We start from the raw sequence: 72,089 nt of genomic DNA, 5'->3' as shown, positions 1-72,089 counted from the left end.
CGGCGTTGTTGAGCCAACCATCACCTATGCAAATCTAAGGGTAATCCCGAATAAACAAGAGTTCATAGTTAGCTCAGGATTAAGGTCAAGTTACCTAGGTCATTGCTTTGAAATAGTCAATCTTAAACAGTAAACAACGTTATAAAGTAAGAGTGACTCATTTCATAGTCCGATCTTGTACAAACCCTTTTGCACAAGGACACCCCCACTCCTCATATCCAATATGAACGAATTAGGATCACTTCGTTTGCAGCACTTTACAACTCCTTGTAATAACTATAGAACGGGCTGCATGTTACCTAAGATACCCACCTTATTCATATACTATAGATCATTTTGACTATTTACTCGAACCCGGTCCACCTTTATGTCTCCACATAAAGTTCAAGTACTCATCCAATAGTCAAGGGACTTTTAGGTTTATTGGATTTCTATTTAGCAATAAATCTATTCAATAACACCTTTATTGAATTTTCAGAATAAGTTCCATTATTTATATACCACGGGTTTTAGGACATAAAACCCAACACTAAGGTGTTAACGGTATTTAGTAACTCAACATGCACGTAAAAAATTCTGAGGAAGATGCCAAAGCATAGGTCTCTTATGCCATATTTGAGAGGCCAAAGTATGGGTCTCCTAGGCCATATTTCAGTAACCTGAGGTCGAAGTATGAGTCTTTTGCTTGATACAGACGTAGAGAGCTTAAGAGATGAATGCTCATTCTCAACTAAGATTCAGGAAGTATTCATTGAATGCTAGTATGTTTTATGCTTCAAGTGTTATGGAAGTTGTTCGATGAGTTACAGTTAAAGAGATAAGTAATGGTCAGAAGTGACACACCACGACTAAAGTTATAGTGGAAGTTGGGCCGAAGGGTCCCTACCCCAGCCAAGCTTTAGTTCAGTGAGGTTATGCTTAAGAGCGGACCAGAGTAGTCGCTTTCTTGTAAAGATATTTAATGTGGAAGATGAGGCCTAAGGCCTTCCAAAGCTGATGTCTATGATGCCTAAGTTATGTTTAGTTACTAATAGAGAAGTTTTATGTAAATACCTGCTTGACTAATTTCTCAGTTTTCAGCTACGTTTTTCAGTTCATGATCTCTTTGTTAAACATGATTGATATGTTTGTCTTTTGCATTTCAAAGGTTAGTCATTCACTGGGCTTCTAGCTCACCCTGTTTAAGTGTCTTCTCCACAGGTAGCGGTCACTCCCCAGAAGATGACTCTACCGTTGCTCTGCCACTCGAATCGAAAATATTAGAAAGTCTAAGCGTGGGTTATGTATAAAGTAGTACGCATGTATTATGTCATGTAGGGACTAATTGAGTATGTTAGTGTATATGTTGTATTATTGAAGAGTAATATAGAACCCTGTTAATGATCTTCGTTGTCTTAAGTTATGATTGAATATATATCATTTCAGGAATCTAAGTCAGGTTAAGCAAGTTAGTAGGTAGTAAGTGCCAGCGAGAGGGTTCGTAACTGCTACAGTCACACCTCCTTACAGGTCATTTGGGAAATCTGGGAGGAGGAACAACAACTAAATCAGCGGGGGGTTGATTCATGGATGATTCCTCTGAAGGGAGCGTGGTATACCTAATCTTTGGTAAACGAGACGTACGTAAGCCGACCATCTATATGTTCTTTGGATGCTACTGGGTTGTCATAGCTTGGACGTTGCCCTTTTCCATATAATGTCCTTTATCAGGAATTCGAGGAAATATCACAAGTGTATATCATCAGATTGTCCGGTCTCTCCCTTCTATAACATTCCATTTTAAAAAGTTATGTTAGGTTCTTAGTAGCAGTTGGCGGAATATTCTAGTATTCCCAGTGCCCGTGGGTGCTCAAACGAGGCTAACATAAAATGATCTAGTGATGTAAACCATTTCAGTGTAGGAAGTTCATGATCCTTCTTCAAAGACCCCTTAACCAACTAAGTCCCTGGGGTTGGTAAGGCAAAATGGGGCGATGGTCTCATTCCCTATCAGAACCAAGGCATTAACCATAGTAAACTCCTTCTCGTTGTACCAAAATGGAGATCTGATTTAAATGACCAGGTACAACACTGCTCAATCCCTTGCTTTGTTTGAGATGGGCCTTTTCTCGCTCTTCGAGATCTTTCATTGGCTCTTTTCATTCAATAAAAAATTACAGAAGAATGTGAGAGGCAATTCAATTCAAAGAAAGAAATGTGAAGACTTTATTGAGATTGAAATCAAGTTCTTTAAAAAAGGGGTAGGTATAATGCACACAGTCCAAGCCAATCAGAATTGATCTTGTAAAAGATTCGACTGAGTTAGTTGGGTAGGGCGCCTCTACTGACTAGTGACTCTACTTTTAGATAGATAGAGAAGAAAGAAGGTGCCCTATTTATTTCTCTAACGCCCCCATTCATCGTATTCGTAGCAATATTTCAGAATGTATCATGGCCCAATCTATTCATCTTTTTATTAAAAAAAAAAAAAAAAGAGGGATCGATTGTCATGTCTGACGAATTACAAATGGGGTATGACTCGAAAGCTTTAACTACCTGCTGTCCCAGTAACTGCCACCCATTCCTTTCAAGCTTGATTCCGCCCTTAGACTCGTTACACTGTTCTTCGTTACTTAGCCTTAAATGTCCTTTCATAGATTCTTGAACCTCCGATAGCGAAATGTATGGTGGGTAGTCTCCAGTACTTTACAACTTGGATACTGCTTTGGAGGCGCCTTGATTGATCTCTAGACTTGGATACGATTTTCTAGTCGGAGATCCATGATCACAGACGGCTTCAAAGCCTTTCATTAGACGCTTTGAGCTTTATTATATTAATCTCTTTACCAGAGTAGATCTGTAGCAAAGCGGTGCCTCCGGGGGTATGGCGGCTCGACCAATAGGGAGAGGGGCGCTCACTTTTTCTCTCGTGGCCTTTGCCCGTCTTAAAAAGGCCTGGTCTAAGACCTCTTTCCTATGGGTGGAGCACTCTAGATGACCGGCGGCAGGACCGAAGGCTCTACTTCTCTTCTCGAGCTCATGGACTCTGTTTATGGAGGGTACTGAGCAAATCGACTATGCTACAAATACAATGAATGGAGGCGTTAGACAAATTGAACTCCCCATACATCTCGAGGCGCCTATTAAAAAGGGATTGCATTAGGCATATACATATACATCTGTGCTTAATATGACAATATATTTCTCATATAAGGTTTGAAATGATTCGACGTTCAACAAGATATTATTATCTATATGATGTTGAGTACCAAAATGTAGAGAGTTTTTTGGTTCCATATAGAGGCAAAAGATATCATCTTTCAAAATGGCATGGAAGAGGTAATGCACCAACTCCATGAGAATTTTTTAACATGAAGCATTCTTCTGCACGGAATATCACCGAGAGAACGTGCAGGTTATTGAAGGATAGATGGGCAATCTTGCGAGGAAAATCATACTACCAATGTAAATCCAATGTCGAACCATTATGGCGTGTTGCCTTCTGCACAATCTTATCAATAGGAAGATGACTAACAGTAAACTGACCGAGATTTGAATGAGGTGAATTCAAACTTTACTACAATTGGGGGGAGATTATATTGAGAGTTCGAATGAATGGACCTAATGGAGGGATGAATTGACGCAACAGATGTTTACTGAATGGGAGTGGGAGTTGCATAACGTGTAATGCCTTTATGCTTCTTTAATCAATTAGAACATTTATTTTCTTTGTCGTGTGTTGTGAAATGACTTCATTCGAAACTCTCTTAATATCATTATGTTTATTATATTTTGTACTTCACTTTACCCATTAATTATGTTCCATATTTTTGTTTTTTGTTTAATTGTATTAAAATGTCTACATGTATACACTAGAGTGTCAAGTTCTTCAAAAGCCCCAAAGCACACTTGGACTAAAGAGGAAGAAGCGAAGTTGGTCGAGTACTTAGTGGCGTTAGTTGCATCTGGTGGATGGAGATCAAACAATGGGACGTTTCAACCTGGGTAATTGGCACAACTATAATGTATGATGGCTGAGAAGTTTTCCAACTGTAATATCCAAGGATCATCAACTATAGATTTTAGAGTTAAATCCCTGGAAAAAAAAACTTATCAATCGATCGCAGAAATGAGAGGACCGACTTATAGTGGATTCGAATGGAATGAGGAATTACAATACATCAGTGCAAAGAGGGAATTATTCGATGGATGAATAAAGGTGAAATTTTTTCTAAACTGATTTATGAATATTGATAACCTAATCATAACATCCATTTTACCCTTCATGTAGAGTCATCAAGCAGTAAAGGGGCTTCTACACAAGTTGTTCCCATATTATGATGATCTGGCTTATGTCTTCGGTAAGGATAGGGCTATAGAAGGACAATCAGAGACCTTTGCAGACATCAGATCTAACATGGAAAACCATATGAATGACGATATTCCTATTCATGAATCACAAGATTCAAACATCCTCACGATGTCTAGTCAGGGAGTGGACATGTCACAGGATGACATGCATGGAAACGTACTGGTAAAATCATTAAATGAGAAAATATTTTGAGAGGAAGTAAGAGGAAGCAAAGTGGGAATCAATTTGAAACTACAGAGATTGTTAGGAATGCGATGAAGTTCGCAAATGACCAATTGAAGGCGATTGCAGAATGGCCGAAAGAGAAGTGTGTGACCGAGGTCGAACTGCGTGCGAAAGTCGTAAACCAACTCCAAGATATTCTTGAATTGCATAACCGACAGAGGGTGAAGCTTATACAAATCATATTTTGCAATGTGCAAGATACAGAGAACTTCTTATCCATTCCTACAGCCTTGAAGTCTAACTATTGCAACCTCTTCCTTCAAGAGAATGTTTGATCAACCCATGTTTTGGACTGCTGTTTGCCAATGAACTATGATTACTTGTTTCAATTATGTATTTAAGTTTGTAGTAGATTTGGTATGAAATCTTTCTTGTCATATTTTAATCATACAATCATGAGTTAGTTATTTTGTCTTACATTTTTTTGTACTTTAAAAAAAGAGAGCATTATATATGAAACACATGAATTGCATCCGAAAGTAATGTACTTTTTTGTTTTGGCCATGTTAACCAAAGTACCTCCCGAAATGACAAAAAAAATGGTGGTTAACTTTTAACATGAATTAAAATCAAATTAATTTTTGTATAAATTGGTGGAACATAATTATATTTTCAAAATATGATATTTCATATGCATAATTATTAGTATTATAAAACATTGTAGTAGAAAGAGTTATACACGGTCTAAAATAATCTACATTCAAATTATAGATTGTTATAATTCAAACTATAATAACCTACAATCTAAACACAAATTATTATAACACAGACTACAATACTCTACACCCCAAATAAAGACCATTATAAACCAACTATATAGTTTGCACCCTAAACACAGACTATAAAAACAAACAGTTTATTATAACCCATAGACTATAATAACCTACTATGCGCCCCAAACGCCCTCAAAATGACTTTCTTTCGTTTGATGTTTTTAATTTGGTTTTGGATGCGTTTTAAGAAGGGTTAGGGTAAAATTAAGTAGTTAGTAGTGTATGTTATTTACCGGTTAACAAATGTTACTTTAAGCCAACACGAGTCTATGATGGACCATAGCAAACTATTGTAGAGGTATGTAGGACGTTTGTAGTCTTCAACAATTGGCATGAGAGTTATGTTGATAGAATCAATCCTTAAGTGTTGAGCAATGAGGTGCTAAGCCTTAATGTGACTACCTCAATGACCTAGTCACATTGAGATCTATGATTAAACACTATCAAAGAGGTAGAATGTTTTGGAGAAAATGAAAGAGTGGTTGAATAGATGAGGGAAGACTGGATGATTCTTATTTCATAGAGGATTGTTGGGAGTGGGGTCATCTATCACCAGTATAGTATTTAGGTTTGTTTTCCACGTGGCATAATTATCCCCGGTAAGTTTATCAAAAGCTAACAATTGTACTAAAGAACTCGTCATTCTGAAAAATATAAACAGATTTTATCATTGAATGGCTTTTTTAAACCCAAACATATTTTAGTAAAGTAATCATATACCCAAGATTATTTTTTTGCAACGATACTATAGCAAGACATTCTTGACTAAATACTATCCCCAGAATAGCTCATATTTTGATAGTCATTTAGCTACCGTTTTTTTCTGTCAGAAATGACTAACACTTTAGTAATTTCGTAAGTGTAACCCTCTGTTTTTAGACCTCAAAAGTTGGCCCCAGAGATGCTACCGAATTGGAAAGTCAAAGTCGAAAAACAACCTTAAAAATCCTATCCATTTCTGGAGTTTGAGTTGTTCCAAATCCTATGTTACAAACCTCCAAGGGGATAGCCGTCGTTAAAATGACTAGTGAGGCCACCTTAAAGACGACAAGCAGGCGCAACATAGAAATCTCACAGTCCAAACAAATAGAAGAGACCGTAGGATATGTTGACACATATTCTTCACTCACTTACTATGAACTACTTCCTTTATTCACTTTGATGTTGACTAATACAAATACTTTTTGAATGGAGATCACTCCCAGGGTGACATGAAGTGTCATATGAATTTCACGGTGTGAATTTTCTAGGGACATGAGAATTGAAATCAATATATCGTATATTTGATTTTCCATGGAACAACTTCCCCTCATTCACCTTGATATTGACTTATGCAAATACTTTTCTGAATGGAGGTCACTCCCAGGGTGACACGAAACGTCACATAAATCTCACAGTGTGAATTTCTTAGGACATGAGAATGAAAATCAAAATATCACTGTTGATTTTGCTGTGAATAACTTCCCCTATTTACTATAATTTCGATTCATGTACTCAATTTCCGAATGGAGGTCACTCCCAAGGTGACACGAAGTAAAACATGGATCGAGATCACGAACTTTTAAGGATGCGAGAGCTAAAAATGACATATCATATATGCTATTAATCTCTCGTTGAAGTATTCTAAGTTCCTACTGAAGTGTTCTAATAATATATCATATATGCTATTAAACTACCACTAAAGTGTCTTATCAATTTTTTGGATATAGCTTTACTCAGGTTTGTTTCGGCTAATTTAGACAACCTAAGTCTAGGTTTTTATCCAAGTATAACGTTTATATTTGGATTTAACCTACAATGTCTAGGTGATAAACCAGTTTGAAAACCTCACACCACTCACGTATTGCTTATAAAATTGGTTAACAATGCTCAATTATTCGGCCATAATCCCTAAGTAGGAGGTGTTCTATAAACCGTCAACTTAAATATCCCCAGCCTTAGATAGGATTATATACAATTCAACAAGAATTAGCTCCAAAACGCCTTTGGACCACTCGAACCGCCTCGAACCAGACCCAAACTGCTTAAACCGGACCTCCAAACCTTCAAAAGTGGCTAAACCGGGCTGAATCAGGTCAGATCAGACCTTTTTGACCCAGCCTTAGATAAGATTATATACCGGTTGAGTTTGTAACCATATTTTACAAGATGTCGACCTATTTTAACTATTAAAACAGGTGATTAACCTACGTGAGCATGCAACTGTTCTTTGTTATGGATTTTAAATGTCTAACCCAATTTTATAACAACTTACAAAATTTTAGACATGTTAAGCATCCACAACATACATCAAAGGTATCCAATATTCAATATAACACTTATATTAAATCAAAGAAACCCTAAACATGCATACTATATATTATAACATTTTATAACATACTTTCAGTGCATGTAACATGCTTCCTTTGGTGGGATTTCAAATCTACATGACATACTTTATGTACATACAAGATTTATTTAATTATAACATACATCACATGCATAAATAACTAAACATATACTGATATGGTTTTAGTTTTGGCATTTTCAAGCAAACAAAGGCCTAACTGTTACAAAATTCAGCAAGAATTGGCTCCAAAATGCTTCTAGACCACTCAAATCGCCTTGAACTAGACCCAAACCGCTTAAACTGAACCTCCAAACCTTCAAAAGTGGCTGAATTGGGCTGAATCAGGTCAGAACAGACCTTTTTGACCTAAATTGATCGGATCGGTTCAGCTGAACCGTCGGTTCGGGCTGAAGTGCACATGTTGGCTGCGGTGAGCAACATTGCAATGCTCTCACCCCAGCGTTGCGACGTTGCGGGCGTTCTTCAACATTTAGGCAACAACATGAGCAGCGTTGCAACGTTCAAGGGCAACATTGCAATGTGCCTGGATAGTAGCTCAGCTTCAGAAATCGGCAGCTCGACCTTCTTCACTTCTTTCTTCAATTACATCCTAATTTCAACTCTAATGACTCCAACCGAATTAGAAACACTTAATCACACATTAAGGCTCATCTATCAAGAGCCAGTTACAAGAATTATAACATAATTGAAGAGAATTTTAATGCTAAAACTCAAAAAACCATATCAGTACACCATTTTCATATATCTCTTGGAAAAACACCCACCAAGCCAAAATTAAACCAAATTAAATGCTTAAATGATGTTCTAATACCAATTAATAGAGTTAGAAAATATGCAACGAAAGAAAAACGGATTATTAAGCATTCTAATTCATTAATTTTGACTTTAAATAAAGCATGCTCATAAACTAAAAAGAGGTTTCATTACTAACCTTTGAAGAACTTCTTGAATCACAATTTCAGCTGCAAATCTTCTCCAAATCTTGTTGTGGATCACCACAAGGTCTTCCCTATTATCTTCTTGGAGCCTTAGACTGAATTGTGGGACTCAAAACAAGCTTAAATTAGGAAAAAATGGAGAAGAGGTCACTGGTTTTGCAAACAGAAGTCTATTTTCAACCTTTGAAGATTCTCAGCAAAATTACTTTAGTTGCATGCCCGATTTCCACTCAAAATTAAGTTATTTATTGCATGAATCATGCAAAATGATTTCATGCATGTATTACACCACCTACTATGAATTTGATTGAGAACCTACTATGAATTTGATGGAGAATTTTGAAGTGGAAGAGTGATTGAACTACTACCATTCGAAAGTGGAAAAATCCCACTTTAATCCCACTTTTGTGGGTTTTTCCATTTTCCAATTTCTCAATTTTATTTTTTGATTTTTAAACTAATTTCAAAATCAAAATTCAATTTCTGTTTTTAATTTATATTTAAGATTGAAATTATATTAATTTTATAAAAAAATAATTCAAAATTAATTTTTCTAATAAAATTAATAATTAATAATTAATTAAATAATTTAATTAATTCTAATTAATTTAATATCAAATATTAAATTAATTAATCACCAATTTCACTATCATGAATCTCTATTCATGAATTTAGTATTTAAATCATATTTAAATATTAATCGATTCTCCAATTTCGTTTAATTCAACATTAAACGTATAATTATATCACATAATTACTAATTCCCTTAATTCGAATTTGAACGTTTCAAATCAACTTATCATGCTACTCTAAAACTAATCCGTTTGTGAGCTAGTAGGGGGACCTAGTGGATCTACTCTAAAGCACTCCCCTCACTGAGATATATTATGTCTACTCGATATAACCATGATTAGTAAGTTAACCCTTCACAAGTTGTTCATAATAATGGCTGGGTCAAATGGCTATTTTACCCCCGAGATTACCTCTTGTTCAAGTCCCACTGTTTCTCTAATGAACAATATGTTTGTGATGTGATCATCAAACCAAGTCCCTCTCGGGTCAATAAGAGGAAGGGGTCCCTTGTTCAAGACCCGAAGTCAGTACTTAAGGGAACAACCTCTCTACTATCCCTGAAAGCGGGTAGGAGTGAGTTCCATCTTGTACCTTATGTCCCTAGCTATCTACCCGATCTTACCCCACAAATGGGAGGCTTATTGAGTCGGTGCTATTGAGTCAAACTTCACCTATGAAAATCTAAGGATAATCCCGAATAAACAGGAGTTCATAGTTAGCTCAGGATTAAGGTCAAGTTACCTAGGTCATCGCTTTGAAATAGTTAGTCTTAAACAGTAAACAACGTTATAAAGTAAGAGTGACTTATTTCGTGGTCCGATCTTGTGTAAACTCATTGCACAGGACGCCCTCACTCCTCATGTCATGACATATACGACTTAGGATCACTTCGTTTGTAGCACTTTACAACTCTTTGTAACAACTACAAAGTGGGCCGCATCCAATAGTGTTACCAGAATAAGGCACCCAACCTTATTCATATACTATAGACAATTTTGACTATTTACTCGAACTTGATCCACTTTTATGTCTCCACATAAAGTTCAAGTACTCATGTAATATTCATGGATCTTTTAGTTTATTGGATTTATTTCTAAAACGAAATAAGCAATTCATATATTCAATAACAACTTATTGAATTTTCAGAATAAGTTTAATGTTTACAAACCACGAGTTTTAGGACATAAAACCCAACATTATGTACACTTATGATCAAAATGAAAAAAGTTTGAGATATATAAAGTATTAGTTGTCTCTAAAAAACCTAACTCAACTAGTACGAGTTTATTAATGTTAAGTTCCATTGATCAAATGCCTTAAGGAAATATAAAGGAAAAGGAAAACAAAAAAACAAAAGTTAAATGCAATATTAGTTTTTTGTTGCTCTTGATAGGCAGTTTGGCAGTCAGTAGGACATTTGTTTGATGGCTAATGTCTTGAGTTCCAGTTCAAACAAAGAAAAAAAAACCTAAAGAAAATTCTTGATGTCTCTTAGGGGTTGTTTGGGGGCCCAACATGAGTTGAATTGAGATGAGATCCAATAACATCTCAGTGTTTCAGGGCCTGTTTTTGTATGTCACCCATTTCATATGTCTAGCCCACTGATTTGTAAATAGTGATTTCAATTTGGAGGGGGTGTTTCGTATCTCACCCTTTCTCACACGTCTCTCTTCTCTCCCCTTTCCCTCACGCGATTCTCATCCCTAGATCTCATCCTTCAAATCTGAAACCCTAACGTCAAACCCTTCTCAGATCTCTCATCTCAAACCCTTAGATCTGAAACCTTATCATCAAATCTTCAAACTCGTCAGATCTTTCATCTCAAAGCCTATCATCTAACCTGTCAGATCTTTCATCGATTCCTTCTTTACTTGCAAATCTCTCAATTTTTTTTCATAGTTTGTCGACTGATCTATTGATTTTTGGACCAGTCCCCTTCCCCCTCGTCGCTTCAATGAAAAGCTCAACAAGTTCCTTGTCGCTTCGATGGTCCTCGTTTCATTTATAACCTATTCCACATTTGGATTTTGATCATTAGTTCTCTTTTCGGTTGTCGATCGTCGAATGCATGGTAGGGGGCCAGAAAATATTGCATGCGTTTGTTAGGCAAGACTGATTGATTTGATGTTGTGCTATGGATGTCTTAAATTATATATATATATATATATATTTATGTATGTAACTTGGTCATATATGTTAATCCATAGTGTGTGTGTATATATATATATATATTGTGCACCTTGTAAACAGGCTAGGAAATATGGCCCCTGTATAAGCTAGTATCTACTTTTTGTGCAACAAGTATAATGGCGTCAGTAGAGGCATCGTATTAAAAATCAAACTTTTAAAGTAAATGCTTTTGTTTAAAAAGAATTTTGAAAGAAAAGATCCAGAACTAAAACCTAGACCATAATTTATGATTATAAAAGATACGTCTACTTAATAAAGATTCAATCAAAATTTTATTCAAACAAACTGTCGCAACCCTCCTCAGATTACCCTCTTAATCTGAAAAGAGATGTGTAGACAATAGTTTTCAGCCCTCTTATGACAACTACTACCCAACATACTCCTATGAACCTGTGTCCTTAACAACTATTAAACTTGATTAGAAGTTTATGATTCTCCAGAACTTAACACACAATCTCAGTATTAACTCAAAGTATACAAATTTACTACTAATCAGAATATCAAGTTCAACATACTTAGCAGTTTCAGAAAAACCAAACTTAATTACAATATCTGTTCGACACAAACTCTATCCTGTTCTCCATGACATGAACATAAATACTAGATCAACAAAACATGATGAGCCACCTAAGTTTCAACTTCTGAGGATCCGAGAAGTGACTGACTAGCAAAACTGCTAGGCCTCGGGATGTCGACTGCTACCTAAAGAGGAAAACATTAAAATGAGTGAGTTGGAAAGCTCAATGAATGACTTCTTTTAAGAAAAACATGCTTCCATAACTCAGAGTATATACAGTTTTATAATAAAACATTCTCATTAATATACCAAAGTCCGAAAATAACATTTAGGAAATCAAGAAAATAGAACATGAGAACCCTAGTTTAAAATTCATCAACATATCCTATAGAATACCTCTACTCCTTTGCCTAAACATACGGGAGAGCGCTTTGCTCGATCCCCAATAACCTTAGTTGAGAGAGAACCTCTTTGCTCGATCTCATCAACGTCGATAACATAAGTATTACATGCACATAGAACTGAATAGGATCCTGCTTACCTTACCATACCTTCGGTAGCAAGGATCGTCATATAACTGGGTACCTTACCATACCTTCGATAAAGCTTAGGAGTAGGTTTTCATATCGTTACACATGTTAACATCATTAAATAGCATGTTTTCAACTTAAGAATCAATGGATAACTCATTTAAATGCTAAGTCATGGCATGTAAACTCAAGTAAAATACATGGAGATTTCGTATGAAAATTGTCTTTATAAACATCAATCATGCGTTAAACTCAATTTCCATTATTAAAACCATGCGTTGAACCTTGAAATAAGAGCAACTATGCATTGAACATTCATTAGTAAAACACTTAGAAAATATTTTGAAAACTAGTCGCTCACTGTCTTAAGCTACTCATCCAAGGGGTCTGTAAGCCTCTCCTATTTACGTCTTCCCTGAAATAAGGAAAGGTCCCTTGGTCAGTATAATTAGTTCCCTTTTGAGCTTAACGCATACACTTAACTTCATCACATACTAAATAATTCATCGCATCACAGCTAAGTTCAACGCAACATAAACCATCTTCACCCCATCGGCTATCCTTAGTCATCTTACCTTATAACTTGGCTGATAATCGGGAATCCTTCCTCAAGGTGCTCGAATAAGCACTAAAACCCCTTCTTAGTCTATGCAATGAACATCAACTATGCAGTGTACTCGGACCGCCTTAGATGTGAACTGTCTATGCCCGTATGCGTTAACGCATAACATCAATTGGTTAGTTGCTTGCTTGTTCTTTGTAAGCAGCTACTTGCTTATTCATCCACAATATCATCTCAAATTCAATCCCTCGAATTTCATAACTTTAATCTCAGCATTTATTTAGCTAAACTCTCTTCAACGAATTTACTTATAAATATTTTAACTTTCACTTATCTTGGAAATTGAGCATTACTCCTTTCTAAATTGATTGGAATTCCTCCAACTTTCCTTCGGCTTGCCGAGAACTCTTCAAAATTTCAAAGTCTTCAAGTGGCAACAAAACTTCTCTCTTAGGCATAAGAAAAATTTTGGCAAACCATTTCTCTTCTTCATCAAGTTAATTTATACTTAGGTTTGCATGACATTCCCACTTATCTAACCGCCACCTGGCATGCTTATCTTCCAATTAACATTTCCAAGACTACCACCTAGCTTGCTTATCAGTTAATTAAGTTCAACTCATCAGCTTAACTTCATCGCATGGCCTTGCAGCCACTTAAGTCTTTTCCTATCAGTGCATACTTCTACACATCTCCAAATCCTCTGAGCAACACCTTCAACGCATGATTCTCTATTGCCTCCTTTGTCAACTTAGTCTTAACTTTGGCATACAAGGTTGGTCGTATACTTCTTTCATACCACATTGTTTTCCTTGGCCATAACGTCCCCTTTTTGGACCTCTGGCCGCATAATTCAAGAAAACTGGTTGCATGACGCCTCATAGCTCAAATGTATGGAATCCTCTACTTTCTCTAAGTGTTAACTTCTTTCTACTTCATTCCAGAGTTCAACATTCCACACTTAGAATATTTTCTTGCCCTTTTCCCAGCTTGCCATTGTTTAAACTTCCCAACTGGCTATGTGTCGACTGCTTTACAACTTGACCATGTATACTTATAACATTTAAATAATTTTCCTTCTCTTAACATTTGAAACACATCATTCATTACACATACTTAGCTTACTTTTGCATTAATCTTAGTACACATCCTTAACACATAATTAAGAGAACTTAAGCTTAATTAACTAGTAAAACAAGTTCAGAGGTTTACACAAACCAGGGTAGAATTATGGTATAAAAAAGTTTCAAAATAAATAAGTAGATCATTTGAACAAATTATTTTAGAGTTAGAAAAATTGTGCTTCCTCTGACATCATATATTAACTTTGCACCCCAAACACAAACATATGAACTCAAACAAAATAATTCTACACCCGAAACACAGATATATGAACTTCAGACATCCTATATCAACTCTGCACCCCAAACAACCCTTTAGAATCAAGGTTGGGGGTGTTTGGAGTTTCCATGAATTAGTGGGGGTCATGAACATGATTCATATTTCCTATCTCTAAAATTTTCACAGATTCTTGTGGGAGCAAAAGGAGACATCCAAATGATGAAGTTGACCAAATTATAGACTTCTTGTCTGCTCAACTATACGATTAAAAAAATCTGTGATTCGGGAATCTTGTTACAACTCTAGTAATTAAAAAATCGTTTATTCTTATGACCTTCAAAGGTGATAGAAAAAGAATGATTGAGAAAAGAGTCTGGTAGGTATGACAACTCTCGAAAGGAAAAAAAAAAAATTATTTCAACAGAAGCTATACATAAGGAACTTAATTTAGATCAGCATAGGGAGAAAAAATTTGTCCTGCCATAATAGAGCATTAGACTATCTCCTTTCGATATTTTTCACAACAATATTTAAAATGATTCATTTTTGTGATCGACTTGTATGCATGTGTAAGTACTACTCGCATTGGAAACCAGCACACAATTGATTGGAACCCGAATTTGAGCATATACCTAGTTGCAAACCAGTACATAAATCATTCAAAATAGTCGTCTGAATTTACAGTCTATTTCCCTTTTGGTAAGAAAAAACTTGGATACATAACGGTGCAATTGAACAGACAACTTGTATCATTCTTTCATTTTGAAATGTTCCCCTTTACAAGGAACCAACAGAATGCTGAAACCAGAACCCCCATACCAATCATCTATGAAATTAAACCTATTTGACAAAAGCTCGTCCACGGAGGGATCGATATTATGAATTGCAGTGAACATTGTTCTATCAAGACTTGCTATATGAATAAAATTCCAAAATCAACAACGTAAATATTCTTGTTTGAATAAACTTCAAATTGACGGTTCAAACAAAAAAGATTAGTACCAGCAAATTTCTGACCAGCACATTCATCTTTGCCGGTTACTCTTCATGATTGTCGTGATGTGATGATATTATTAACTGACCCGTAGTGTAGAGTGCTGTTAAACTTTGGACTTGAGAGGTATAAGATTAATGTGTGAATGCTCGGGTCGAACTCTCCAGGTTGGATGGGATAAAAGAATGATGTCAATTTTTGTCCTTGTTAATCAGCCATACTCGAGTATAACAAGGTAATGATTCCTACTTGTCATGCAATTCCTTCTTTGGAAGTAAATCATGCCTTCTGAATCTGAATGGAAGCCTCAACCCTACAATTATCAACGAAAAAGAAAAATTTAAGACAAGAACTGAAGTTGTGCCACTGTTTATCATAATACAGTTTAACATAATAGGGTTGGGAATTATCACTGTCACTAATCATAGACACAGCATGTTTGGGACTGATTCTAAAATGGTCATAATCACTTTTGTCATTTTCAAAATCACCTTGAAACATGCTTTTAATCATTCAAGACCAATCATTTTGATGATTTGAAAATTGAATTTAAAAATGTAAAATTAATTTTGAGTGATTAAAGGTGTGCCTCGGAATAAGTAGGAACATGAATATGCATACTTAGATATAAGCAAAAGATGCATTAACAATAATAGATAACACCAAACAGGTGGGGAAAACATACTGCCAGTGCCACTAGAGCGTCGCGAAAAGCATTTTAGTACCTCATCAATGATTATAACCTGCATCAGTTGAAGAGCAGATCCTTTAAATTGATATGGAAAAATGAGAATTTGGTAGGCATGAACATCCATAGAGGGGTTTTTTCAAGAGTTTAGCAAAACCAGTTGAAGTTATAGTACATATATTAAATGCATTGACATGATATCAACTACCAAAATAGATTTTGGGTTGTCCCTAAATAACATTCCCTTTTCCCCTATTGCATGAAAATCTCTATATATTTCAGAATCCCCCTTCCCCACGACAACATTCAGGCACCATGAAGGCAATAGTACGGGGGAACAAGAAAAACAGATGTGTTAGACAGAAAATGAGGCAAGGGATGCACTATTACAGGAAATGAAAGATACAAAACCATCGTCCATTCAGCCCAAGATAATGGCGTTACCTGTAAGGAAACAGATTACAGTCTGTCAAACTCAATTCACTAAATCATCAGAAACTGCCAAAAAAGGAATCACAAGGGAATCAAGAGAAAGAAACAACTTACAGAGAAAAGAACAGCGAGAGGTTGCACATACATAATAAGCATGTGAAGGATCATGGTTAAGACAATGGAGGCAACGAGCCATAAATTACTCCAGGGAGGGATAACACTGAAGAAAGCAAAGTTTAAATTGTTATTTGCCTCATTCAACGAAGTACCAACTTTGTACTTTTAAAAAAAAAAAAAATTACCAACTTGATAAATTGCAGAAACCACAAAAAATATAAGTGACTTAATACTTACAGAAGAGATTGATTTTCACTTAGATTATTTAAAGCATTGAACATCTCGACAACAACAAGCACAGTCATAGACACAGTCGATGGATGCCGATCCTCAAATATATTGCAAGAGTATGCCGTCTCTCTGGTTGAGCAAGTATCAAAATTCATCTGAAAGAAATATCCCATACTGAGAAAAGCCCATAACCAAGTCCAGTTTTTCCTTTTTTGAAAATTACGTGTGCAAGGGGAAAAACGAGTGTAGAAATTCAAGTTTCATCTTTTGAAGTTAAAATATCCTCACACATTTGCAATGCACATTACCAACATGCATAGGGTTATCTTCATATGTTAAACCAAGAATAAACATGCCATAGCAAGATAATAACGTAAATCTTACCAACTCAGTGTAATTTAGCTTAGGACCACTGTCCGAGTATATAAACCACCATATGAAGCCAGCAATTGTTGCAAGACCAACATAAGCTGCACAAATGATAGAATCCTTCAAAAAAAATTTACTAGCTTTTAACAGTTAATAACAGAATATTCATTGAAAGCGATGACAATTTAGCTCTACATGGAAGATTCTTTATCCACTGGGTCATTAATGCATAAGATGACAATTAGAATCACCATGAAAATTTGATACAATAAATAACAATAAAGTAACAAACGATTCTTGATGCAACATGCAACAGAGAACCTAAGAAGTTCATTTAATGCGAGCAATTGCTCCCCACTAGAAGAAAAAAGTATGCATACACTTTAAAACATTTACAGTCCGGCCAATAGGGAAAAGCTTGAATCCCAACAATTCAGTTTTTTTACTCCACGGTTGAGCAAATACGAGATGAAAACTGTAAGGTGAGCAAGTATACGTCCCTAAGTAGCAGTATCTAGCCATGCCAAGGCAAATGAATCAGCCAGGAAACCAAAGTTCCAAAATGAGAGTGTAACTTTTGCAAGTAAGAAACAAAAAAAGATACCAAGCTAGAGCCAGAGATATTTAGCAACAAACAGTCCATAGAATAGGTTATTCCATCAGCCTACCTCCAATTACCAAATAACGAAAGAACAACCACCCAGTCACCACAGCTTCATTCACCTGCAAGATAAAATTAATTGGACTAAAGTACCTTCATAAAAGAGGGAAGCTATAGTTCTAGGAAGATAAAGTCCATAAAATTTTACATCGTCGAATAGGAATATGTGCGTGAAGAAGATGAAGATAGGGGAAGAATCTAGATACTAAAATACTAGTCATCAGTCCCACAAGTAATAAACAAGAAAGAACACATTTATAAGCTATCATATAACCAAGAAATCATTTGACCCAACAGCATAAGCAGCAAAGAAGATGAACATGAAGTGAAGGATATAACCTTGACACAATTGTATAACCTATAGAATAGATCCTGTTCAAGTAAGGTCGATTTGACCATATACCTAATGTTAATCACTGAAATTGTAATTGTAACGACTGATGAAGATGAAAAATCTGTAACCAGTTAAAGAAGCAAGCATCGTTTAACTCAATACCTTTCGAGGCTTAGCTTTCATTACATCAGAGTCTTGCTTGTTAAATCCAATTGCAGTTGCAGGCAACCCATCAGTGACCAAGTTGACCCAAAGAAGTTGCACCTGTAATCATTTTGTTTCAATGAGAAAATAAACAAGACTTTTTCCGCCTCAATGGAAGTACAATCAACTTTTGCAGATGGAATTACTATCATTAAAGATCTTATCAGAAAACCATCATCAAGGACATTCATATATTAAAAAAATGGCTGACAGAACGCACAGGGGCAAGTGTCTCTGGTATTCCAAGAACAGCTGCCACAAATATACAGACTACTTCACCAATATTTGAAGAGATCATGTATCTGATGAACTGCTTAGTATTATTGTAAATAGCTCTGCCCTCTGCAACAGCCTATCAGGTTTGAAACCAGTCACAAAGGATTTTACAAACAAAATTAATCAACCACCTTTATCTTGAAAAGTCTATAGGACATGAGGCAGGAGCTTACCGCCACAATAGTAGCAAAATTGTCATCAGCTAAGACCATATCAGAAGCACTCTAGGGAAGGGGGAAAAAATGGCAAGGGAAATAGTTAGCATCAACAATAGGATTTTGATAAAAGAAAGCCACGAGGGGGTCTAATTTAAAAAACAAAACTTAAAGCACACTGACAAATTGTATGCAGAAAGGAATTACTAGACATGTTATTAACGTGCAACTTAATTTTATTATTTGAGAGCTGAAAAAAGTAGCAAGCCCAATTAACAGATTTGCAAATATTTTTTTATATATATATAAAGAACATCATGCAAATATGCCAGTGACCACAGCAACCTTGGCAACTGCTGTTCCTGAACCCATGGCAATTCCAATATCTGCTTTCTTCAGTGCAGGTGCATCATTGACACCATCGCCTGTCATAGCAACCTAAAAAATCCACAAAATGAAAAATTAGAAAAATTTTACATTTGTACGTGAGCATATTTTTGCATACAAACTAGTAATTCTTTTTTGTCTCCCACCAAAAATGACCCCCATTTTCACATTTTCTATCCCACCTCTCATCCCTACCCCAAACCAGAAGTAGAAGGAGAAGCAAAGGAAAGATGCAGTCACAAACGTCCAGATCCTGTCAGAATGTCAAAGTTATCTTCCACTGAATCTTAAACTTGATCCTTAGCCTTCTCTTTTCCCTTTCCAACGTTACACCATCCTCTCACCAGTATCTTATATTTTTTTAATTATTTTTTCCACCATCCTCTCACCAGTATCTTATCTTTTTTTATTATTTTTTCCTACGTTATCTTTACCTTTCCTTTGAATTTTTACAGTCTTTCATTAAAAACTAGATGATACCTTTGAGTAGGATATCTTCACACACATGAATAAGTTCACAACCTTCAAATTGAATAAGATACTACTACCTTCAACATTAGATAATACCTTTGAGTGGATATTTGCTTCTAAAGTAAGTAAAGATCAGAAAATGTTAAGAAAAACAATTATCAATCCTGAAGAGAACAACCAGGGAATAACTCCCATACGCATGAATAAGATACAACAACCAGGGAACAACAATGGCTTTTAACAAATGCCATTTACATATCTTCATAGACATGAATAAGATACAACAACCTTCTTCTTTCTGAGACAGAGAGATCTTGTTTATGGCAATATACAATGTGTCATTGGAAATGGTTCTACTACATCATTTTGGCTTGATTCATGGATCGGTGATTACACTCTTCAACAGAAATTTCCCAAGTTTTATCACCTGGCTGGTTCCAAAGAAGCTACTGTTTCTGAAGTTTGGAATTCTGAACATTGCAATTGGTCCTTAAACTTCAGAAGAAATTTCCAAGATGATGAGATTTATGGATGGCTGCATTCACTCGTATTATCCCAAATATTGATCTAAATGGCAGAAATGACATATGGACTTGGAAGCTGGACCCTAAAGGATTTAGTACAAAATCTTTATATACCTTCCTCTTAACAATGGGGCACTCTGCAACCAAAGTATTATACAAGAAAATTTGGAGCTGCCCTTGTCCAAAAAGGGTAAAATTCCTTCTCTGGGAAGTGACTAACTCTTGCCTTAATACCATGGACAGATTGCAGAAACATTGTCCTTGGCTCTTTTATCTCCATCTTGGTGCTGCCTTTGCCAATCCAACAATGAATCTGTTCAACACTTATTCTTCAATTGTCCCTATCCAAGAGGCATTTCATCGGATATTTTTTACAGCTTTCAACTGGTCAGAGGCTCCCCTAAGGACACTCAAAATTGGCTCCATTTTGCTCACTGATCTACCATTTAAGGACACTAAAGAGCATTAATGGATTTGCATTGTTTGTGCAATTTTGTGGAAGATTTGAGACATACAAAATGCAAAAATCTTCTAGGAAAAAAGCAAGACTAAAGAAGACATCACTAATTCTGCCATCTTTAATACTTGTTTTGGAGTAAAGATATACCTTTAAAAATTGGAAACATCTATTCTTTTAAAAATTGGAAACATCTATGTACTCCCTTTAATATGGGCCCTTTTGGAACTATGGATATCTTTGGATATTTCATTAATTAATTAATTTGTTTCTTAAAGGAAAAAAAAAAAAGAATACCACAATCTTCAAAATGGATAAGTTCACAACGAAAGGAACATAGTAAAGCTAAAGCTATGTTGAAAAAAATACAAACAGTGAAGGTACTGCAATGTATTCATTAACTGGTAATTAGTTGATTATTGTATGATCTATATACGATATCCTCGTGTATTTAATATTCTTCAGAAAGGGAGGAAAAAAATCATTGGTAATAAAGTTGAATAAAGGACAAACATGTATAAAGCTATAAAGTAGTATTCCTGCAAGATTTCTAATGAGTAACAAGTAAAACATAAAGTTACCACTTCATTTTGATGTTGTAAGGCCTCCACAAGCATTCTCTTATGAGAAGGTTCAACCCTGGAAAAGTGAACTCTATTAAATGTGTACAGACCAAAAAAAAAACTTTTCATTGATAGATGGAAAGATAAGAATGTGAACTATCGAGTGTCAACAAAAAAAAAAAAGAGGCAAACACAAAAAGATCAAACAACGAGCAACTCCCAAAAAGCCAAAGCCAAACCAGATTGTACTGACAAAAGAATTGATTAAATATTCATTGAAGAAAATGATTATATATACTTTTTTTTTAATAGGAAATAGTAACAGTTCCTTGATAAAATGAAACAATCATGTATGATTATATATGTAATCAGCATTTAATCATACGAGAATGTCCAAGGTACCTGGTGAAGAGTGCCATTCGTTGCAATGCCGTTGTTTGTTGCATTGCAGGTAGCTCTTCAAATTCGGAAGCCGTATAAGAATGACCAGTTAGATCCACCAAGTGATCAAAAGCACCAATCTTGCGACAGAGTGATTCGGCAGTTGACTATAAATGCATGTTATTAAGTCAGCAAGTTCTTTCTAAAAAATTGCCTATAAGGAAAGTTACATGAAATAAATAAGGTCAAAGGGCTGGATTAGAAAACCTTATTGTCCCCAGTTACAACTATAACACGTATGCCGGCAGTCATGCATGAAAGCATAGCATTTCTCACTTCCTCTCTCGGTGGATCAAGCATTCCAACCTTTAAAATGATAGGTAAGCAAATAAATGCTAAGAAGAAGCCAGAAAGGAAACCAGAAGCCAGCAACAAAGACACCAAAAATGAATTTAAAGAAAGGGGCTCGAACCAAACAAAAGAGCATAAATGAAGACCAACGCCGGCTGTGAGATAGGTCAAATGGACTACAATATTGATAAAATATGGATAACGGAACAAATAATATTCCTAACAGTAGGCTATGGCAATACATATAAATCCAAAATGATTCCAAAGATCTAGACGCAAGTAAAGATCACTGTTGTTCCCTGATACAACTTATAAAGTTAACATGTAACGCAAAGTTTATTCTAAATTTCAATGCTATTAGCACCTTTATTATCAAAGATTCTAATAGTCCTTTTCAACCAAATAATACACGATGTAGCAGAAACAACCAAAACAGTAATTTCCAAGAAATTGGAGCAATTGACATCCATGGTTGTCCTCTTGTTTCATGTATCTCCACCAATTCCTGCAGTTTTCATGCAACAAAATTCTCTTTTGGGCTGTGTATTACAGCTGTAACAAACTCTGGAAAACATTGCGACAAAGCTATTGGAAAACATTTAAAGATATAATTTTAATAAACATTTACACAATAAGCTCAGGCTCAGGTCAATATTTGTTGCAACCATCCTTACTGTCTGTTCATTACAACAAATCTACTATTTCTTTTATTTCCAGAAAATAGCTTCAATTTTTTTGAAAAGAAAACGAACTTTTCATTATGTAATGAAAAGAGCCTAATGCTCCAAGTACAAAGAGATATCAAGTAATAAAGATTTAAGAAACAACTAAATGTTTAACCAGAAAATTCTAGGATCAGTAGATGCACCCGGTTATCTCACATGATCTTCCACACATGAATGTACAATAAAGTTGAAAATCATTATTCTTTGAAGTTTTTTCCATTCTATGCACTTTCTAGTCTCTCTTAGTGTAGCACGAAAGGCTGCTTCAACGTTTCTGTAAAGTTTAAGAGCTTTTACATTTCTGTAGATAAAGTGAGGTTAGGGCATGTTCTCCAAGCATCTTTAAGATGATAAGCATTCATCCACACGAAAGAGTCTCTCTTTAGAATAACATATACATTCACATTATTCTCCACTTTCAAACAATAAATAGAACTAGTAACCTTGTACCAGTGTAAAATTTTAACAAGGAAACAAAATTCTAAACAAAGTGGTAAAATATGAATTAGTTATAAGAATGCATCAATCGGCATTCAGCAAACATATAGCAGCGCCGATAGAATACAATACATAGAATGAGGCAGTAAATGAACATAGCATTCTATTTCAAAAAGAAAGCATACCAACCCAATGAATGTTAGATCTTGCTCATCGTCAACGGTTAAACTCTGCTGACTCAGAGGAAGCAATTTGAATGCTATAGCCAGGCACCTAAGCATTTCATTTCCAGCAAGACTGCAAAACATGCATTCATATAATTTGTATAGCATGTATTAGTATATGAGGCATGAATACTTCATATGCTTTAATGCATTGTCATGGAAGCATAGACTTAGACCTCTTGTAATTGGTGAACCAACAGTGAGACCAAAATGTGTGCCTTGCCTCAAGGCTTTAAAAGACAAATCATCAATAGCCAGAGAATTTTGTAATGGCCATTTATTCTGGTAAATGTTGGTTGACGGGTTTTTTATTTTGTCCATTACCCTTTGAAGACATCTAGTTCTCCTATTTCTATCTCTTTCAACAATAAATACTTCCTTTTTTTTCTTTTTTCTTTTTTTCTTTTTTCCTTAAAAAAAATTATTAAGCTCAATGACAACTAAAATGTAAAATTAACTAGTCTGGTAAGTAATGTTTCCTTTACTTCTCTTTGTACACAATGTTAGATAAAGAATAGGGACATTTCCAGCATATGATAGGTGGTAGATATGAAGATAGGTGTTTTCTGCACAGTTGGTGTGTGAAAATTAAAAGATGTAGACAGAGAGAGGGAAGGGCAGAAGATCATGCATGGGCGTTTATGTATTAAGCTTACAGAAGCCCACGAGCTCTAACCTTTGAAATCTTGCTTCCAGTTCAGTGCGAATACTAGAAGTTAAGACACTGGTGGAACCATCTTCATTACAAAGGATGCTTGAGCATCTTGAAATAATGCTCTCAGGAGCACCCTTGGAGAATAGAATATGTGACTGGTTTCTGCTACATAAAATGCTCATCATCTTGCGATCGCGAGAAAATTCCAATGCAGAAATCTGCAAAGTTTCTATTGATAAGCAAGCAAAATACCAAAACACCTGACAAAGTCAGTTGCACTTGCATGAAATCCAAAGTGCTTAAAAATTTCAATACTCCTAATAATCCATTCCATTGAAACCAGTATGATCCAAAGTCAGTAGCATTTCACAAATTGATGGAGCGCTTTATAGCATTACTTTCGCTACTAAGTATTCCACATAGGCATTTTTCAGTAATCTCTTGCATTTTTAAAAAGAGGTTTTCTTATCCTCTTATCACTCTAATAAAAACAAAAATACTTTGTTTGAATGTTGTTAAATCACCACTAGATGCAAAGACTTAAACAAATGGATTGTGAAAAATTTAACCCAACATAAATACATTAAGACACCCCTTCTCACTTGTGAGCTCAGAAATTTACACAAAACCCGACAAATGATTATCAATATTAAATTACCACTAGACTCAGAAGCTTAAGCTAATGTAATGTGGTAAATTTAATTTTAAATCCACACTTTAACACTACTATAAGAAATATATTACTTAACTTTCTTTTCACATTGCAAATTTTAACAATTCCTGGTAAAAACAAACCAACCTTTTTGAACTGGCTCTCCCAATGGTGGTTACAATAGGATGCACGCTCATGCTTGCTGAGCATATTTAGAGCTGAAGGCATAGAAGTAAAACCAGGAAGACCAACCTGAAACATATATAAGGCTTATTATATACATGTATTTATTTTCTGTTGGGGGGTGTTCAAAATACAGTAATGTTCGGGGGAAAACATCAAAGAGAGTTTTGGGTGTACGTTTTAAAATTAGTTTTAAACTGATTTTAAAAACTTTTTCTTCAAAAGAAAAAAAAATGTTAAGAAAGATAATTTTTGCAATTTCTACATATTAATTGAAAATATAATTCATTTAATTTAACTTATACTTGAACAGCAGAAAAAGAATTTATGTGAAAAAGTAATTTAGAAATAATCTAAGAGAACATATGAAAGAAACAAATTACTATTTCTATTTTTTAGTTTTAGCTGCTTTTTATTCTGAAACTTTTTTAAAAGAATTGTTCTGCCAAAATACTTTTTTACATCAAGAAACTATTTTTATCCTTAAAACAGGCACTAACCTTTTCAGCAAAGACACGCAGTGCTACTTCAGTTGATTCACCAATTTTTTCGTAGCTTCCCTTGTCTGGATTATATTGCAAAGTAGACTCGTTGCAGAGGGCAGACCCCATCGCCATATGTAGAATACAAGGCAATTGAGCTGGAAACTCAAGCTACAGAATTCAAACATTTGAACCAGTCTAAAAGGTGAAATCTCAATCAAACAAGTGAATGCAAAATGTATAAAGAAGCCTCCACAAAGTTAAAAATGTATTGAGAAGAAAAGGCCTTCCAATTTTGATAACATAATTGGCTACTTACTGGAATAATATGTGTTATGCCAGATGGGAAAAAATCTCTTCAACCATGGAGAAAGAGGTGTGATATTAAAATATTTAGTTGTGAAGATAAGTATAATTAGATTTTGAATATGTAGGTGAATTTAAAACTACCATTAGAAGTTTAACAGATTATAAGAAGAGTTTAAGTTGCTAAGGACGGAGATTTCAGACAGTGAATAGTCTTGCATTCATAAAATGACAAATGATCAATGAACATAATAATATCAATAGTTTCCACATTTTATTGCCAATCTAAATGACGAGAGAAAGAGAAAGAGAGCTGCAGTGCATATATCTCACAAGCTACGCAGAAGTACAATTACCTGTACTCCCGAGCTGTCAAAAATAATACCATCAGGAGCATATGTTGTACCGCTGACATTGTACTCAGAAAGTTGTGGACCATGCAAAACAGAATGGACCACACAAATCTGAGAAAAACAATAATAAAGAGAAGTTTTAATATTTGGACAAACCAAAGAAAAACAGAAAAATATGTGTGACCCTCAGGTTGCATGGGTAGGGTATATGCAGGGAAAAACCAAATCATATTTTTCAGGCTCATATTTCACCAGAGCGTCACCTTTGAGACGGACATCATATTGGTAGTCAAAGTTCCAGTCTTGTCACTACATATAACAGTGGTGCAGCCTAAAGTCTCAACAGATGGCAAAGACCTTACAATTGCATTCAGACGTGCCATTCGTTTGGTGCCAAGAGCCAAACACCTATAAGCAGAACATGAAAACTATAACTTAAGTAGTCAAATTAGGCAATCATGATACTGAGGACGAAGCCAAGTAACTACTATAAAGTTGAATGCATGAAAGCTACAACCCAAAAACATTAATATGGATGAATGATGCTAAACACATAGCATACTTAATACATTCGGACGTCACCATCATGGCTAAGGACAGAAGAGGTACTGCATATTTAGCACATCAGCTTAAATGCTTAATAACGTTCAAGAGGTCATCCATATTTTAGGTTTCCATACTACCAGAAAAATCTTTATCTACAAAGAAAACTGAAAAAAATCACTCACGTTGTGACAACAGCAGGAAGTCCTTCAGGAATAGCTGCAACAGCGAGAGCAACTGCAATCTGAGGGAGATGAGCAGACGCAGGGTGGTTGACCATGGAATGGATATTTAGTAAGTACGGTTAGAAGATAGTGCAAAAAGTAGTAAACAAACATTACAGAAAGAAAACTTTAATAAACTAAGTTAGCTAACACCACCCCCCCCCCCCCCCCCCCCCACCACAAATAATAATAATAATAATAATCACTCTGAAACTCAACATTTCATATTTAATTATAATGTTCAAATCTAAAATTTTCCAACTCAGATAGAGTTAGCAGCTTGAAATTGTTACTTAATACCCCAGGCTATACAAAGGAGAAATAGTGATGAAATCTTTGGTGTTTTGAGTCCTCCGATATGCTATCAAGCAAATCTTTGTTCTACCATTTACTCCCCCTTCCCAACCTTCCACACCCTTCTTTCTGAGCTTTAGAAGTTAGAAATCCCAAAATGTGCATCCTTAACACCATTGAATTTATTCATAGGTTTTCCTTTGTACTTCTTGATCTTCTTCGCCGATGTCCTTTTACTAAGGTGTTTTCTTTCTTTGATCTCCTTTTCCTTTGAAGATTTTGAGAATATTTTTGCATCCCCTTGGAAAGCTTTAACATGCGTATGCACATTTTTCAGGTCCTTATCCGAGGGCTACTTACAAAGTCTTTTTATTGTCAACACCTATGAATTTTGGAGGTGACACTGCAGATGTGATCCAAGGATGTCATTGTCAACAACCATGGAGGTACAGGCCGATCATGCACTTCTACATTTTTTGTTGCACTTAGGTCTCTATTATGTAAAAGAAGAAATTATCTCTGACTTGACCTTCCTTATTCACAACTCTCTATACCTCTGTTTAGCGTTTTAGTTTTTGAAGGGATCCTGCATTGCTTTTTTTTCTTTCCCCCTAATGTTTTCCCCCATTTTCTGCTATTTAAAACTTTCATTTCCTTACATTGAAAGCATCCATGCAGAGACATCCCTATCAAAGTCTATTTTAGCCTAAGGTCATCGCAGAAGTCAATTTAACAACAACTAAATGAACAAATCCTTTCAAAGGAAAATTACCTTGAAGTAATGTATAGCACCACTCAAAACCCCACCATGTGAAGGATCACGGAAGTGACCAATGTTCACTATCCATACAAGTACACAAATTCCAGCAATAACCTAATTAAAAAGGCATGAGAAGATCAAACATCGTGGTAAAGATAGATGATACAATATCAACAAACAAATGTAAGCTTTGAGAAATGGACTTCAGAAAAATATTCCTGCTTCTTCAATGATTCAGTTTGCAGACGATGAACTAATTACATAGATTAAAAATATCATCCCTAGCTTTTGGGAGAGGCTTGACATGGATCAGGATGGATATATGGCAGACAAGCATATCTTACTCTCATGAATTAAAGTGAAACCTGGACCCATCTTCAAGTAAAAACATTTATTTAATTTTTTATATTACTGATTTCACCTGAGAAGTCAATCCCACATATGCTCATTAATTCTCTCATGAAAAAACCAGGAATATCTTGATGAAATTAGTGAAATTTTTATAATTAAGGATGAAAAAGAAGATCAAAGACTTAATGTGCATTTTGCATCACCTTGGCCAGAAAGGTACCAAATTCATCGAGCTTTTTTTTCAACGGTGTCACCTCCTGCAATTGAAAATAGATTTGAAATAATGATATTAACACAGTAAACATCACAATAATGATATTAACACAGTAAACATCACGGACGAACATATTTCCAAGCTTAGTTGCAGGGTGGAGAAAAAGAAAGGTTTCAGAAGCAAGTGGTGCAAAACTTGAAAAAGGTACACAGAGTGGACTGTGTTCTTTTAAATTTTTAGTGGTAGACATTATTATTTATAATGAAAACTTGAAGAGCTCTTTTTGCTCCATTTTCCTTCTAGTGGAATAGACACATAGGACCCCCATGTATTGTAACTTTTTCTCCAGTAACAGGAATGCAACGTAGTGAAAAGAATTAAGATGAAAAGAAAGAAAGAAGAGAAAAACACAAAACTTTATAGCAATTACATCATCAGTTTGCAATATAGAATCTCGTATATTGCCCATGGCAGTATTTGCACCAACTCCTACCACAATAGCACGTGCCCTGCCAGCAACCACCACTGTACCCTGATTGCAACAAAAGGAAAGATGACTTCTAAATCCTAGCGAAGGATGAAAATACTAACATAAACAAACATGTCCAATAACAGAGTTCCGCACAAATATTGACCATGTTGAGAAAATTTACTGAAATGCTCACTAAATTGTTTTTGTGTTGCAAAGTTTTTTCTCTTCTTATAAATCTCAAACATAGTAACTTCCCAATTATAATCAATTTGAAGATTGGGATTATAAATATTATCAAAGAAATGCCATAATCAGCTTTCAACTGATACTAGCGTTGTCTTGGGTTATAATTGTGATGAGTCCCAAATTGAGTAGATTCACGATTTTGGAAGGAGAGGGTGGATCTGACTCAATATCAGGCTTATTCTTGCCGCTTTATCCAAGCTCTTACCAATTACAAGCCCTGTATAATTAATACTCGTTCAAATGTTCTGTTTAAGCTCTTAAAGGAAGTTCTTTTTCCAGTTTCCGTGGCAAAGTTTTTAATGTATCAATAAGAAGTGTTTTTTATTTCAAACAAAACAAGATAAAGAATAAAACATCATCAATATTCAATCATTTTGCCTATTTTCAAATTTAAACAATAGAGTTCTTACAGAAAAAAGAATATTTGTCTTGTCTTGATATACAGCATTTGCTGCTCTTGTAGACTCGAGCTCTTTTTCAACAGAGCAACTCTCACCTATCATCATTAACAAACACATACAAATACAACACATCGCTGATTATGTTTCTTTAAGAGAACAGAAAGGGAGAAACAATAAAAAGACAACAAACAATAAGGCTGCAAAGAATGTATTGGTGCAAAGTAAAACATAGATTTCACCTCCATAAAAGACCATTAAGCAAGATAATTTCAATATTATAAACATAACTCTCGGAATGAATTAGTGTTAAAAGGAACTGTTGAAAATAGGGTTTAAGCCCTAGGGACATTTTTGTCTTTTCACTGTACTCTAGGGTTTTCCTTTTTTCTATTTAAACGTGTAGCCTCTATGTATCTAGTGTATCAAATCTTAATAAGAAAAACTCTATATCGTGGTTTTTTCTCCCTGTATTAGGGTTTTCCACGTATCCCTATCTGCCCTATTTTTCCTTTTCTTTCTATTTTTCATCATGGTATCAGAGTAAGGAGATGAACCCCTAACCACCATTGAGGAAAATCAAACAAAAGAATCACAAGTGCCATCTGGCACCACAACCACGGATATTACCGTTGTCGTACAAACCGCTATAGAATGGTACTTCCAAACAGTCTTCCCTCATCTTCATCAACCGATTGGAGCAGCCAACCTGAAGGACAGGTAGCCGATTGGATCAGAAACCAACAGACATAGCTGGTTGATTGGATCAGCCACCAGACGGCGGCTATAGAAGCTACGGCGCACCAAACGATCGAAAATCAAAGGGATGGGTGGATCGCAGCTTCGCGTCGATCCTTCCACAAGCAGACGCCAGCCGGTCGAAGAGAGTCAGCCAATCAAAGACAGACACAACCCATTCAGCACCCACCTAATGGGAGCCTTCTAGACCGACTCCAGCTGAGCGTAGACGTCCAATCGTCCCCAGCCGCCGTTCGGTTCCAGCGCTGCCATCCCAGCAAGCCGTGAACCTTCAAACCCGAGCCGTGACTCTTGCCCAGCCGCACCTGGGGTTTTCCCCATTCCAGCCGTGATGCCTCCATTCTAGCCAAGTGTGGGTAGCGGTTTCAGCCAAGGAATTCCCATGGGTGGCGGATTAGAGATGGGTGAATCGTCTTCGTCATATCCATAACAGAAACTTGACTTTATCCAAGAATAGTTCACTCAACTTCAACTCCAGATTAAACAGCAGAATGAGTCAGTTCAGCAACAGATGGCTACCTTCAAAGAAGTTCTTGGAGCTACCTCTAATGCCCGATCAGAACTCCCCTCTAGTCTACCAGCTTACTCAGGAAGTTTGGTAACCTCTTTCCCTACCTTATCTACAACAAATTCATTTTCTGGGGCAATAGAAAATTCTGCTAGCTTTATTGTAGGGGAGAAATTAAATGGTCATAATTACTTTTCTTGATCTCAATCCATAAAAATGGCCCTCGAGGGTCATCATAAATTCGGATATTTAACGGGTGAGATACCGAAACCAAGACCGGGTGACCCTAAGAACGTATATGGAAGGGAGAAGACTCCTTACTTTGGTCTATTCTAGTAGGGAGTATGGAGCCTCAAATTGGCAAACCCCTACTATATGTTGCCACTGCACAAGACATATGGGAGGCTGTCCAAAAGCTGTACTCCAAATGGTAGAATGCTTCCCGACTCTATACTTTACGCAAACAAGTCCATGAATGCAAGCAGGGAACAATGGACATTACAACGTACTTCAACAAGTTATCTCTTATCTGGCAAGAATGGACCTATGTCGAGAGATGGTCTGGAATTATCCGTGTGGGGGAGTCTTACATTACCAGTCTGAGGAGACCGACCGAGTTTATGACTTTCTGGCAGGGTTGAATTCTAAGTTTGACGCGGTACGGAGTCGGATACTGAGAACCTGTCCGATACCATCCCTGATGGAAGTTTGCTCTGAAGTTCGCCTTGAGGAAGACAGGTTCAGTGCTATGAATAATACACTGGTTTCACCAACTGACTCTACTGCATTAAAAACATCAGGTCCTATCAATGATAAGCAAAACGGCAAGCCAACTCCAGTATGTGAACACTGCAAAAAAACCCTGACACACTAAAGACCAATGCTGGAAGCTGCATGGCCGTCCACCTAATGGTAAACGACGTCAGTCAGGTTCTGGATTAGCACTTGCAAGTGAATCGGCAACCAAAAGTCCTCAACCTCAGAATCAGGAACCCAATCAGAGTAACTTTAGTTGGTCTTATTAGTATAATTGGTAGCAAGCCGTGGATTCTAGATTCAGGGACTACAGACCACTTAACTGGCTCTTCTGACCAATTTCTTTCATATCATCCAAGTGTTGGGAATGAAAGGATCAGAATCGTTGATGTGTCCTTTGCTCCTATGGCTGAGAAAGGCCGTTTGTCACCCTTTAAGGGTTTAGTTCTTCAAGATGTGTTGCATGTTCTAAAATTTCTTACAATCTATTATATGTTAGCAAGATTACAAGAGATTTGAGATGTCGAGTTACTTTCTCACCTGATGTTGTTTTTCAGGACCTGAACTCGGGAACGACGATTGGGTATTCAGCTTCGGCACTACTTCTGGCAACAACACCCTGTTTCTCACTTCTCCACGTAACAAGGTTACCCCACACGAAGGTACAGTATCCAAATGTCGACTTTCTGTCTACCACAGAGCCTACCTAATCAACATCTGTGTATGCCTCAATGCATCGTCTGTCAGACTTTCTGAACATCAACTTGCCCGGAGAGGTTTTTAAATACCTCAGGATGCGCTCCACCGCTCTCATATGTTCTTCATAAAGAGACTACATGAACTGACTAACTACACTGACTGCATACGCAATATTTGATCTGGTATGGGAGAGATAGATTAGTTTCCCAACAAGCCGCTGATATCTTTCCTTGTTAACTAGAGCACTGTTACTCAAGTTACTGAGTTTAGCATTAACTTCCATAGGAGGGTCCACTGGTTTACAGCTTGTCATACCTGCTTCCTTAAGTAAATCCAGAGTATATTTTCGTTGAGAAACCGAAATCCCGTCTTTCGACCGAGCCACTTCCATTCCGAGAAAGTACTCAATTTTCCCAAATTCCTCAGCCATTTTCCTCTTCAATTTGTCAATTTCTGAAGCATCATCACTTGAAATGACAATATCATCTACATACACAATCAGAACTGCAATTTTCCCGAATACTGATTTCTGTGTAAAGAGGGTGTAATCTGAGTGTCCCTGACTATACTCTTGTGACTTCACAAAGGTAGTGAATCTGCCAATCTAGGATATGTGATAGGATTAGTTTACTTTCATCTTGTTTTTCTACCTCTGAAACTGATTATATGTTATGGCCTTATCGTCTTGGACATCCTAGTTTCCATTATATGAAATATTTGTTTCCTCATCTGTTTCGCAATGTTAATCTTTCTAACTTGAATTGTGATGTGTGTATCCAAGCTAAACAACCTCGTGTCTCGCTAAAACCTCAACCTTATAAGCCTTCCAAACCATTCACCCTCTTCCATAGTGATGCTTGGGGTCCGTTACTACCGCCACTGGCAAACGGTGGTTTGTAACTTTCATTAATGGACACTAGATTAACTTGGGTTTTTCTTCTCACCGAATCGATAAGTCTGAAGTCACATTGATTTTCAAACAGTTCTACAGTTCTGTAGAAACCCAGTTCAACGCAAAAATCGTTATCCTTCGAAGTGACAATGGTCAGGAGTTTTTTAATAATTCTTTTAGGAAATTCTTAGTCTCTAAAGGAATTGTCCATTAGAGTTCGTGTGCGTATACTTCTCAACAAAATGGAGTAGCCGAACGGAAAAACCGTCATCTTATCGAAGTTGCTCGGTCCTTTATGTTGTCAACTTCTCTTCCGTCCTATTTGTGGGGAGATGTTGTGCTAACAGCAGCTCATTTGATAAACCGAATGCCTTCCCGGGTCTTAAAATTCCAAACCCCCTTAGTCTGTTTCAAAGAGTCCTATCCTAATAACCGGCTTATCCCTGATGTTTCACTTCGGGTGTTTGGGTGTGTTGTGTTCATCCATACCCATGGTCCTAGTCGAACCAAGTTTACCTCCCATGCTCAGAAATGTGTCTTTGTGGGATACCCGCTTCATCAATGTGGGTACAAATGTTGCCATCCTTCCTCACGGAAATATTTTGTCTCAATAGATGTGACTTTCCTCGAAGATCAACCCTTCTTCCCATTAGTTCTCTTCAAGGGGAGAGTACTAGTGAAGAGACTAATTGGGGTCTAAGTCTGTCAATCTTACCTAAACCTATTCCTGACATAAGTATCAACGAACCCATTCTGCCTACCGAACAAATCCCATGGATCACGTACTATAGGAGGAATCTCAGGATGGAAATAGCGCTGCCTACTTCTCTGACTCCCGTCCATGAGTCAGAACGGGCGTCAGTTCCAAGTATTAATAAGCCTATCCCTGATAATGATAACATTTATGTTGAATATGATGCGAGTAAAGACAAAGAAGACAATGATAGCACCAATGGCTGTAGTGAGAATGTGGTTGATACAAGCGATGGTAGTTGTGAAAAACCTTTTCCAACAGAAAACATTGTTGAAGGTGGAGGAGATCTCTTAGAAGATAAGACACATGAGCAGGAAGCTGAATGCAGTAGGGAGTCAGAGGAGAAGAAAGATCATGATGCCTCTCTTGACCTTCCTATTGCCTTAAGAAAAGGTGTGAGATCTTGCACAAAGTATCCAGTTACTTGTCTTATAGCAACTTGTCTCCCGTGTTCAAAGACCTCACTACGAGCCTAGACACAGTTACAATACCGAGCAGTATACATGCAATGATGGAGATTCCCGAATGGAGAATTGCAGTCATGGGAGCGCTTGAGAAAAACAACACTTGGGACCAATTTACCCTTCCAAAGAGGTACAAGGCAGTTGGGTGCAAGTGGGTGTTCACCGTTAAATATAGGCCTGGTGGAACGATTGATAGGTACAAGACCAGATTGGTTACCAGAGGCTTCACTCAGATCTTCGGAATAGATTACTCCGAGACTTTCTCCCCAATAGCAAAGTTAAACACTATTCGTGTTCTTCTCTCCGTTTCGGTTAACAAAGACTGGCCTCTCCACCAATTTGATGTGAAGAATGTCTTTCTTAATGGAGAATTAGAAAAGAAGTTTACATAAGTCCTCCCCCAGGGTTCGAAAAACAGTTCAATCATCGAGTATGTAAACTGAGAAAGTCCTTGTATAGGTTGAAACAGTCTCCGAGAGCCTGGTTCAGCAGATTCACTACCTTTGTGAAGTCACAAAGGTATAGTCAGGGACACTCAAATCACACCCTCTTTACAAAGAAATCAGTATCCGGGAAAATTGCAGTTCTGATTGTGAAGGTAGATGATATTGTCATTTCAAGTGATGATGCTTCAAAAATTGATAGATTGAAGAGAAAAATGGTTGAGGAATTTGAAATTAAGAATCTCGGAAAATTGAGGTACTTTCTCGGAATAGAAGTGGCTCGGTCGAAAGAAGAGATTTCGGTTTCTCAACGAAAATATACTCTGGATTTACTTAAGGAGACAGGTATGACAGACTGTAAACCAGTGGACACTCCGGTGGAAGTTATTGCTAAACTCAGTAGTGCTCTGGTTAACAAGGAAAGATATCAGCGGCTTGTTGGGAAACTGATCTATCTCTCTCATACCAGACCAGATATTGCGTATGCAGTCAGTGTAATTAGTCAGTTCATGCAATCTCCTTATGAAGAACATATGAGAGCAGTGGAGCGCAACCTGAGGTATTTAAAAACCTCTTCAGGCAAAAGGTTGATGTTCAGAAAGTCCGACAGACAGTGCATCGAGGCATACACGGATGCTGATTGGGCAAGCTCTGTGGTAGACAGAAAGTCGACATCTGGATACTGTACCTTCATGTGGGGTAACCTTGTTACATGGAGAAGTAAGAAACAGGGTGTTGTTGCCAAAAGTAGTGTCGAAACTGAATACAGGGCCATGAGTCTAGGGATATGTGAGGAAATTTGGCTGGAAAAGGTCCTAAGTGATCTTGATCAAGATCATGACGGTCCGATGAAACTCTACTGTGATAACAAAGCCGCAATAAGTATCGCAAACAACCCAATACAACATGATAGAATGAAGCATGTGGAAATTGATATGCATTTTATCAAGGAGAGACTTGATAGTGGCAACATTTGTATTCCCTATATATTCCTTCCAGTCAACAAATAGCAGATGTTCTTACAAAAGGGCTTCCCATACAGATCTTTGACTCATGTATTAGCAAGTTAGGCCTTATCGATATCTACGCCCCAACTTGAGGGGGAGTGTTGAAAATAGAGTTTAAGCCCTAGGGGTATTTTTGTCTTTTCACTGTACTCTAGGATTTCCCTTTTTTCTATTTAAACTTGTAGCCTCTATGTATCTAGTGTATCAAATCTTAATTAGAAAAACTCTATATCATGGTTTTTTCTCCCTGTATTAGGGTTTTCCATGTATCTCGGTGTGTGTTCTATTTTTCCTTCTCTTTCTATTTTTCATCATTAACTACAATATAACTTTGGCTCTTAAATCGACATCATTTATAAACATATAATAAATAAGCACTAGCATAGGAAACCACAAAATTTTACATCATATATGAAGAAGCACAGATAAAAAGGGGAAAATGAGTGAGAAAATAGCTGTAATTGGCCCAATCATTGGTTTAAGAATAACACACAAGGCAATTTAGCAAAAGCAAACACGGCCAAACGTTCAAAGAAGACTAACTCAGAAAATGACTAGTTAACGTGAATGCTTGAACTGATATAACTGGAAAGTAATCATAATTAAAGGTAAAAAAAAATAATTATCTCGAGTGCATTAAAAATATCATCAGAGGAAAAAATATATTTGTCCTGTCCTGATGAAAAGCAGTGTCATTCTCACTCAAAGAAATTAGGAATAAGCCACAAGGTTAGATTTAAAAATAGAAATTTACATGAGGTTGTCACTTGTTATTGATAAAAATAGAAAGCTAAGAAATGTTCAATCTCCCAACCATGTTCTAAGCCATATAAAAAAAAGGTTTTCATTATACGGAGAGAAGTTGTCTACTTCATCAATTAAATATTTTCTAGTCAATTAATCAAGCGAAGTTTGGCATTACATCATCATTTTGTAAGTTGAATTTAATGTTTTGACTATCGAGACAATAGAGATATTGAAAAACCAATACGTAAAGAAAGAAATTAAATTTTAAAGATTAGGGTTCAAATTGAAAAAAGGCTAAAAAAAACTTAGACTGGTTGATGAACAAAATAATATCAATCCCCGTATAAAATTATAAAATATTATTCTCACAAAATACCATCAATGTCTAAAATTTAATTATTTACATAAGGTAGCAAATTGAGTTTAGGGATTTGCAGGCGTGTCTTTTGGGTTTTTGAGTTTGCAAATGTGGCAAAATAGAGTTTCACAATCGCCACCTTCGATTAAATCGGCCTGGCAGTGAAGGGCTTCGAGGTGTCGTCCTAGGAGTTCCATTTAAGGCGTCGTCGTGGGTTTTTTGAGTCAGAGGACGGCAGGGACATGGTGGTTTCCGGTGGTCGGAGCTCAATTGCCACCTTTGATTAAATCGGCTTGGCAGTGAAGACATTTGAGGGCTTCGAAGGTGTAGTCATAGAAGCTCGATTTCAAGCGTCGTCATGGATTTTTTGGGTCAAAGGACGGCGGGGACATGGTGGTTTCCAGTGGTCGGAGCTCGATTTTAGGTGCAGCGGTGGCCGGGTTGTTTGAAGAGAGATGTTGAGCCAAAGGGCCTGCTGCTTTTGAAGAAAAAGAAGTTCAAGTCTTTTTTTTAGGAAAAAAAAAAAGAAAAATTATAAGTGTATCATCTTGATTCAAGTGAATCAAGGAGTATCAAGTGTATATCAACAATATCAAGGATATCAAATGTAACATATATATCAGATATATTAAGTGCGTATTAAGTGTGTATCAAGTGAATCAGGTGCATCAGGTGTATCGTACATTTTTTACATTTCATGTTTTGAATCGTGGGTTGGGCTTCTTTTCTGCTATTGTTGTAAAACAAAAAGGCTTGGGCTACGGGCCTAATATTAAGAATATTAAGAACTTATTCTGCCCATGTTGCAACTAGCCCTATTTACATTCCACTCAAATAATCTTTCTAAGTTCTTAAAAACATACAACTCGAGCAGCCAGGCCTGCATATGCCTACTGTCAATTTGCCACTTGCCTCAGGCATAAGCGCTTATTTTATTAAAAATGAAAAATAAATAAATAAATATTTTTTACCTTGAAAAGAAAAGACTTGAAACCACTTATTGTGGTCTTGTTTTTATGAGATCAAGTGGACATTTTTACTTCTTCCTTCCATTTTATATTCCTCTTTTACCTTAATATATAATTTTTTTTTTTTCCCAAACAAACAAACCTAAGCTCGAGTGCTAACAGACACTCGAAGTGAAGTTCTTCAAACCTGTAAACTGAAGAATAGATTTAGCATTTGAAACAAGAAGCTATTCCAGTGACTTGGTCATAGGGCGTTAGGAACGAAAGTTACTCTGTTCTAGAACTGAAAGAGAATATAACTGAAAGTTTCAGTTGACTAGTAATTTGTGAAATGAGACATGATATTTCGTATGAAAAAGATACCTGTGAGAATTGCTTGATCAACACGTAGCTGATTAGTCAGCATCTCAATCATTCTCATATCAGCTGGAATTTTGCACCCCACTATACCACCATAAAAATTAAAATGAATTTCTTCTAAATTGGCATTATAATTCCTTCATGCCATATAATTCTTTCGCACTCAGAATGACTAAAGTTACCAGCAATTTCTACAATATCGCCAGGAACAAGCTCAGTAGCCGGAAGTATTGAAAAGCAACCTGCAAAAGATACTTCAAAATGAATGGCTATTCGGAAATAATGATGTAACAGGATTGACACAAGATTGAATTCCAGAATTCATTTTCTCCTCCCTTTGATGACCATAATCAATAACATTAATAAAGAAGGTAAAAATAAAATATCCAAAGAATAAGCTTTACTGTCTTGAGCATTCAAAAAACTGGATGTCACAAACCAAAATTGCCAAAACAAATAAACGGATTACCACGCGCAGCGCATTCATAAAAGAGAGAAAATTGGAATGAAGTAGTATTTGAGAACTAATTTATTCATATGAAAACGTATTTTTTAATAAGAAACCGAGCTTTCATATGAATATGGCCAGAAACAGCCTCCATAAGGCAAGCCAATGGCAGTTTTTTTAAAAAAAAAATATATATATATATATAGGAAACAGACAATTCATTCCATTAAAAATGATGAAATTACAAAATACAAACGGGGAAGACCAAACCAATGGATTACAGAAAGCTTTTCCAATTGGTCTCTAAAAAATTTTATAGTTTCTTGCCAACCAAATCACCCAAGTAGCTATTGAAATGCTATTCATGCATTTTAAGAGAGAAAATGGCCTTTTAATCTATAATTTGAACAGACATATAAAGTTTGAAGAAAATTCCCACAGTTTTATAAATAATAAGTTAACTCCAAAGATAAGTTAAACTGATTAGTACAATTGTTTTAATAGGAATGAGTATCAATGATAAATAAAATATACAAAAACAATGAAAAGGTTTGTTTCCTTTTTGAAAAAGAAAAGAAGTATAGAAAAACCAGGCAAGCTGCTCCAAAATAAACCATAGGGGTTACAAAAATAGCTCCACACTTCCGCTGTTATTAGAATAAAGTCCTTCACATTAAACAAATATTGGGACTCAATACCATGATATCATTCAAGGACTAAATAGAAAAATCCAGAAAGAAAATAATATACCATTTCTCATCACAGTAGCAATTTCTGCCTGGTATGCCCGTAGTTCCTGCAGAAATAGTGGTCAAAATAAAAGTGTACACTTAGGCGCATAAATAGAAAAGAGCAATATATTTTGTTGTACCCCTTCACCCAAGGCTAGCTCCAAATCATGCAGCTTCCCTCTCTAACTAACCTGTTTAAGACCTTGCATATGGATCCCTACACAGGCTTAAGCCTCTTCCATATTAAGATCTAAAAACCCAAAAGCATTCTCAAACAATATCCTCAATCATTATCTTCTCATTCAAAAAGAATCCCCTTTGAAGGCACACACCTTCAAATATGATAATAACGACTCAAATACTAATCAATATCAAATAGACAACAAATTCTCCAAAAGCCTCGAAAACCCAGCCCTCTTTTAAGGCCAAGCTAAATGTAATCCACTAGTCACGCATTTACCTAAGACCAAGTGTAATGTAATAGACACACTCCAAAGCTTCCCCCTTTCCTTCTAGATTGGAGGGCCTTCTGTAAGTAGCTTTCTTGGGAAGGGGGTCCCCTCTTCTAGATTGGAAGGCCTTCCTCTTTTAGTTTAATCCATTTATCAGGCTTCCCAATATTTTGCCCATTGGTTCCCCTATTGACTAAAATAGGAAAGTTGGTTAGTCTCACACAATTCCTCGCCTAAGTCCAGTGACAACGGGCCCAATAGTTCTTAATCACCTCATCACCAAAAGGATCTCATTAGAGATTGTTCCAGCCAAAGGCGTCTTGATCAGAGAAAACTATGAAGCACAGTATCCTACTAAAGTCTCAAAAACAATCTTACACAACAAGCTGTTCACCAACTAACAGGTCTAATATTTTCTACTCTACATGCATCCAGTTCATCCATCAAGTCCAACATGGCAATATCTCTTAGAACGGTCTTCTTTTGTTTGGAATATAACTAAGCACAAGAACCCAACCAATTCGTGATGTTTTCAAGTAGGTTTTCAAATTGTGTGCCTTTGAATTACCTCCTAAAGGTATATCCAAACACCCACAATAATTTTTTAGATCAATATTGTGGGCACATTGAGACCATCCACAATATACTTGGAAAGATTTAGAATAGTCCGTATGAGATCTCAAAGTAGGTATGAGGAAAAAATAACTACACTTTCTCTAATAACCTTTGACCAAAAATATATATAATATCACCTAGTTAGATCTATAACCCACCTCTACTCCTAGTCCCTGAAAGCCCTCCTTTCCTAGCCCTGTTCCTCTCTCAACTTAGAAACTAGCTTTGAGGAATTTTATCATCGTGCACCTAGAAACCTTCAATAAGAACATCTCTAAATCCTTGTTAAATAATCCACTAAGGTGAACCGCCACAAAAATAAAAAGGAAAAGAGAAAATAGCATCCCCTTACCTCATTAGTCCCTAAATCTATAACCCACCTCTACTCCTAGTCCCTGAAAGCCCTCCTTTCCTAGCCCTGTTCCTCTCTCAACTTAGAAACTAGCTTTGAGGAATTTTATCATCGTGCACCTAGAAACCTTCAATAAGAACATCTCTAAATCCTTGTTAAATAATCCACTAAGGTGAACCGCCACAAAAATAAAAAGGAAAAGAGAAAATAGCATCCCCTTACCTCATTAGTCCCTAAATCTATAACCCACCTCTACTCCTAGTCCCTGAAAGCCCTCCTTTCCTAGCCCTGTTCCTCTCTCAACTTAGAAACTAGCTTTGAGGAATTTTATCATCGTGCACCTAGAAACCTTCAATAAGCCCATCTCTAAATCCTTGTTAGATAATCCACTAAGGTGAACCGCCACAAAAATAAAAAGGAAAAGGGAAAATAGCATCCCCTTACCTCATTAGTCCCTCCTAAATTGGAGGATAGTGGTATAACGGTGTAGTGGATTGATTAAAGGAGATTTTCTAGGTTAGTGGTAGAAATTTAAGGATAATGCATTAGTGGGTAGTTTCTAATTTTTCCTATAAATACTCGTATTGTTTCCACTTCAATAAATGTAGAACTTAATCGAAACACTTGATCCTCCGTGCAATATTTTCTCTTTTGTTTCCACGATCCATTCTCTTCAATTTGTTGTTTTTCGTTACATGATATTAGAGACAGGTTGTTTGTTTTGTGTTTGAGTTTAAATACTCGATGAAGATGAATGGTAAAAATAATATTTGTGTAGACAAGCTTGCCGGTGATAATTATAGCTAATGGAGGTTATGTATGGAAGCTTTTCTTCAAGGACAAGAATTGTGGGATCTTGTTTCCGGTAATAATTCAATTCCCAAAGATACTCTAGAGAATGTTGAGGCACAGAGGAAGTGGAAGGTCAAGTGTGACAAAGCTTTATTTGCTTTGCAAACTTCTATCGGCAAGGAGTATATAGAGTATGTTCGTGATGAGAATTCTCCAAAGAAAGTATGGATACACTTGAAAGGTTGTTCACTCAGAAGAATACAACGAGATTGCAGTATTTAGAGAATGAACTTGTTGGAACGACTTAAGGTAATTTTTCGGTTTCAGAATATTTTCTAAAAATTAAGACTTCGTGTTCTGGAATTTCAGAATTCAACAAAGAGGAGACTATTAGCAATTCCCATTTGCGTCATTATCTTATTCGTGGACTGCGAAAGGAGTTTATGCCATTTATTTCCTTGATACAAGGTTGGTTAAATCAACTTTCTATTGTTGAGTTGGAAAGTTTGCTCTTAAATCAAGAAGCATTGATGAAACATGTTATTGTGATATCAAAATACTGAAGAATCTCATTCATTCTATACATTAGAGTTTAATATATATAGGTATACATGAAAGCCCTAGATTATAGTGAAAAGACAATAAACGACAAGAAACTAATAAGCTCCTTTCTTTACATATATACTCTAACACTCCCCCTCAAGCTGGAGCATATATGTTGATCATACCCAACTTGTTACAAAGACAGTCAATCCGGACTCCATTTAAGGCCTTGATGAAAATATCTCCTAACTGATCTTCGGTCTTCACATATCTCTAGTAGACACCAAATCTTCTTGTATTTTCTCACAAACAAAATGACAGTTAACTTCAATATGTTTAGTTTGCTCATGAAATATTGGATTAGAAGCAATATGAAACGCGACTTGATTGTCACACCACAACTTGACTGGAACGATAATATTAAAGCCTAACTCAAATAAGAGTTGATGTATCCACATTATTTCATATACTGATTGTGCCATAACTCTGTATTCTGATTCAACACTTTTGCGAGACTACATTTTGTTTCTTACTCATCCCTGAAACCAAATTACTCGTCTGGAGCGTAGTATGGAAAAATATTAGCTATATTGAAGGTGCTGTAGATATCCATTGAAAAAGGGAGTTTCTATTTGATACTCCAAATTTTTGTAGTACTGTGAATGATCCATATTTCTTTTGTGATAGCTTGGAGTGATGGCCGGCAGATAGACGAGACTTCTTGATATACACCATGACAAGGTCACCAGGGGAGAAGGTTGATTTTCCTTGATGTGTGATTTTCATTGATGTTTGTCGGCTGCTTCTTTATATTTTGAGTTTGCAGTAATGAGGTTGGCAACGGACAGCACTAAAATCCTCCAGATTTCTAGATTCTAGCAACGCATATTGAACTTTTTATATATTTTTATTATTTTCAGGCCACTGTTTTGGCTTCATCCTCAGTTTTTTCACTTTTGTTGTCTCTTTGGGTTTTGTCCTCATTTTGTAATCTTGTTCTCTTATCTCTCAGTCATGGGATAGAATTGGATATGATGAGGATGCTAAGGGGGTATCAACCTAGTTGAGATGTCCGGGTTCATCTCCTGATCCTTTCACAAGCACTTGTATTCTCGCTTTGCTCTTTGTATAACTCTCTTGTACTTAGAGCTTTCGCTCATCTTTATTTATTAATACAATGAATCGTTTCCTTTTCAAAAAAAAGTAATGAGGTTGGCAACGACTTCCACATGTATTTTCTGAACTCGATCAATCATTAGGTCAACTTCTAGGCTGAGATCAACAGAAGATGGTAAATTAGTAAGATCAAAAGTTAAAAGGGGAGGATGACTATAAACAATTTCGAAGGGGCACTTCCCTGTTGAGCGGTTTTGCATATTATTATATGCAAACTCTGCTTGTGGAATTGTGACAAGGGCGGCCAAAGAGGACATGACAAGCGTCCATGTCTATCACATCACAGATTATTTGGTCCTTGTAGTGGCTCCCAATGGACAATGGAAGCGTGCATATTTCATTTATTATGGCTTCACCACCCTTTTTTATCCATCCCACCTTATAGGGATGTGGGTGTGTTTCTACCTTAAGTTTGAGGGCTCGCACTAGCTTCTTTGATACCATATTCTCAAAGTTTCCGCTATTGATAATCACCGAACATACTTTGCCATTTACCGTGCAACGAGTTCGAAATAGAGCATGGCATTGAGGGTTGATCTCAATTCTGGTGCAAGGAGGATCTTTTGTACAATGCACGATAATTCATCTCCATCGTCTGGATTTGTGACTCAAAATTCAACTTTTTCTTCGACATTGTCACTGTCTTCCTCCATTTCTTGGATCGCTAGGTTCCTTCTTTGAGGGCAGTCATTAGAAAGATGCCCAACTTGACCACACCTGAAACATTTGCCTAGATTGGGTCTATTATAAGGGTTAGCATTTTTAGTTTGTAAGGTATTGGAACTTCACTTATTGTTGGCATCGTTCTTGGCTGATTCTTTAGGTTTAATGTTAGAAGAAGTTGAAGGAACAACATTCTGGGCATTCTCTACCAACGATCTCTTGCCTTGTGTTGTTGTCTTGTCTCAAGTTGTCCGTCTAGTATTCCAACGCTTTTGTCTTTGAAATTCATCATCTTCCATAGTAGTGGCTATAGATATTGCTTAAGACAGGCGGTTCATTGGATGGAGGTGTACTTTCTCCCTAATTTCTGGCCTTAATCCATCAACGAACCTGGTAATTTGTTGATTTTTGCTTTCAGCTAGATTGTTCCTTGCACTTAAACGTCGAAACTGCTCAGTGTAATCTTCAATGCTTCGGGCCCCTTGTTTGCAATGTTGGAATTGGTTATATAAGAGCCTTTCATGGTGGATAGGAAGAAATCTCTTCTTCATTAGCCGCAACATCTTTGGCCAACTTGTAATCAGTTGTTTTCCATAGATCTTTCTATTCGTTTGGAGCTGATCCCACCATGCGAAAGCCCCACTTTTGAGTTTGAAGGACACCAACTTAACCTTCTTATGTTCGATGGTGCTCATATACTCAAGGATACACTCGACTTCCTTCACCCAATCCAAGAAAACCTCAGGAGACGTTTGGGGAAAGTACTATCTTAAGACTATGATAACCACCTCTTACTATAGTAAATACTATTTCAAAATCCCTAGTTAACACTAGGGTTAACACTATTTCAAAACCCTCATTTGCTACAGTTTTTACTATTTTACCTTCATCATTTTTTTTATTCTTTGCTACGGTGTTTAATATTTTCTTCTCAAACTAAAATAGTTTATACCTAAAACACATACTATTATAACCTAAACTAAAATAATTTACACCCCAAACACAAACTATTATAACCCAATTATCATAACCTAGAACTATAATAAACAACTCCTTGCCCCAAACACCCCTCAATGTTCATTCTTCCATTGTAGGTAGGGAGATCTACCTTCATTTTGTAGGCAGAATCTACCCTCCAAGGTGGTCCATGCTGGTTCTGACGGTAATCCTGCCAATCTTGATAGGTGTTCTGCCCATAATACCCCATGTAAGGGCCATCTTGAACCTATTCTTGATTTTCTTGGTTAGATTCTTGAGTGAGCGGCCAACTTTGATCGTCTTCTTCCAAGGATTCAGAGATATAACCCAGCAGATTTGGAGGAAAAAGTGTGGTATGTTGCTGATGGAATCTTGCCATGACCCCTACATTCGAGATTGGTTTCTTGGAGGGGAACGCACCTAATCTTGAATTCTGATGTCCAAATGTCCCTACTTACCGGTCTTTCTTGCTTCAACAATCGGTTGTCCTTCACTTTTTTTTATTTTCTTGATGGTTGTCGTGGGTCTCAACTTCCTTGCCTTTATTGCCCGACATCTTCTTGAACTCTTTAGTCATTTGCTCCATTACTTGGTGCATATCAGCCATGGAAGCCTGCATTGTTGTGAACATTGAGCTGATTGATCGCCAACTCAATGGCAACAAATCTTTTGTTGATTGATCGTGGAGATGCGGATGCTTCCACATCTGAGGGGGAAGGAGGGGGGGGCTTTGCGGAGGAAGTTGGTTAAGGATTTGACTGAGAAGGATCCATTGGGTTCCAAAGACTAAACCTTTGAGTCCGGGCGATCTTGCACCTTTAGGCTAGAGATGAGGCTTAACAAATCTTGAAAATCCGTAATCTCTTCATCTTTTAAGTGCCTCCTAAAAGAGATGCTCCAAGAGTTGGTGGTGTGGTCCCAATGCTCTCTCACAGAGCCATTTGGATGAGTGGCCAATCTATATGTTTGATACAAGAAAACGATCTAGGAGAGATCTTGAAGCCCCATTACCTTCCCTTGACCAAGTGAATTGTCCATTTGAGAGTGGAAGTTCCAGCCGGATGTTTAATCTGATGAACTTATTGAAGTTATTCATGTCTTTCGTTGCTCTACCAACTGGAAATCTCTCATGCCTCCTTCGAATGCTGTTGAAATCTCCCCCAATACACCATGGATCATCAAATTTTTCTGCCAAAGAGGATAATTCTGCCCAAAATCTTCTCCTTTCTCGGTAATCACAAGGACCATAAACATTTGTTATCCAACAGATCTTTTTGTTTAACGTTTGACATTTGATTGAAAGGGAGAATTCATCTTTTGAGTTGTCAGTGACTAGAATTTTGCTCTCATCCCACATTGAGAGTATGCCTCCCGATTTTCCTTTAGCTTCCACCAAAACCCATCCTACCTCTTTTGAACTCCAAAAGCTTTTGATAAATGAGCCCTCAATTCTGTCTTTTTTTGTCTCTTGGATAAGGACAATATCCGGATTGACTTTTTTTAGAAATCTTTTTAGAAGCAGTCTTTTTGATGAATCCCCTAAACCTCTTGTGTTCCAAGTAACTATCTTCATTAAGACTCCCCAAGGATTCTTCAACATTTTTCCTTTTGATCAAGCTAAAAAGAAATCACACTCTTTTATGATGGAGTGTACATTCTGTGGTACATTTGACAAATTTAGAGGGGGGTTCGGGAATATGCTTTCACTAACCTGAGAATGTTCATCCGAGAGGAGGAAGAGCTGACTTAGGGAGAAGTCCATGCCTTCTTGATTGTCATCAAGTTCTTTTTTATCTTTATCATCATTAACATCTAGCTCCTCACTGCTCACACTGGCTAACAAGTCATCATCTGAATCTTGGGAGAATGGAAAGGGGAAAATAGACTTGTTATAGCTGGGAAATTGACTATCTACAAAGAAGTTATCACTTCGGGTGCAATGTAGAGAAGGTTGGATAGGACACTCCCTTTCAGGCCTCAAAGTTTGAGGATTGGCTTGTAGGTTAGCACAACTTACTTCAAGAATATCCGGGTTAGAGATCGCTGACCAGGGGTTTTGAAAGGATGTTTGCTTTCTGATGAAGTGTCTGGGAAAAGGTCTCAGCCCAAATGAATTCAATTTTGTAAAAATGTGATGCTTGAGTGGCTTAATCTTTTTCACCTTTTGGATCCGTCTATTGGAGGAAGGAATGGAGACCAAGGCCTTCAGCTTCTCTGTGATAAAGTCTTAAGTAACAGACTTCTCAAGTTTGGTTGAAGACGAACCGGCATTCTGATTTGGAAGGGTTGGACCGGGTTTTCCCAAGTCAATTTTGGCGCTTTTGTGAGAAGAATTTGAAGGGTCACGACCCTCTGTTTTACTTTCAATCAGTAGATCGATCTTGGCGCCTTTTTTTAGGGGAAGTTAAAGGGTCACGCCCCTCTGTAATTTTTTCTTTAAATAATTCTTTGTCTTCTACAGACGGCGCTGAAGGTGACTGCTCGGGAAGATCAAAAGGCAGAGGCGTGAGGCATGAATGGGGGGCAGCTCAGATTTCAAACGGCCTCTTAACTTCTTGGCCTTGGATTCAATCTCTCTTATCTTGCTTTCTTTATTATCCACAAAACCTCCTGGGCTTCTAGAGAACTTTATGATGCAATTAGAGGGAAGTAGGAAGTTGAATTTTGAATTTAATGGGTCACAATAAAAGCCTTCATCACGTTTAGCTTCATTAATCCGGATTAAATCAATAGGATTTGTAAAGTCAGATTCAAACAAGTCACCACTGACCTTACTAAGAGGGCTGGATGATATGATATCTCCAAAATTCAAGTAAATTGATCCTCTTTTTTCATTAGATACTTCAATTGTTGCTGGAATAAAGTCACAAAGATTCTCCTTCACTTTAATTTTGGCCTCTAAAACATTGATCAAATTAAATGTCTCCATAGCTATGCTTTCTAATCCCCCAAAGTATTTCCCAATGGCCTCGAAGGTCTGTTTGCACCAATAATCCAAGGGTAAGTTCTTGATAGAGATCCAACCCCCATAACCCTTGACATAAGTTGGTCTACCATGGGAGGAGTTGTTCCATCTTTCAAATTTCAAATGGAATGAGCCAAATTTCTGCCACTTGCCTGAGAGTTTATCTAGTTCATCCAATGAGTCTCGGTCCATTGCTACCAGGGCATTTTCTGCAAATAGAGGATTGGTAATAACATTAGATTGAAAGTGGTCTTTGAGTGCCTTACAAATATCAAGCCAATTATCGAATTCAAAAAGACGTGAGACAATCCAAAGGTTAGAGAAATCAGGTTGGAGCACATCAACTTACTTGATCACCCATTGATGTTGCCTAGTCTGTTTTTTGACCAACGAAACAAGGGAGACAGGGGAACTCTGTTTTCTTTGGAAAGTCTGTGGCTGAAGAGGGGAGCTTAGTACTGGCATGTCTACAACTGAAGGGGGGGTTGATGAGGAGTTCTTGAGGCAGCCACTGACCATATCATTGAATTCTTGCCAGCCTGAGATTCCATCCCCAAAAGGGATGTGAATGTTTTTCCTTCCACCCGATGATGGCCAGACTGCACATTCTATGAACCAGCCCCTGCTATCCCAGAATTTGGAGAGGCGCATGACACACTGATCAACCTTTTCTTTAAGGAGAAAAAATTCGAAAGATGAGCCATACAGTAATCTCTTCAGGTTACCCTCTAGCCATTGCGCCATTAGTGGAGAAAGGAGAACTTTTTGTCCTTTTTTCAGGTCTTCTATGAAAAATCCGTTGCTCACTTTCCACATACAGAAGAAATGGACACCTATTTTGCAACTCTTCACCTCCATGGATTCTGGGGATGACTAAAGGACTAAGAAACCAATGTGGTTTGGTATGGCAAAGCCAAGGCTGGAGAGCAGGGCTGAAACAGGGGAGGAAAAGAGGTTAGGGGAGAGGAAGGGGTCGGAGGGAGAACGGAAGGGAAGGGGAGGAAGAGGCGGTCAGAGAGGGAAGGCTGAGGAAGGCATGGTGGGCTCCGGTGGGGTGGTCGGAAGGGGGAAAGCGGGAGGAGGGAGAGGAAGAGGAGAGAGCATTTTGAAAAATCCCATTAATTAAAAATTTCATCTCCCCAAAGGGAAATGTTGTTACACACCTAATTAACTAATTCTAAACCTAGGCCCCTTTAAATAGACCCAAAGTAGAAGGGATTTATCACACCTAAACTAAAATAAAAATTAAACAATAGAACAATTATAAAAGATGACATAGTTTGACTAAGATAGCCCTCCATCATGCCTCCTACAGAAACACAATAGCTAGAAGTTGATCTTCTGTCTTCTTTTGATCCTACCCAATCAGCATCTGAGAAACACTCCATCTTCATATGACCATGGTCTTTATATATGATTCCATGTCCAGGTGCAGCCTTCAAATAACATAGAATCTATTGCACTGCAGCCCAATGATCAACTGTAGATGAAGTTTTGACTCACAATGCTTACCGCGTCTGGTCGTGTTACTATAAGATAATTCAACTTTCCAACCAATCTTCTATATCTCTCAGGATCTTTAAATGGTTCTCCGTCTTTTGTAAATTGACGATCAGGCATCATTGGAGTACTACATGGCTTGGCACCCAATTTTAAACAAATAGGCATCATTTGAAATTGACCTTGGAGAAATGTTTTAAGAGAAATGTATCACTCCCAGTAATGACGATATCATCAACATATACGAGTAAAATAATACCATCCTTAGATCATTGATAGAAGACAGAATGATCTAACCTGTTTTTCTTCATTCCAAATTGCTCAAGTGCCTGACTAAATTTTCCAAACCATGCTCGTGAACTTTGTTTCAACCCATACAACGATTTGCAAAAGCAACACACTTTTTCCTTCTCCCCTGAGCAACAAATCCAAGTGGTTGCTCCATATACACTTCCTCCTGAAGATCACTATAGAGAAAGGCACTTTTAATGTCAAGCTGATGCAAAAGTGAACCGTGAGATGCTGCCATGGAAATAAATAATCTAACAAAATTTAGTTTTGCAACAAGAGAAAAAGTATTAAAATAATCAAGTCCATATGTTTGAGCATAGCCTTTGGCAACCACGCGCGCTTTTAACCAAGCAACTGATCCATCAGGGTTGACCTTAGTTGTAAACACCCATTTGCATCCAATTGCCTTCTTTCCTGTAGGAAGAGATACTAAATCCCATGTACCATTATCATGTATGGCATTTATCTCTATCATGGCACTGGCCCAACTAGGATGGGACAAAGCTTCATGAATAGTTTCGGGGATCGAGATAGAATCAAGAGATAAGTGGTCATAAGAGACAAAAGAAGAAATGGGGAAAGTACGAGAACGTTCACCTTTACGAAGAGCAATAGAAAGGTCATCACTCAGTCCTGGATCTGATGACGAAAAATCTCCTGAAATAGGACAATCATCCAGAGGTTGTTGTCGTCGAGATTAGACTTGTTTAATAATAGGTGGACAAGGAGGGATAGATGTCGAAGGAGATGGATTCAGATTGGGTGTGGGAGACTGAATGGTATATATAAAGAGATCATCGTCCTCCCCCTGACTCGTACTAGACAAATATGGAGTGTGAGGTTTGTCCTCAAAGAAAGTAACGTCACAAGATACGAGATATCTGTTCAAATTAGGATAATAACATTTGTATCCTTTTTTAGCACGAGAATAGCCTAAGAAAATGCACTTCAAGGATTTAGGATCTAATTTGGTCAAATTAGGCAAAAACAAGTATAACCAAAGATTTTTGACTCAATAGGAAACAAAGCTTTTGTGGGAAATAGAACATCATATGGAATCTGACCTTTAAGAACTGATGAAGGCATGCGATTAATCAAAAAACAAGTCGTTGAAATTGCATCAACCCAAAACTGCTTTGGAACATCCATTTGAAAGAATAATGCTGAATAATTCCATGCTTATTTAGATACGATGTTAAGTGTTTCTGAAAAATATTCACCAACATTGTCAATTCTCAACACTTTAAAGGGAATACCAAACTGGGTTCAAATCTTAGCATGAAAATTACAAAAGTGAGAAAGTAACTTAAAACGATTCTTCACAAAGTATATCCAAGTCAGGCGAGAGTAATCATCAACGAAGGTAACGAAATACTGAAAACTAGTTTTTGATACAACTAGACAAGGACCCCAAATATCAGAATGAACTAATTCGAAAGGAGAAGTGGCTCGATTATCAATTCTAGGGCATGAGCTAATACAATGAAGTTTGGCAAACTGGCATGAATCACAATCTAACGAGGCCAAATTATAAAACTGAGGACAAAGCTTTTCTAAGACTGAAAGAGAGGGGTGACCAAGACGACAATGGGCATCATACAAAGAAACAATGGCAAAACAAGCAACAGTTGTTGATGTCAATATCGGGTAATCAAAAATATAAAATCCTCCAGATTCATGTCATTTCCCAATAATCTTCTTCGTCACAAGATCCTGGAACAAGCATAGAAGATTTTGATAATAGAGATCAAGTTAAACGAAAACTTAGGTAAATGTAGGACGGATGCCAGAGAAAGGGATAGAGTGAGAGTTACAGTGCTAAATCCAAGAATAGAAGATTTTGATCCATTTGCTAAGGTAACACTGAGGAGGGATGTAAAAGACAAAGGGGTGGAAAATAAGTTGGGATTATCTGTCGTATGAGCAGAGCACCAGAGTCTATGACCCATTGCGTAAAGGATGAAAGAAGACAATGACTCATGTTACCTGAATTAGTAATGGTTGTAATAGGGACATGTGCAAATGATGAAGAAGATGCTCTTTAAACATGCCATGGATGGATTGAAACCACAATTGAACCACGGTAGACATCACTACATGGTCTTGTTCAGCCATCTGTGAATAACAAATGTGGAGTTGCAAAACTTAATCTAAACCCACGAAATCAGACTCAATAGACTGCACAACTTCTAAAAAATCCGCTGAAAAGCTGAACTAAACAAGGCTTCCAATAAAAATTTGGTTCTTTCCAAATCGACGTCTACCACCAGCTGAATATGACCAAAGCAACAACAAAAACAGGTCCAGAGTAGCTCGTAAATGGGTTTACAAAAACAGGTCCGGAGTAGCTCATAAACAGGTCCAAACTTGTTCCAAAGCCAAAGAATGTCGAGTTAATTACTCGTAAATGGGTTTACAAGTTAAAGAAAAAGCCTGATGGTACTATTGACAGGTATAAAGCTCGTCTTGTGGCTCGTGGTTTTTCACAGCAAATGCTTTAGACTATGAAGAGACATCTAAGCTTGTTGCTAAAATGGTAACCATCCAGACAATTAATCATTAGTTGCTTGCAAAGATTTGGAAATTTGTGGTAGTTAGATGTGAGGAATGTGTTGAGTATTTCCTTTGAAATTCTCCATTGTATTTATTGTATTATATTTGTTGTATTTTATTTTTTTTCCTTATTTGTAATGAGATGTTCCTCTATTTAAGAAACTCTTTCATCCTAAGAGAAATAAGAGAGAAATCAATATTTTTCGGCATGGTATCAGAGAAGCAAGTATTTTGAAACCCAAAAAAACTCCAAAACCCTAATTTTCTAAAAACCTAAAAAAAAAAACCTAGCCTTGTCGCTACCGCCGCCGTCAAAGAAGGATTACAAATGTTTTGATCCTTTGACTAACAAGTACTTTGAGAGTATGGGTGTGTCTTTTTTAGAAATCAATCATTTGTAGCCCAAATTCTCTTCAGGGGGAGACATCAAACCTTGAAGATAATTTTTGGAACACTTCACCTCTCTCAAACATCATTGGCTCTGAAATTATGAGTTCTAGTCCTTCGATGCCAAGTGTGGGAAGTTTTTCAATGGGAGAAACACTACAAACTGACTTAACAAGTCGAAATCCTGAACTTCAGGTTTATACTAGAAGAAACTTGACTCGAAGAGATCGAGATCAGACAATTGACGTATCACAAAACCAATTTAATGCTCCGATGAATGATTTTGAAGATCCAGGTACTAGACACTCTACTCCTATTCCTCCTTGTTCTTCATCTCCTCATAATCCTTTACCTGATGTCTCTGATCTTGATACTCCAATTGCCCATAAGAAAGGTACTTGTAAATGTACCAAATATCCCATTGCAAACTATCTTTCTTATCATAGATTGATTGTCATAAAGCCTTCACATCCAAAATAACCAACCTATTTGTTCCAAGGAATATACAGAAGGCCTTAAATGATTAGAATTGGAATTTAGCAGTGATGGAAGAGATTAATGCGCTGAAACAACATTGCATATGGGACATAGTTGAACTATTAAAAGATAAGAAAACAGTAGATGCAAATGTGTGTTCATTGTAAAATGTAAAGCTGGTGGTAGTATTGAAAGGCACAAGGTCGGATTGGTTGCCAAGGGGTTCACTCAGACCTATGGAATTGTTTATGAAGAAACATTTGCTCTAGTTGCTAAAAGTAATTCTATCAGAATCCTATTGTCTGTTGCAATCAATTTTGATTGGCTTCTTTATCAACTTGATGTAAAGAATGTCTTTCTCAATGGGGATCTTGTAGAAGAGGTATTTATGGACTTGCCACTTGGTTTTGAGATGGATCTCAGTTTTTAAATATCTTCCAGTTTAAACCATCCAATTTCCATTTTTTGTAATAATGAAAGTGCAATCAAGCTTGCAGGAAATCCAGTGTTTCATGCTCGTACAAAGCACATTGAAACACATTTTCATTTTGTTCGAGAGAAAATCTTGACGCAAGACATCCGATTGGAGAAGATACATTCCAAGGAGCAAGTTGTTGATATATTTACCAACACTCTTGGTAAAGTCAAGTTTGAAGAATTCAATAGCGCACTTGGTGTTGTTAATTGTTTGTTTGCATTAAGGGGGAGTGTCAAAAATTAGTGCAAACTTATTTTGTAAGTTAATAATTAAATTAGTTTTTCCTTTAATTGAAGTTAAAAGTTTTTATTTAGGGTAGTGCCTCCTAAATTGGAGGAGATCGGTATAATGATGTAGTAGATTGATCAAGGGAGATTTTCTAGACTAGTGGTAGAAATTTAAGGATAATGCATTAGTAGGTAGTTTCTTATTTTTCCTATAAATACTTGCATTGTTTCCACTTCAATGAATGTAGAACTTAGTTGAAACACATGATCCTCCGTGCAATATTTTCTCTTTTGTTTCCACATTCCGTGCTCTTCGATTTGTTGTTTTTCGTTACAATATGAACTAAACAATCCGATATAAAATTATGATCAAGTTATCCTTGTCATGTAGCTGAAAATAGAAAACTACTCTAATAAATATAAAATTTTGATCAAGATAACCTTATTGTGAAACTGAAAATAGAAATATATCTTATGAATGGAACTTCAGATAACTCAATATGACAATATCCCAAACCATGGCACGAGATTACACAAACACGTGGTTTCATTCAAACGTTATAGAACTAACCACAAGAGCCTTTTCAGCATTCGTTTCTGTAATCACCCCTACTGCTGCGTTTGCAGCCAATATCATTAGAATTACCTGTTCAAGAAGAAAAAGAAATATAAGCAATAAATAAATGCCCCATCCTATAAGTGATACATAAATCAGTATTTTTTTTTTTTTTTCTCAATCAGGGCAAAACTGATAAGAAAAAAGAAGTTACAAAGTAATTCACACGCCTAAAAGCCTGAGTAATACAGACCACTCAATAATTCACACTGATGATTTTTCTTTTTCTTTTGTTCTTTTTTTGGAGCACATGTTCTGTCGCCTGCTAATGGAGCCAGTCATTTAGGAATGGCCCCTCAAAGTGTTAAATTTTATTCATTTATTTTACTCATTCTTTATCAATGCTAACCAAGAATGATCCCTGTTATCTTCTTTGGGGGTTGCAGAAGTGTCTAATCTTCCTTCCCTTGTTTATTTACGTTCCCACTTTTTTTATAAGAACTTTCATCGAAAAAAATGAAAAAATACAGAGGTATACAAAAAATCAAGCCCACCAAAAGGAAGCACAATTAAGAAAGGGGATCTAGCAATAATCCTATAGAGATTACAAAAGGTCTTCAAAATCAAAGCTTAGAGAAAAATACGAAATCTAATAAAGGATCAAATGTCACTACTCACTAGGATCCTTTCCAACTCTCTGAACACTCAAATATTCCACTCACCCCAAATATCCCACATAATAGCACACCCTCGGCAAGTCATAAAAAAGGACCATTCTCATGAAATGATGGATGGATGAGGAACTCCCGGATCATCTCACAAGTATCCGGGTGCTAAGCTAACGGAAAACCAAACGTCTGAAAGAACTCCCTGCTTTCGTCTGTTTTAGTTTCTTATCCACACAACCATAATGAATGAGAAAAGACAGACGAAAGCTGGAGTGCAAATAAAGAACTAAACAATGTGCATAAGAAATAAGGAAAAATACAGCTAAAAAATGAAAGCATTAAACCAAATATTAATATGACAGACAAGAATAAATAAGAGATGCTAGAAATTATAGCTTACAGAAGGCTCCATAAATGCCGTTACACCTGTCTCTCCATTTATCAAAGCTAAAAGGAAAGAAACAACTGCCGCGACAATTAATATCTTCACTAGTAAATCATCGAACTGCTTCAAAACCAATTTCCAAAATGGGGCCCCTGAAAACATGAGAAACAAGTTTTTGCATACAAGCATGAAAATGTTCCTGTCATGCTAAGCTCACATTAGAAGAGGGGAAAACACACCGACTTACTAAGGATCTAAAATTTCTTCATTATTTTCTTCCGTTATAAATTAATTATTACAGGAGATCACAAATTTGGAAGGCAACGGTGGTAGGAGAGAAATTAACATGAAAATACATTCAAATTTCCTAAAACAGCCGTTATATCCTGTTGGTTGCTAGATTCAGAAATTAGAGTTGGGCAAGATGGCAATCATATTAAGATAGTAAAATTGATAAAAGTGGTGGTAACAGACATTACTGGGGTGTCTAAAAAAAATTAAGCATGCCTTACAGCGTTGAATCTAAGTTTTTATAGAGTTTTGGGCTAAAATTTTTTCCCTTTTTTATGAGAAACTGTCTTTCATTGGACTAGAAACGTTTAAATCACTGAATATTTAGGACTTGGTAGACTTGAGAACTTTTGATCGATTGTAGAGAACTGTTACAAAACATAATAATAAGAATGAATAAATAAGATTTCTTATATTTCCTCAAAATAGTGATAAATAAACATGATTTCACACGAAAGGTGAAAGCAATGCAAGGCAAAAGTGTGTAGATAAAGGAGCCAATAAGTCCATTACTTACTTTTCTCCTCGGGTACCACTGGAATCGATGATGGATCATGCAATTCAAGAGGAAAAAAAAAAACATTAAAGAAAGCAGTTAATGAATTATTATATGTTACTTACACTTAATAGATAAAGATATGGATAGATAAGTGACTAATTGAAAGCAAATCAAACAACAGAACAGGAATAGGTTATCAAGGGGATGCTACCTCACATGCATATGCACGCACTTTTTATTTAAGAAATTAATTATATGCCATTAAAAGTATGATTCCGTAGTTTTCCATGTGTTCTACTTCCAAACTTATAACACGTATGGTTAAAAAAAAAAATCCCTTCATCTGGATTCCAACCACTTTATACTTAAAACTGTGAGAACCATGGTTATGCACGTAATGTAATGCTGTTTTAGAAAATAGATGTTTCAATGAAAACCTAGTTGGATCAAAACCATCAAAATCATCAAAACCCTGTATAATGGTTACTGGACAGTCAAACATCGTTATAGATCATACTAATTCTGTATGCCACAGTAGAAAACTTTTTTCTCAACTTATTCTTACAACTTATTCTTAAGATTAAAATTGAACTGAATTGAGAAATCCCCCATTCATCAATAGAATGCACTACATAGAATGATGGAAACCCGCTTTGTGGCACTGGCTATCCTGAAAAGTAAATACAGCTAGGGGAGTATTTAGGACTCAAACTAACAAAAGTTGGTGGCAGAACACTTATTTTAGTTTTCTTTACCTCATTTCACCAAAAGAACTGTCCATCTAAATAAAACTGTACTCGATACAGCAAACATTTTGCCTTCACTTTTCACCAAGTTAACTACCAACCGTATGAAATAACATGCATATTTGATAACAATCAACCCAAATTTATAAGTTAATTGGTGAGGAAATAATCAAAGGATCAAATATGGAAGTATAAACACTCTAGTCTAAATTCAAGAGTCAGAAACTTACAGTTTTTTCCATAAAGTTTAGCATGATGTAAAACCTGAAATGCCAAAAAAAAAAAAAAAAAAAAAAAAAAATTGCACAAAATGAAACCAACACAGAGTTTGCAGCAGCTTAAAATTTTTAAATTGGATGAACATCAATCAATATTCTAGCCTGACCCACAAAATTCCTAGTACCTGATCATCTGTGAGACCTTGTGATGGGTCAACCCCAAAGAAATCCAAGACCTGTTGAAATTCACAAATACGAATATAAAATATCAAACACAAAAATGCACTAACAGTTCAAGCAGCTAAAGGAGAAACTGCACGATAATTGTCCACTGGAGATAGCAATAAATTCGAATCAATAAGCGAATTTATACACACAGCTCAATAAAATATCAAATGGTTCTTATTCCACACTCCGAATTAAACTGTCTAACTTTCTTCCAGAGCTCCTAAGCAGTGATGTAAAGTTGAATCGTAGAATTTGATGGAAACTCGCATGCAAGGAAGCGGAAGAGAAACAAGGTAAGTGAAAGAGCAATGCAAACCTCAGTGATAGATCTGGCGTAGGCGTCCTCCATTTCTGAATGGGTGGTTTCACTGAAAGCGAGAGTGGAGTTGCATCCACATACAGCTTCCAAATTCTGAGTTCGTTCGTACGGGTGAGTTGAGATCCGACGAAGAAAAAGAAATTAATCAAATAAACTGTTGGTATCGTAAATGCAAAGTAACGAATGCCTTCAATACGCGCCTTCCATATTTCCCGCTGGCCCAAACCAATTCATAACTGTTCCTAAAATTAGCCCAATGCAAAAACTTTTGTGGGCCACGCCCAATATTGCAAAAATTTCTCACATTTTCTTTTGCTCCTATGTCCTTTATTAATTGGATATTTTTGTCTTAGAACTTTTCTAATTATATTATTTTCATCAAATTATATCATATTATTGACAAAACAAGCACAGTAACTGTGTTTAAATCTCACTCTCGTAATTGTCTTGAAAGCATTTTTTAAAGATAAAAAATTTCTATCACATTATTTTAACTTAGTTTTAATATGTTTTCCAAAAAAAAAATTGTTTTTATATTAAATTTTCATTTTCATCAAGCTGACCATGAACTTAAACAAATATTGTAATTTTTATCTTCAATTTGATTTTCACTAATTTTAACGCAAAAATGTAAAAATATTTATAAACTTATTAATATCGGTATAATAAAATTTTACATAATAATAACTTTGACCAATGCACTATCGAATACTTTTTGTCAAAATCTAAAAAAAATTCAAAAAAAAATTGATTAGCGCTAATACTATTTTTCTCTTAAAAAAAAAAGATTGAATTAAGAATTATAATTTAATATCGTACGTATATTTCATAATTTATTGAACACACATACTTAGACTAAAAACTAATTGAAAGATCAAAATAGCTATACTTTTAAAGTTTAAGATTAAGAGTGCAAATAGTTATCTAAATTTGAGTGTAATTGGAGAAAAATGAAATTTCTGTGGGAAAATCAATACAACTTGATAAATTCATGGGTCAGAATTGTTTTTTTCTCTCTTTCGAATGATGACATAAAATTTTATTGACAATGGGAGATGAAGGCACCGCTTGGGCTACAATTTGGATCAATCCCTTTCGACAAACTATGATAACGACCGTCAATTCAAACCTATAGATGACTTTATGGTGATTGAGTAACGATGGAAAATAGCATAATTTAACTTTTGATTTGAACTATTAACAAATTTACTTTTCATTTAAAATATAGCAAGCTAAAATAAAAAATAATAATAAATAATTTAAAAGTTCAAACTATCCCTACCATATAGATACAATACTTGATAAGATAAAAAATTAGATACACTCTAATTATACCCACCCCAAAAGCACCAACATGCTTTTAAAACTCATCTTCCCAGAAACCTAACCTACCCTCAACTTTTCCTTTTGTCATTTTCTCTTCCCAGAAACTTTCCCTCTTCCTCATCCTAACTTTTCCCCTTCCCAATCTTTTCATCTTCAAGCTTCTGCTCTTGGAGGTCCATAGGGGCTTCGACCGTTCTTCATGCAATCATTCTCTTCGAGTTGCTCTTGCTCTAGTCGTCGATGGGAAGTGCTTCAGCTTTTCCATCTTCAAACTTCTGCTCTTGGAAGTCCTTAGGTTCTCCGACTGTCCTTCATTCAATCATTCTCTTGGAGTTGCTCCTACTCCGACCGTAGATAGGAGGTGTTCTGACCGTATATGGTATTCAAACTGAACAAATTAATGGATTAGGGTTTCAACAACAACTCTCTGTTCTTGAAATCTTCCATGCTAAAACAAAAAGTCCGATATACATACTCTTCACTGCATGCAAGATTTTTTATATTCAAAATACCCAATATTTGTTTTGATTTTAGAAAAAAAGATTCTGTCCGATTTTTAAGGGATCATCAACCGAAACTATGAATTTTTTTAAAAAACAATATCTTGTTTTTGTTATTAAAATGATGGTAAAAGAGAAAGCAAAACTAATGAAATTTTAAAATTAATATTAAAAAAAAAAATTGATTTACCTACTGATAGGATGCAATTGTTCAACCATCAACTTGTGCAACCAGTAGATTTCATTCATCGATTGAGGTGCAAGCCTCGATAGCCCACAAGAATAAACATGTAAAGTATAATGGAGCACTGTATTAAACTTGTAGACTTTGTACCCTACTAACATATAATTTTCATTTGTTGAAAATAAAAGGTCAAAAGAAGTCGGATATGATTGACCCAAACTTGAAATCAACACAAATCATCTTACGACATGTAAGCTTTTATAATTAAAGTGTAATTGTATATAAATGATATTCTATAAATAAATAACAATATTATACTGACTAAACTAATTATTTATTGTTGATAGTTGGGGACAGCTATAGAAGAATTAGAGAAGGGAAGAGAGGAAATGGATCGACGTATAGCTACAAAATCAACCAAAGATGCTACAAATATACCATGTAACAACCCGACCCCCTAGAACTCAAGACATGCATGCATGGAACTTAAAATGACACCCGTTTATGGTGAAATAAATGCTAAATAAATAAGGTAAATTCAAAAGTCCTTCATTAAATTCAAATATTAAAAACAAACAATAGGGTACCCATAAATCATAAATAATAATAAATAAGTCTGAAAACAATTCTTAGTAGTAAGCTTCAAACATCAAAACTGAAAGTTAAAAAAAACATGAAAAAAAATCTAAATCTCAATAGCGAAAGCATAAAACTGGTCCCAGTGGCTCGATCACGGATTCCGCTTATCATTCGTCGGCGCGTCCCTACACTTACCTGAAACATAAACATGAGAGGGGGTGAGTATAAAATACTCAGTAAGTAACTCCACTACTGAGATCAAGCTAGGCATTTATGTCCTCTAGATGCCTATGTAACACCCCGAATTTTCACTTTTTATATAATTTCAATAAATTTTGTTATTGAAGGGCATTTTTGGAATTTTAGATTTGGAGTATAAGTGTGGGAATTTAAGTATTGACGTGAGAATTATTCAATTTTGGAATTCAATTTGAAAATTAATGACAAAAAATAATTTTCTTTTAAAAAGGAAAAGAAATAAATAGTATAAAGTGGATTAAGAAAATGATTTAAATGTAATTATATTATTTCCTTTTTTAGTCGTCGTCGTCGTCGTCGTCATCATCATCATCATCATTATTTTTAAATAAAAAGAAAACCCACCCCCCATTTCCCTCACGCACGGCTCCCCCTCTTCCCCAGAAAATTTTCTTCCTGTCTTCACGTGTCGCCTCCCCTCACTGCCATTCCGAACGACCGCCACGCCACCTTCCTTCACTATCAGATCCCCCATCGCGCCGCTCGCCCAGCAGGAGCCGTCTGAGTCACCGCCGATCCAACCCTCTGACCACCGCACACCGCGCCGTCTTCCAGCCGTCAGATCTGTGGTGCAGCAACAGACTCGACGCCTAGCCACCCAACCACGTAAGTTTCTTCTGGCCATTGCTCGTCGCACTGCAGCCGGAGACCACGCACCGCCAGACCTCTCTTTTTCGTTCGCCACCGTTTTGTCCATTTTGAGTGTTGAGACTGAGTGGGTAAGTGTTTTTTCAAACTTTGGAGATTCATTGTTAACTAAGATTTTGGCATGGTTTGATTAACCCATAATGTTGGGATTCTAGAATCAAGATTTGGGAGGATTTTGAGGTGGCCCACCAAATTTGAAGTTTAAGACCAATTTGGACGAAAAAATTGTTAAGGTGTCGCTTCAAGGCTTTGCTTGGCAATGAGAGGATAAGCTTGCTTGAACTAATTTGGATTTACTTTGTAGTAAGTAATCTTAGTACTGGAATTGCTTTTGTGTCAGGCGATACACTGTAGATTTAACATTGAGGATCCTACAGCAATTTTTCTTTGAATAATTTTGATTGTGTTGAGGTTGGATGGACTGCTTATAAAGGATATATGAGCATGTGGTAACATAACGAAATATGATTATGTATGAGCTTGATTTGGAATTTTATGAGTTATGTTAAATGATGATTAAGCATGACCCTTAAATGATGAGTTAAGTAGCACTCCTATTGAATTGCCTTAAAGCTAAATAAGCATTAGACATTTGTTGATCTATATAGTTATGCGATTTATTATGATAATGTGTAGACTGTATGATATATTACGAAATCCCGAATACTGTATTGTTATTAGTGCATGAAAGTGATGTGCTATAGTTGATCCATCTAAAACTAGATTTAATACATATGTTGAGGTTAATTAACATAGGGTTGGCGATGAGGAGATTTTAGAGAATTCATGATTAGGTGAATGTTATATGTAATATGAAGTTAGATGCAATCTCCTTTCCTTTTCAGACTATATGACTGCATGAAAGTAATGTACGTCCAAGGGCGCTAGTTCATGAAAGAGATGTACTAGGGTTGGTGTGTATGAAAGTGATACATACCTAGAAAGTACTGGGGTGTACGAAAGAGGTACATACTCAATGGGTTATGTGTATACGAAAGAGGTATATACATAACTAGATGTACGAAAGAGGTACATACTCAGTGGGTTATGTGTATACGAAAAAAGGTGTATACATAACTAGATGTACAAAAGAGGTACATACTTAATAGGTTAGGTGTATACGAAAGAGGTGTATACTTAATCAGGTGTATGAAAGAGGTACACCTTTAGTGGGTTATGTGTATACGAAAGAGATGTATACGTAACCATGTGTACGAAAGAGGTACACATTAAGTGGATTTATGTGTATACGAAAGAGGTGTATGCATAACCATGCGTATGTAAGAGATTGTGTTTTCTTCGGGATTCACCAGAGGTTGTGGGTCCTACGAGACTTACTAGAGGTAGTGGGCCCTACGGGACTTACTAGATGTAGTGGGCATACTTAACTACAGTAGGATAGAAATAGGTCTTTTGTATATATGTGTCCCATGGTGACTAGAGTAGTTTATATGTTTCACTAAAGGTAGGCATCTAGAGGACACAAATGCCTAGTCTGACCCCAGTAGTGGGGTTACTTACTGGGTATTTTATACTCACCCCTTTCTTTTCATGTTTATGTTTTAGGTAAGAGTAGGGACGCGCCGGCGAATGACAAACGAAATTCGTGATCGAGCCACTGGGACCAATTTTATGCTTCCGCTCATGAGATTTAAACTTCTTTTCATGTTTTTCTTAGCTTTCAGTGTTGATGATTAAAACTTACTATTTAGAATCGCTTCTAGATTTATTTATTATCATTTATGATTTATGGGTACTCTACCGTTGTTTTTAATATTTGAAATTAAATGCATAAGTCTTTTAAATTTACCTTATTTAATTAGCATTTATTTCACCACAATAGAGTGTCATTTTAAGTTCCCCTCATGCATGTGTTTAGTAACGGCCTAACTTAAGTCCTAAGGAGTCGAGTCGTTACAACCTACCTCTGGTGGAACATATAAACTGCTTTAGTCCTCATGGGACACATACATACATGAAAAACTAATTTTTATCCTACTATAGTTAAATATGCCTACTACTTCTAGTAAGTCCCGTATGATCCACAACCTCTAGTGAATCCCGAAGGAAACACAATCTCTTACTATATATGGTTATGCATACACCTCTTTCGTATACACATAATCCACTTAATGTGTACCTCTTTCGTACACATAGTTACGTATACACCTCTTTCGTATACACATAACCCACTGAATGTGTACATCTTTCGTACACCTGGTTAAGTATACACCTAACTCACTGAGTATGTACCTCTTTTGTACACGTGTTATGTATACACCTCTTTCATATACATATAACCCACTGAGTATGTACCTCTTTCGTACACATGGTTATGTATACACCTCTTTCGTATACACATAACCCATTGAGCGTGCACCTCTTACGTACACCCCCAGTACCCTCTAGGTATGTATCACTTTCATATACACCAGCCCTAGTACATCTCTTTCATGTACTAGCATCCTTGGACGTGCATAACTTTCATGCAGTCACATAGTCTGGAAAGGAAAAGAGATTGCATCTAACTTCATATTACATATAACATTCACATAATCATGAATCCTCTAAAATCTTCTGATCAAGGTCATGTTAATTAATCTCAACATACGTAATTAATCTAGTATTAATGGATCCACTCTAGTACATCACTTTCATGCACTAACTCATGTAAACAATCAAATATTTGAAATTTCATAATACATCATATAGCTTACACACTTTCATAATAAATCACATAAATATGCACATCAACAAAATGCTCCAACTTTCACCTAATTTTAAGACATTTTCATAGTAGTGTCGCTTAACTCATAATTTAGGGTCATGCCCAATCGTACTTTTAATATGCCTCATAAAATTTTAAATTATGCTCATACATTAAAATGCTTCAGACATATTATCACATGCTCATATATATTTTCTAAACAGTCCATTAAATCTCAAAACAATCAAAATTATCCTTGTAACTAGTCTTACAATCCTCAACATAAATCTATAGCCCGACATAAAGTCGGTTCCAGTAGTAGGATTACTTACCTCAAATTTGGTCACAAATAATAGTCCATGAAAATAGTCTCCTTAAAGCTTTTGAATAAATTTGAATTCACCCTATAACATAAATTACTAAATTTAGTTTAGCAGCCATGGTCTAAAATGAAGAGTCCAAAATTTAAATTAATCCTTTGGGGTCTAAATTCAATTTAGTCCAAACGTTCCCAATTTGCTTACCGAGGAAAATTTACCACAATTTAACAACCTTTGTCAAAATTGGTCTTGCATTTGATAAGTCACCTCAAAACTTCCAAGCCCGGAATCTAAAGCTCACCCAAAAGGTTTCGACTCAAACAGCGGCTGAATGGCAATAGGTGATGTCAGACGGCCGAATTGACACGTGGCAACGACTGACGGCGTCTGGAAGGTGTCGACGACGTCTCAAACACGCAGGTGGACAGAGCGACGAAGATGGCTAGAGCGCACGGTGACTTTGGGCGGTCTGACGTCATACAGATCTGACGCGCACGGCTGGATAGGCGAGCGGCGGACGAACAGTGTGGCGTGAGCAATGGCTTCTGCGGGGGTGACACTCTACCGACGAGTGACCAACAGTGAGGACGAGCGGCGGCTAGCGATGCGGGGGAAGCTGATGGCGAGGGTTTTCGGAGAGGGGAAGGAGGCGCGTGCGAGGTTGAAGGGAAAGACTCTTCGATTTTCATGCCAGAGGGGAAAAATGAGAGATAAATAATCAATTAAATAAATAAATAAAATTTTATTTTACTTTATTTTAAACTATTTTATTTTATACTAAATTATTTTTATCTTATTATTTTCTTCCATATATATATATATATATATTCTTAAAACTCTTTCCTTTTTCTCTTCAAATTCCAAAAATCAAAACAATTTTCTCTGAATTTAAATTCCATTCTCGATATTAACTTAAAATTAAATTAATGCAACATAGATCCAAATCTTTCCTTTAAACAAAACTGAATTTCAAAAATTAACAAAATTGTCCCCATATTTTACGAAAATACAAAATTTGAATTATAAAAAACTTGGAATGCTACACACCAATTACTTGTATATGGATTCAGTGGAGGGCAAAGTGCCACAAAATCTAAAGAATATGTTGACGAGAATGGCCCATTCTTTGACCTTCACTTGAGTCCGACGTAAAAGAATATGATCACTGATGAATATACTATTTTGGATTAAAGTTTCCCAAAATTGGAACTTCTGAATTCATGTTTTTTGTTTAGACCAACCTCTTAGTTTATGTTTTAAATAACTTTTTAATTACAATTAATGCATTTTATGGTCCTTTTATTTTGTTTCCTTTTAATTATCCTGCCAATGAAGCGAATTGAAGTCTGTAATTCTATTTACATATCTAATCATTCCTAAATATTGATAAAAAGTTTATTTGAATTAGATAAATAATAGTTAGTCAAAACTGATAATTAAATTAAACAATCTAATTTGACAAATAACTATATATCATTATAGTTTTAGAATGATGACCAATATTTTATAACATTGCACATCGTTTAAAATTATGTACAAATACAATCGACAAATGCATATCATGAGTGAATGAATGAGCAAAAACATGAACCATTGAGGAAAAAAAACACTATTCATAGATTCCTTGAGTGAAAATATAAAACAAGAAAAGTGTTACTATTTAAGTCTTTCCTAAGATAGAAATACAAAGATCATGACAGAAGTGAAAAATCTTAAAGTAGTGATAATTACAGTGTCATACACATTTAAAAAATAAATAAATATTGCAAAAGAGATGTGAAAACGTTAAATAGTAATAATTACAGTGTAACTAAATATTGCAAAAGTACGAGGAACAACATATCAAATATAGTAATAATAGATGGAAAAATTAACATGTATTAAAAAAATAACAAATTTTATAAGTACATGAAACAAATAAAACCATTCATAAATGTTCACAACGAAAAATATGAGGTAAAAGTGCAAAACTAACTAAAAACCCAAACTCAATCAGGTATTGGATTTTTACATGACTTATCACTACAAGAATTTTTACCAGTTCCAATATTGGCATAGGCATATTTATCTCGACGAAAATTTAATGCATTGGCCAAAATAGAGTAACGTGCATATTTTTTAAAAAATTTATGCCGACGAAAATTAAAACTTTTCCCGACAAAAATATGTGTAGGGAAAAGTCATTAAAAAAACCCCCCCTCCCCCCTCTTCCCTTCTTTCCTTTTTCCTTCCCTTTCACCCACCCCACTCTTCCTTTCCCTTTTCTCCCCCTCACCGATTCCCTTATCCCCCACCCCACCATTCTTTCCCTTTTCCTTCCCCACCCTACTGATTCACCCCTACTTTTCCTTTCCCTATTATATTCCCTTTCCCCCTCAATTTTTTTACACAAACGACCACCGCTCCAACACCGAACGCCAATGTACGCTACCTCGACATGTCATCACACACTAACTCCGCATACTACTATCGCACACACTGGTTGGTTCTTCTCCTCTTTGCTTTTTTCTAATAAATGTTATTCGTAGGTTGTGTTTGTGTTATTATTCTGATAAGGGGTTTTGTTTCAGATTGGAATTAGGATATTCATTTGTTTATGAATGAAATTGTTCTTCTATCTTTGGTTTGTATATGAATGGATATAATGAATGATGAATTATTTGTGTATTTTGGTTTTAGTTTTGTACATGAGATTAATTTGTTAATATTGAAGTTTAATCTTTCCTTTTTGTAGATATAATATGCTTTAAGTTTTAAAATGGAATTGCTAAGGATGTTTAAAGAAAATTAACTAAATTTCACACTTTTTACTTGCTAGTGCTAAATTATCGATTGACCCGAAAAACTTAAGTTGATAGATAAAAGTAAATTTGATATCATATCATAAAAAAAAACTCAAGTAAAGGGTCGTTTTGTTTGATTGATTAAAAAGATTGTGAGAAAAAATGAAAACTTTGAAAAAAAAATAGAAAAGAGAAAACATTTGACCCTTTAGCTTCATTTATTTAGCTTTTATCAGTAAAGGTTCACAATCATAAATATTTGACCCTTTTTCCTTACTAATGTTATCGTCACATGCTTGATGCAGACCAATCCTTCTATAAAGTAAGAAGGAACACTAGAAATATAGCGATTTCTCTCTTATTTTCATCATAAAGGCCAAAACTTCGAGATAGTAGAATATCTCCTTCATATAGCCAAAACTTAGACATGTTTTATTCATTTGGTTCAACCAACAATGATTGGATTAAGCTTAGAGATGGATTCTCAAGAGAGTACATTGACGGAGTTGTACAATTCATGGAAGTGGCAAAGTGTCATGTAAATGGAGAGGGAAAACGAGATGTCCGTGTAAAAATTTTCAAAATTAAATGTATCAGACATTAGATGGAGTAGAACGACATTTATTTGCTAATGAAATATATCCTTCATATAGTCGATGAATTTATCATGGAGAATAGGTAAATTTAGCTCAATTTCAAAGAGTTAGGACTCCTTTAGCTTCTTCAGCGGATGATGGATTAAGGGAAGTATTGGGGTTGATACCCTAAATCTCATAAGGTCCTATAGTTTGTAAACCTTGTATGAACAAACTTGTCTGTGATTAATAATACTTGATATTTTATTCACTTTGTTTATGAAATATGTGATATTTTAGTTGCATTAACCAAAAGCCAATAAACTAACATCCAAGATTATCGTTGTAACATAAACATGTATGTGGAGACATACAAGTGGATCATGTTTAAGTGATAACCTAAACGGTCTGTAGTATATGGATAAGGCTAGATACCTTATCCTAGTGACACTACGAGTATGACCCACGTTGTAGATGTTACAATTGTTTCTGATTATTCATGTATTAGACATGCGAACGGGGATATTCTATACAAAGGAGTTTGTATAAGATCAGACCACGACATGCTTAGTCTCATTATATAACGCCGTTCATAATAGAGACTTTCATTTCACTAGGATGACCATAGGTAACATGACTTTAATCCTGAGTGAGTTGTGAACTCTTGTCTATGAGAGTGGTCCTTTGATTTGTATGGGTGAGAGTGGCAAGATCGTTGATTCAACAAGCCTGCCATTTTGGGGATTCGTCTGATTGTGGAGCTGGAAATTCAGCTACACAAGATGAAACTCAGCTACACAAGATGGAACTCACTATTTACCTGAAACAAGGGTAAGTAGATAAATTGCTCCCTTAAGGGCTGATTCCGGGTCTTGAATAATGTGGCACTAAACCCTTTTCTGGCCTGAGAGGGATTTAGCCATAGGAAAATTATGATCTATTGTTCATTAGAGGAATCAGTGGTACTCAAGGAGTTAGATGTAACTACAAGGGCAAAACGGTAATTTGGCCCAGCTCTACGTACGAACAATTTGTGAAGGGTCATCATACTGTTGATTGGTTATATCCAATGGACATATAAATATATCTGTAGTGCGAAGAGTGCAGTTGTCGGTCTTTAGTGGAGTCACGACAATTAAAGGACAGTGGATAATGTAATTAAAGAGTTTAATTAATTATCCACGTACCGTTAGAGCTAGGTCCATAAGATCCCCTTGGTAGCTCAAAAGGATTTAGTTGAGAATCAGTTTTTGGGTTAATTTGAATTGTTCAAATTAATAAGAGGAATATAATTAAATTTCATTCAATTATATATGATATAATTAACATAATGTATTTGATACATTATAATTTAATTGGAGGAGTAAATATTTGAATGTGATTCAAATATATTTTCTATGAATAAGATTCATAGTTGTTAAATTTAATATAAATATGATTTATATTAAATGCCATAAAATAGAGAAAAAGAACTATAGTTTATATTGTATATGAAGCAATATTAAAACTATAGGTTATAAATATAATATGATAAGTTGTTTATCATATTTATTTACATTATTTATTATTTTGAATAATAATCCTATTTTCTCTCCAACTACTTTAGTGGGTGGTTAGTTGGTTTTTTATGGCAAAATGGAATAAAAGATTTTATGATTTTTTTCTTCCTAATAAGACTACACAACATACAGAAACACTAAATGATTAAAGTAGAAACTATACAATAGTGCCTCTTCCTCGATCGTCTTCCTCTTCAGAACTCTCAAACTCCCTCCTAACCAAAATAGTCAGAACCCACAACTCCTCGGTTCTCACCTCGAGTATACCGAGGAATTTGTTAGGAATGGTGTCATAAATCTCCCAGTAGTCTCGTAGTTTGTAAACTTTGTAAACATACTGTTGTTAATAAAATAAGTGTTATTTTATAAGCATTGACTCAATCCAATAAACTAAGGCCCGAGGTTATTTTATGTAAATTCAAACAAGTATGTAAAGACATACAGGTTGATCTTGTTTAAATAATAACCTAAATGGTCTGTAGTATATGGATAAACGAGGGATACCTTATCCTAGTGGCACTACGGATATATTCCACTTATAGATGTTACAAGTGTTGTAAATGTTAGGATACCAATTCTCATGGAGTCTCGTTGTTTGTAATAATACATATTGTTTTATGAATAAAATAACTATTATTTCATTATGACATTTACTCATATCCAATAAACAAAGCTTCATGGTTATCTTATGTAAACTTAAGCATGTATATGTGATATATAAGTAGTTCATGCCTTAAGTGATAACCTAAACAGGTCTGTAGTATAAGGATTGAGGTGGGATACCTGATCCTGGTGACACTACAGATACGACCCGCTTTGTAAAGGTTTGCAAGTGTTGTAAACTACTATAGATGGTAGATCCTAACGGTTCATGTGGAGACATGCGAGCGGGGGTGCCCTATACCAAGAGTTTGTATAAAACCAGATCACGATATGACAAGACTATGTATATAACATCGTGATACTAGGACTTACATCTCACCTAAACGACCATAGGTGACACGACCCCATCTTGAGTGTTTTGAGAACTTCTGCCTTTGAGGGCGGTCCTTTAATTAGTATGAGTGAGAGTGGCCAGATTGCCAACTCAACATGGCTACCCTTTTGAGAATTTGTCTAATTTGGGAGTTGGGAACTCGATACACAAGATGGAATTCACTCATTCCCTGAAGCAGGGATAAGTAGAGAGATTGCTCCCTTAAGGACTGATTTTAGGGCTTACATAATGGCCACAACTTCTATTTGGAAAAGAGGACTCAGTCATAGTAGGACTATGACTTATGTTCATTAGAGGAATCAGTGGTACTTAAGAAGTTAGATGTAACTATAGGGGCATAACGGTTATTGGCCGAGCTGTACTTACAAGCAATTTGTGAAGGGTTGTCGCACTATTGATTGGTTAAGATTGACACATAATATATCTTGGTAAGGAGAGTTCAGCTGTCGGTCTTTAGTGGAGTGCCTAGCAGTTAACGGATGGTGGATCCCGTGATTAAAGAGTTTAGTCAGTTATTCACATACTGTTGGAGTTTCGAGCTACAAGTCCATAAGGTCTCCTTGGTAACTCAATGGATTCAATTGAGGATCAATTCTTGGTGTTGATTTGAAATGTTCAAATTGACAAGAGGTATTTTGACTATATGTGATATAATCAGTATGGTGTATGAGATAAATCTAGAGGAGGATTAATGTAAATGAGATTTATATTAAGTACCATGGAATAAAAAAAGAGCTATGGTTTATATATTTCATGAGATGAAATATTAAAACTATAGGTTATAAATATATTTTGGTAAGTTAATTATCATTTATATTTATAATAATATTAATTATTGGATAATTATCTTTTTTTCTCTAATAGCCATTTGAATGTGAGATTATTGGTGGTTTCATGGTAACTGTGAAATAAAGGGAAAAATGTTTGCCTATTTTTAATAAGAAAAGAAAAGACAAAGATTTTGAAATTTCCAATCTCGAAAATATTCTCACGGGAAATTATTGAGTAAATTAGATTTTCTAAGCGACATATTGGAGTTAGCTAAATGATCGTGGAGTATTTTTAGGCAATAGACACTCAGCTAAGTGATAAGCTAACGATCACATAGATTTTGCTAGATGATCGCTTAGCTTTTCCTAAACGATTGGGCATCGACCTATACAATAGGTTCTTCCAACTCCCACTTACTCAATCGTTTACACGATTGTGTTTCCTCCTACTTTCTGCCTCAAACCAAGTCCACACAAAGCCTACCCTGGACTCACACCGAGAATACCAAGGTAGCCTTCTTGGTGGTGTCATACTCATCTCAACACTGTCGATGTTCTATGGAGGTCGTTCGTGTTGTTCGGGGTGTTCGTGACCTTGGCGATCGCAGAGTTTGAGTGCGCGGTGTTCGTGCAGCGTAGCAGTCGTGTTGCACAAGCGTTCGTGTGTTGTTGTGTTGCTGTATTGTTGTGTTCGAGCGTTTTTGATCAAGGAGCTTTATGATGAGCCGACTAAAGTGTGTTACTCTTGTCCTTGATCATTTGTATATCATGCTGTAATTTCTATATTTAATGCATAATCATATGTTTCTATTTGAGATTGTAATTGTAAAATTCATATACGATTGTAATTCAGAGTGATCTTTCCGCTGCTCATGGAAATCCTCGTGTTAGATTTCCTTCAGTAAAGTGCCACAAATGATCTAATCCTAATTATTCATATGGAGACATGCGATCGGGGGTATCCTATACAAAGAATTTTTATAAGACCGACCCACGAAATGATTAGTCTCTTTATATAACACCATTGATAATAAAGACTTACATTTCACTAGGATGACCATAGGTGACATGACCTGAATCCTGAGTGAGTTGGGAACTCCTACTCATGAAGGCGGTCCTTTGATTTGTATGGGTGAGAGTGGCTCGATTGCCAACTCAACAAGCC

General features: G+C 36.1%; 2 protein-coding genes and 1 pseudogene across 4 annotated transcripts; 1 reads left to right on the top strand and 2 right to left on the bottom strand.

Moving 5' to 3' along the window:
• The first annotated feature begins 2,973 nt into the window (after window positions 1–2,973).
• Window positions 2,974–4,851, top strand: LOC150036475 (uncharacterized; annotated as a pseudogene).
• Window positions 4,852–15,076: 10,225 nt separating this feature from the next.
• Window positions 15,077–57,923, bottom strand: ECA3 (endoplasmic reticulum-type calcium-transporting ATPase 3). 2 transcript variants are annotated; one of them, XM_039030315.2, is made up of 34 exons: window positions 57,716–57,923; window positions 57,357–57,407; window positions 57,184–57,217; window positions 56,226–56,243; window positions 55,433–55,569; window positions 54,380–54,454; window positions 39,379–39,424; window positions 38,363–38,422; window positions 38,184–38,264; window positions 29,478–29,563; window positions 28,780–28,881; window positions 28,339–28,392; window positions 27,797–27,898; window positions 26,692–26,750; window positions 26,227–26,371; window positions 25,967–26,074; window positions 25,323–25,475; window positions 24,787–24,891; window positions 24,009–24,205; window positions 23,294–23,405; window positions 21,862–21,960; window positions 21,616–21,761; window positions 21,232–21,289; window positions 19,157–19,249; window positions 18,830–18,880; window positions 18,601–18,732; window positions 18,339–18,440; window positions 17,850–17,904; window positions 17,197–17,282; window positions 16,819–16,967; window positions 16,579–16,684; window positions 16,423–16,476; window positions 16,030–16,087; window positions 15,077–15,657 (listed from the first exon to the last, which is right to left on the bottom strand). In XM_039030315.2, the coding sequence occupies exons 1-34, from the start codon at window positions 57,746–57,748 to the stop codon at window positions 15,590–15,592; spliced, it is 3,015 nt and encodes a 1,004-aa protein (XP_038886243.2). In that variant the 5' UTR covers window positions 57,749–57,923; the 3' UTR covers window positions 15,077–15,589. The 2 variants fall into 2 exon arrangements, with proteins under 2 accessions (XP_038886243.2, XP_038886244.2); XM_039030316.2 differs by lacking the exons at window positions 54,380–54,454; window positions 55,433–55,569; window positions 56,226–56,243; ... (1 more) ...; window positions 57,357–57,407; window positions 57,716–57,923 and adding an exon at window positions 49,693–49,769.
• A 2,333-nt stretch (window positions 57,924–60,256) lies between these two features.
• Window positions 60,257–64,934, bottom strand: LOC120076472 (uncharacterized). 2 transcript variants are annotated; one of them, XR_005481554.2, is made up of 3 exons: window positions 64,445–64,934; window positions 64,253–64,324; window positions 60,257–60,502 (listed from the first exon to the last, which is right to left on the bottom strand). XR_005481554.2 is itself a non-coding variant. In XM_090313058.1 (2 exons), exons 1-2 carry the CDS (start codon window positions 61,260–61,262, stop codon window positions 60,459–60,461), a joined length of 396 nt encoding a protein of 131 aa, XP_090169184.1. In that variant the 5' UTR covers window positions 61,263–63,202; the 3' UTR covers window positions 60,257–60,458. The 2 variants fall into 2 exon arrangements, 1 of the variants encoding a protein (XP_090169184.1); XM_090313058.1 differs by lacking the exons at window positions 64,253–64,324; window positions 64,445–64,934 and adding an exon at window positions 60,911–63,202.
• Between the last annotated feature and the right edge of the window lie 7,155 nt (window positions 64,935–72,089).

Source organism: Benincasa hispida, chromosome 4 (assembly GCF_027475165.1).
Source record: "Benincasa hispida cultivar pf3 chromosome 4, pf3_genome.v1.1, whole genome shotgun sequence".
In the NCBI taxonomy this organism is placed as follows: Eukaryota; Viridiplantae; Streptophyta; class Magnoliopsida; order Cucurbitales; family Cucurbitaceae; genus Benincasa; species Benincasa hispida.
Note: the sequence above shows the minus strand (reverse complement) of the source record. Positions and strands in the feature narration are given on the sequence as shown.

Bases quoted from the DNA above. Each gene is read 5' to 3' on its own strand.
- LOC120076472 (XM_090313058.1), bottom strand. From the start codon at position 61,262: ATGGACAAAACGGTGGCGAACGAAAAAGAGAGGTCTGGCGGTGCGTGG. The intron at 60,503-60,910 runs GTGGGTTTTCTT...TTTATGTTTCAG, and splicing joins GTGCGTGAGGGAAATGGGGG to GTAAGTGTAGGGACGCGCCG.
- ECA3 (XM_039030315.2), bottom strand. From the start codon at position 57,748: ATGGAGGACGCCTACGCCAGATCTATCACTGAG. The intron at 18,733-18,829 runs GTAAGCTCCTGC...CAAACCTGATAG, and splicing joins ATTTTGCTACTATTGTGGCG to GCTGTTGCAGAGGGCAGAGC. The intron at 17,283-17,849 runs GTAGGCTGATGG...TCATTTGTGCAG, and splicing joins TCGTTATTTGGTAATTGGAG to CTTATGTTGGTCTTGCAACA.